Source organism: Vitis riparia, chromosome 1, assembly GCF_004353265.1.
Source record: "Vitis riparia cultivar Riparia Gloire de Montpellier isolate 1030 chromosome 1, EGFV_Vit.rip_1.0, whole genome shotgun sequence".
NCBI lineage: Eukaryota > Viridiplantae > Streptophyta > Magnoliopsida > Vitales > Vitaceae > Vitis > Vitis riparia.
In genome coordinates this window covers 13,116,581-13,180,563 of record NC_048431.1, presented here as the reverse complement: position 1 = coordinate 13,180,563, position 63,983 = coordinate 13,116,581, and the positions used below count along the sequence as shown (strand labels likewise).

The following is a 63,983-nucleotide window of genomic DNA, read 5'->3' as shown; positions in this document are numbered from 1 at the left end:
TCTAGGCATAAGAGCTATTAGGAAGTCCTATAGAGGAAGAGAATGAACAATGGAACCATATAATGAGGAGTTAGTTTCAAGGAGTTTTGAATCTATGAGTATAGAGACTCAATTTAGTGGCTCCTCGAATGAGGCTAACGTCTACCCTCCTCATAGGATGAGTTATGGTCAACCTTTAAGTTCAATCGATGAAGAGTATGGTATGCCAAGTTACTCTTCTTCCGCACAAATGTCATACCAAGTTCTATATTAGATGGAAAGAGGATTTGACATTAACACATGGGTGAACCTTGAGTATCCTATCCATGTAGAGGTAGTGGGTAGGACTTAAGAGATATATTCATTGCATGTTAGAATTTTTAACCAATATTATTGAGGCTCATTGAGTTGGTACCAATATTGCCTCCAACAATGAGACGGGGTTTCTGCATCTGCCAATTCCATTGAACCACATCGATCCTCATTTTGGTACTAAAGGGACATTGCAATGTAATGTGTACAAATTATTGATATTTAATGAAATGAAGTATTTTATGTAACTTCATAATGAGTGTACAATTACAAAATTAACATTTCTTATAGATCGACATGATATAATTACATCTAATATTGCAAATTATATCATGCATATATCAAATTCTTCAATAAAACAACTTTAAAACATCTATTATACTTCTAATTATATTGTTATGAGATTTTTATTTTATTTTCATGAGTTTTTAACAATTTTAGGCCTACAAAATTTTTTCCCAAAATATCCGCCAATATATCATCAGTATATCTAATATATCCGTAAAATTGAAGTATCGATATATCCATGATTACCGATATTTTTATCCTTGACTGAGAAGTGTTTGAATGATTTATATAATGACCAAGGATGTAAAAATCATACTCATACTAACCTTATTGAATTTTGAAAATTCAATTTTTGGGTTACCAAATCTATAGTAGGATCCTTAAGGTCATCAGATTTTTTTTTTTTTTTAAAAAATGAAAAATAATTTTCCTTATTTTATATTTCCTTTTTATACATATATAATATTTTGAATATGTTTTGGAAATATATATTTTTATATAAAATAAATAAAAATGGTAATTTCGGATTTTCTTATAAAAAATGAAGTTTCATAATAAATTATTGTCCAATAATTATTTTTTTAAATTGAATGTTACTAATTTAAGAGGAACAAGACATTCAATTCGAACAATATGGAGGTTTCTTGGTTCTTTAGACTATGTCGTTGTCCCATTGTTGTATAAAATAGTGTCATGGGTTATACAACCAAGGGTACTACCTTAAATAGTTAGATATTAGGATTTAACCTATTTCTAATCAAACATTTGGTATTTAGACCTATGTCATATTAATTTAAATAGGATCTAATGATTGGTCATGTATGAACTTTTGATTCCATAAGATCTTCTAGTCTGTGAATCCCATATAGGTGGTAAAATAATTAAGAGGAAATTTATTGTTAAAGGACTTAGAGCTAAGGTATGTGTGGAGATAGTTTATACTGATATGTTTGGACCTTTTAGTGTTCATGCTAGGAAGGTATGGGTACTTCATCACTTATTGACGAATACTCTAGGTTTGGATATGTGTACCTAGTATATAAGAAGTCCAATACCTTGGATACATTTATTGAATATAAGGTAGAATTGAATAACTTATTGGGAAAACATATCAGACATTTTGATTGGATTGAGGTAACGTGTCTAGTAAATATGATTATTTCTAAATGAAGCATGAGATTATATCCTAATTGTGTGCATTAAGGGCTTCATTGCAAAATGGAGTAGAAGAAAGAAGAAATCAAAGTTTGATAGACATAATGAGATTGATGATTGGTTTCTCATCATTTCCCATATTATTTTGGGGATATGTCTTAGAGATTATGTTATACCTTCTTCACTTAAGAGAAATATCAGTTTATAGGATATCTAAGGGGATTTCGGAGGTAATCCCTTTATAGTCAAGATCATCGGTAGATATTTGTTGGTATAAATGTCAATTTTCTGATAATGACCATATGATAAAGAATAAAACAAAAAGTAATATAGAAGGATACATTATAAGATAGTCCCACTTATGCACAAGTTACTATGGGTCCAAGAGTATAAAAAAGGATCATCATTCCCATTACTACTAGTCCACCAATACCTCATCATAGTAGGAGGTTCATATCCCATGGATTCTGATAAAGGAATGAGTACTATTTATGCTCATACTTGGAAAGAAGATATGAGGGGATAGTTAGAATCCAATATTCCAACATAGTTTGGGTTCCTTTAGAAGCATTTAAAAGGATAAAACCCATAAGAGTAAGTTGGAGAAGTAAATGGATAAGTTGAGATTTAGGCAGTTAAGGTTGTAGTTAGAGGTCATGGTTCGAAACATTGTTTCGATAATGGAAAACCTTTTCAATAGTAGCCATACTCAAATCTATTGAAGTACTTCTATCCATTATGGTGCATTTCATTTCTAAGATACATCAATGAGATATTTATATAACAAAGGGCCTTGTGTGTACAAGAAAGCGTAAAGAAGCATCGTGTTTAAGGATACCATGGATCTCTCCATTACCTATCCTAAGTTTAGGTTAGGTACATGAAACTAATCCTAGGGCTTTTAGATCTTAATAAAAAAATCAACTATACAAATTTTAACAATCAAGGACTAGAATAATAATGTTATACATGTTTTTAAGATAGATTTGAATGTTTCTAGATCAATTTCTTATAGTAAAGAAGGTGCTTGAATAATATGGAGGTCTTGTACACCCAAAAGTCTTCTACTCGATGGCTATCACTACAATCTTGGCACTTCAAAAAGTGGGCTTTGGAAAGGAGGATGCCACTTTCACCATTGTCTTCCAAAGAGAAGAACCTTATCCATTCTCTAGAGAGAAAGATAGAGAGAAACCCATTCTTCTCTCGTGCCAATACTCATGGAGGGATAAATTGGGTAGATGAGTTCTATGATAATCACCGTGATTTCAAAGTCTTTATCATATGTAAATCGATCCAGGAACATCTTGATCACAAGTTTGAGCTTTCTAACTCTAAATTTTTATTCTATAATGGTTTTTTGAAGCTATAGTTTTTTATTGTAATAGATCTAAGGAAGCTTGGGATAGATGCATGTACCTTATGAGATCCAAGATTAGAGAACAAAGCAATCTAGAGCTCCTACCACCAACATGCTTTAAGAGTGGTGGGAGTTTGTTGGGATAGAGCCCTAAAAATCATGACATTATAAAATAGATTGAGATTCATTAATAAATTTATTTATTTATTCTTCTAGTTCCCTTTATTATCCCATAAGAATTAATTGGGTATCAAAGCATACATACCCATATCCTTTGTAAATGACGGGTGCATTAAGAGTTGCACAAATGATACAAGTCATGGGTTCCTTGCAAAATGATAAGTTGTTCATAGTTGGTTCATGGATTTGTGCTATCAAGTGGAGATTATAGTGCACTATTTCCTAATTGAAGGGATAACTTGTCTTAGTCATCAAGTTGAAGTTTCTATGGTGAGTGCACTAGCGTGCATGTTTACATATTGGAAATGTTCTATAGTGAATCATGACATAAGGCTATCAGTTGTCATGATTCACTAAGCTACCATATTGGATGGACTTCTAATCTACAAAAGATATTGAGCCTATATTGAAATTAAGAAGAAGCTTTAAACTGGGTGAGACCTTAATGTAGTCATATATCCTTATAAATTGGGTCACTATTAATGGAGGCTAATGACATGTATTGTCGATAGGGGCACCATGATATCTCATAAGATTAAGATAGTATGTCCCATTTGTTGATCCAAAGGACATGCGTTCACGATGATGGTGAAGAGAAAAGAAAGTATCCCACCCTCACTCATGGATGATGGTGAAGAGATGAGTATCCTAGAATACAGGAAGGTTGACAGGACACTTGACCTTATTTCAACGGTCACAGAAAGAATCATAAAAACAATGACATGACTCCTCATAGTGGAAACACACTGGAAGGTCTCCCAAGTTGAAAAAACCCTAGACAGTGATGCCTTGAATAGGCTTAGGTAACCTAGAAAGGGTCACCTCACATTGGCACCTACTACTAGCCATAATAAATAAATGGAATGCGAAAATACACAAAAACCAAGAAAACTAAGGAAAAAAACTAAACCACTAGAAAATATCTAAAAGGTGTACTAAACAATACCATGCAGATGAAAATGAGAAAAATGAATCAAACCGATCTCAAATGACAAAAAAAAAAAAAAATGGAAACCTAGAGCACTTGAACTAGCTAGGATGGATAGAAAGTGAATATGTCATACTAGAAAGACTTTTTATACTTTATAGGAGCGCTCAATGTAGATTAGCACTCAAGTGTCATGAATGCTAGAAGCAACATTAGAAACAACCTATAATGCTTAAATGCTTGGAGCGTTGGAAAAGAGTGCTCAAGCACTGGTGATAGCACTTAAGCACTTGATGCAGAAACTCAAGATCAAGAAAAGAAAAACACTTACCAAAAGGCTTCGAAACTTTATTAATTTTCCAAAAGAACTAAAAGAATGACAAGAAATAAAAAAGAAAACAACTTAGAGTAAAATCATAGATTGATCAGTAATGTATTAAGTGGATTTCCTAGATGGTATACATTAATCCATCAAGAGTGAAGTTTCAATTCCAAATATCATAGTTAATCTCAATTTTGGTTTAGAAACCTAATGCATAACTATTAGTGTATAAGAGGGCCAACATAGAAACATAAGTATTGATGTTCAAGGGAATATGACTTACTGTCTAGTTCTATATTTCGAAATTGATCACTTAGAAAAGATCCAATCATGTATTTGGTCAAATTAAATTACACATCCAATGGATTTGTTATCCGATCATTGAATTTATATTTAACACATCCTCATTGATCTACATACAACACAACTTGACTTCCCCCTAATTTGATATCATTTTTTTTTTCTTTTGAAAGTGGAGACATAGTACACCATAATCTCTTTTGATTGTTTCTTTTATTTTCATTCATGGTTATCCATTTATCCACTTTGGGGTGTTTCCAAATGTTGCAAGTGAAAGCTTATATTTAATAGAATGAATCTCGGAAAGTGTATGAGAGTTATGCTTGATCAAATATTCAAGTTTTCACTTACTCACCTTTAGAAACAATTATAATGATTTTAGTTAAACAAGACATGTGGATAATAAGATTTGAGTATGACAAAGGATCCTTCCAAAGATATAAAAGTCTACTTTATGAGTTAAACTTAAAAAATCTCCATTTTGATCAATCACAAGATGCAACTAAATTGAAATTCCACTATACAAAGATATTTAATTATCATAATCATACATGTCAATAGCAATTAACAAATATCTAAGAATTAGTCTACATCAAGTCTTGTAGACATAGTATATTTCTCTGTCAAAAAGTTGAGATATTACAAATCATGCTAATATATTAAGTAAATAAACAAAAATCATGTGTTCAAAAGATAACAAAAGGTCAAAGTAATAAACATAAAATGGACAATAAAAACAATCCTTTTAAGGCTTATAACACTAGATGCTTAGTCATTTAGGCATATGTCCAGGGATTTCCCAAGAAATTCAAACCTAAGAAAATTTAGGGTTGTAAACATATCTGCCAATTATTGTTCAGTGGGGACAAATTCAAGAGAAACAACCTTTTCTTCGACAAGATACCTAATAAAGTGATGACGAATTTCAATGTGTATAGTACAAGAATGAAGAACATGATTCTTTGATATATTAATAGCATTAGAGTTGTCATTGTGTATGTTCATGGTCCCTTTCTCATTCTCATAGTCTTTCAACATTTGTTTCATCCATAAGAGTTGTGTACAACAACTTCCAACAACAATGTATTCAACTTCAGCATTAGATAAAGATATCGAATTATGTTTCTTACTAAGCCAAGTCATAAGACAATCACTAATAAAAAATAAAAATAAAAACACGAAATGTGTTTATTCCATCCTCAATGTTTTTGGCCCAATCAACATCGGAATAACCAACAATAAAATAATAATAATAATAGTCATAAGGACACCACAAACCATAGTCTAGAGTCTCACTAATATATCGAATAATTCTTTTAATAGAAATTAAGTGTGAGTCTTTGAGGTTTGCTTAGTACCTAGCACAAGCTCCAACGCTAAAGGATATGTGAGAATGACTCATAGTAAGATATAACAAGCTTCTTACCATACTCATATAAAGCTTTTGCTCAACATTTTTTTCTGATGTATCCTTGCTAAGCTTAGTGGTAACGCTCATAGGTGTCCTAGAGTGTTTAGTGGATTCTAGACCAAATTTCTTAACTAACTCCCTAACATATTTGGATTGTGAAATAAAGATTCCATTTTTAAGTTGCCTAATTTGGAGTCCTAGGAAAAAAGTTAGTTCACTAACCATACTCATTTCAAAATTCAATCTTCATTTTCTTGGAAAAATTAAAGGCAAGCTAGAAGTGGCTCCAAAAACAATATCATCAACATAAATCTAGACCTCTAATAACTCATACTTGGACCTATGTATGAACAAGTTTCTATCAACTCCTCATCTCTCAAACTTTTTTTTCCAAAAGGTAAGTAATAAGTCTCTCATACCAAGCTCTTGGAGTTGCTTTAATCCATAGAGGGCTTTCTTTAACCTATAAACATGATTAGGAAATTTTAGATCCTTGAAACCCTTAAGTTGCTTAACATAAGCTTCTTCGCTTAGAATCCCATTTAGGAAAGCACTCCTGACATCCATTTGATAAAGCTTCGTTCTCAAGGAGTAAGGAATAGCTAATAGTATCCTAATTGGCTCTAATCTGGCTACAAGTGCAAAGGTCTCTTCATAGTCAATCCTTTATCTATGAGTATCCTTGGGGCCACTAATCTTGTCTTATTCCTCTCAATGGCCCTATTTTCATCTTTATTTTTAAAGATCTATTTAGTTTCTATGACATGTTTATCTTTAAGTCTAGGGACTAAGTACCACACATCATTCTTAATGAATTGATTTAACTCTTTCTGGAGTGCAATAGTCCAAGATTCATATCTTAAGGCTTCATCTCATTCTTTAGCTCTAATTGGGAGGTGTAGCATACAATATTTGTCTTATTTAATCTTAATTGTCTTCTTGTAACCACATATTCATCCAAGTTAATAATATTTGAGATAGGGTGATTCTTGGGTACTCTGGATTTATGTTTATTCTTCATTTCTTCAGATGTGTGGATATTATTAAGGATATCTTTTATGCTTTTCACATTTTCAGGATTGTCCTCAATAAATTCTTGGGTTGAAATTTGACTTTCTATTATATCCTAATCATACCTAGTGTCATTTATAATTACATTAGAGGATTCCTGGATAACTTATGAATTTTGATTATAAATACTATAGGTTTTACTCTTTACTCTTAGTAGAATAACCTAGGAAGATACCTACATCAGATTTTATATCAAATTTCCCTAAGTTCTCCTCATTCCTGAGCATGTAGCACTCACTACCAAAAGTCCTAAAATATTTAAAGTTAGTTTTTCTCTCAGTCCATAATTCATAAGATGTCTTCTTTGTTCTAGGCCTAAGAAAAATCTTATCGGTAGTATATCATGTTGTATTTATAACTTCAGCCCAAAATTGCATAGGGGTATTATATATATGAATCATCACTCTAGTTATTCCTTGTAACACTATTTTTTCTTTCGGCCACTCCATTACATTGAGTTCTAGGAGTAAAAATTCATGTTTGATACCTTTTGAATCACAAAAGAGGTCAACATCCACATTGTCAAACTCTCTCCCCCTGTCACTCCTAATTCTTACAATTGATGACCTATTTCTACTTGTATTATGATGAACAAGGACTTCAAGTGCTCTATGGTTTCTAACTTTTCTCTAAACGAGTATCTTGAAAAATCATTCACAACAACTAGGGTGTATCTTTTGCCACCTCTATTCTTAGTATGCATAGGACCCATAAGATTCATATGAAGAAGGTCTAAAGGTCTAGTGATCCTAATTTCCTTAACCTTTCTATGTGAACTTTTTCTTTGTTTACCTTTCATACACTCACCACAAATGGGTTTAGGTTCACCACTTAATTTAAGAATACCTCTAACTTTTTCATTATTCACTAAGTGCACAAGGACCTTATAATTTATATGACCTAGCCTTCTATGTCAGAGCTCAGTAAGGTCTAGCTCTGTCTTACCGCACACAATAGGTGTTTTGGAATTTGGATTTATTGCATAATAGTTGTCAACTATCCTATGTCCCGTGATTATGATTTTTCCTTCTTTTTTTATTACCTCACATAAGTCTTGGCAAAAATTCACCATATGTTCATTGTGACATATTTGACTAATACTTATGAGGTCTGCCTTGAGTCCATCTACATAAAGAACTCCATCTAATTTAGGATAACCAGGGATAGATATACTTCCTTTGCATTTCAGATGAGTTAGGCTTCCATCTCCAAATGTAATTGTATCACCATTATAATCCTCAAGAGGAGTGAAAAAAGACTTATCTCCTATCATGTGTCTAGAGTAGCCACTATCAAATTACCACTCACTAGAAAATCTAACTTTAAATGGAATAAAAACAACCTGACATTTAACCCTATATTTTCTTATCCTAGGTGGTGACTTAGATAGGCTTTGTTGATTTCTAGGCTTTTAATTAGGTTTATTCCCTTTCTGATTATTCAAGATGTTATTTTTAAGGGAATTAAAGTCATTCATTAGCCTACTCATTTGAGATTCAAATCTCTTTAGGAACTTAGTGCAACACCTACTCTAAGTGTGTCCAATTTTTTTACATTGTGTGCATAGTGATGAAGGGCTAAGAGATGTTGCTTGGTTACTTTTCCTTTGACAAAAATTGTTTCTCTAGTAGAAAGAGTTTCATCTTTATTAATGTACCCCAAGCCTCTTTTGTCACCATGGGTTTTGCATTTATCAAGTATTTCATTAAGTACTTTAGTTCCAGGATAAAAGATCTCATTCATGAATGAATAGGATTTATCGTTTTTCATCTCTTGAGTAAGAGCATTATTTTTCTCAAGAAGAGCTTTTTCTTTTTCTATATTCTTGATTTTTGTAAAATTTTCTATCATATTTCATGACTTTTTTAAATCCTTTTTTCCATATGAGCCAATTCATCTCTAATTATATACGACATTTCATTATCTTTTTCCTCATTATCAAAAGCCTTAAAAGCTTAGTCTTTAGGCCTTTAAGAATTAGGTAGGGTTATCTCATATGTTTGTATGGAGCTAACAAGTTCATCAATTCTCATCAAACCAATGTCCTTGTTGTCCTCTATAGCAGTAACTTTAGGCCTAAATCTCTCAAAAAACAATCTCAAAATTTTTCTTACAACTTTTAAATCTAAAATAGGTTCTCCAAGGTTAAATGATGAATTAACTATATCACTCAATTCAAAATAGAAAGAAGAAAAACTCTTATTTTCATGCATCCTAATATTCTCAAATTTGATAGTAAGCATTTATAATTTAGAAAATTTTACAACAAACATACCTTCATGAGTAACTTGAAGTATATCCCATGCTTCCTTAGCATGAGTACAATTTGTTATCTTGTGAAACTCATCTGGACAAACTCCATTAAAAATACTAAACAAAGCCCTAGCATGGCTTCATTTCCTTCATTATCGACTTTGTCCCATTCTTATTTAAGTTTTAATTCTCTAGTTGATCTTCCATGGAAATCAAGAATCAATGGGGGGTCTCTATCCATATTTCATTGAATTTCATACCTGTTCACTTTGTATTTTAAGAAAAAATTTCATATGGGCTTTCCAGTGAGGATAGTTAGTCACATCGAAGTAAGGTAAACTATTCAGAGGAGCCACAATTTTTTATTATTTCATACTAGACTTATAGGATCTATAAAATTTTCACTTTTATCCCTATAAGATCAATAAAATTTGATTTTTCATCTTATAGGATTAACAAAAATTTGATTTTTATCTTGCTCTAATACTAATTGAAAAATCAAAGTCCAGTAAGGTAACACATAGAGGAAGGATGAATGGGTGTGATTAAAAATTTTCAAATAAATATTTATATATTATACCCATTTTTTTTCGTTACAAGAAGTTAGAAATAATCAACTCTTTCAACAATAGGCAATATAAATAAGATAATAAAGATATACAATGAAGCATAAGGATTTTTACATGGAACCCCCCCCCCCCCCCCCCTAACTATGGAGATAAAAAAAAAAAAAAAAAAAAAAAAACCACAAGGTCTAAAACTATTAATCTAAATCCATTATATGAAACTAAGTTACATTGATTTACCTTACCACTTTATTGTAAAAACTTACTCTCAAGTACCTACCACTTGATCCATGTTTGCGACGTAGCAAGGTTTGATTACTCCAATTAATACACTTCAGCCTCGCTAAAAGGATGAAGGTCTTAAGATTCAATGTTTGAATGAGAGATCAAGAATGGTGTGGCTCATTAGGTTTTCTCCTCAATGAAGCCCTCTCCAAATTATTAAGATCTTTTACCCTAAATAGATTATAATGAGGTATTTATAGGCGAATATGTTGAAGAGGATAAGGTTTCTAAATAGAATTTACGTGAAATTCTCAAAAATATTCTCCCAAATCTCAGTAGAAAAGGCATGAGCGTTCAAGCACACTTAACCACCTTTTGAGCACCTCGGGCGCTTAAACGGTGCTAAGCACTTGAGTGGTCACAATGCCTGAATGTTGTTGATCCCTGCATATTTATTTTTAAAATAAAATGCATTTTTTATTCCAGAAAAAATATTGTTCTTTATACCTTATAAGAGACTAACTTGCCACAAGTCAAACCTTCTTAAACGTACTTGTGACTTTCTGGTTTGATGAATAGCATCCCGTAATATTCAATGAAGAGTAAGTCAATATTTAAAAAGATTTCTAAGACCAAATATAAATTAGAACAAAATTGGCAACATACAAACAAAACTCAATGTCCTAACAAAATGTTCAATAACCACCAAAGCAAGTTTGTCTCCTTATTAGTAAATATGCACCAACATATATATAATATTAAAGAATATTTTATTAAACAAATTAATTCTAATTATTTATTTTTAAATTTGATTTAATTTATTACTAAAAATATAAAAACATATTTTTTTAATAGGACTATTTTATATAATCTACATATTTATTAAATATAAAAAAATATAAATATTAAAAAAGTGATTATATATATATATATATATATATATATATATATATATATATATATATATTATCATTTATTTTTAACATTGACTACATTTGAATTAAAATAGATCATACTTTCAATATTAAATATATTTTAAAATTAGACATTTTATCATAATATTATTGTAAAATAATATATAATGTAACTTAATAATGAATATATACGTATAAAATTTATTTATTTTTAATTAATGTAAAGGATATTATTACCAAATATGACAAATTATATATATTAATTTTTTTTAAAAAAATAACTTCAAAATATTTATTTTTACTTCTAATATAATTAATTAAGATTTTTCCTAATATTTTTTTATAAGTTTTCATTAATTTTTAAGTCATTGATATTTTGTATCCAAATATCTACCGATTTTTTCTAAAATATCCTCATATATACAGAAAATCGAGTTATCGGTATATCCGGCAAAACTTATATTTTGATGGTAGCTAGAAACTTATGATCCCACGACCCACCTTAACCTCATCGTACTCGGATTTTCTTTTGTCCCTGTTCAGAACCAAGCATGCGAGGAGCTTGTGAATGGGGTTAGTTGTTCGCAGGAGCCAAAGGCCACTCGTGGCAGGAGGGTGGGAAAAGTTGTGGGCAACCACTTCTCGTCAGGTTAAGGTCCTTTTGTCCCTGTTCAGAACCAAGCATGCGAGGAGCTTGTGAATAGGGTTAGCTGTTCGCAGGAGCCAAAGGCCACTCGTGGCAGGAGGGTGGGAAAAGTTGTGGGCAACTACTTCTCGTCAGGTTAAGGTCATTTTCCCATCGTCAAACCAATCCACGTTAGCACCCATGTCCCTGCAACAGTAAGTACTCCTGAGAGAAAAAAGGGATAACTTGACACAAATCTCAGGGCCAATGATTAATAACTAGTTTCACATTAGTTGGAGTAAATTTTGCTTAATAATATGAGAAAATGAAGAGGTGAATACCGCACAAACATTTCAGTATTACTGGTACCCTCTTCCTTCAATGGACTCATCAAGCCAGCAAAAGCAAGTCGAGAGGTTCAGATGCAAATTAAGCCAAACAATTATCAACTTTTCAGATTAACAAAAAGAATGTAAAATCAGCAATTTATCAAGACCTTTAAATCCTAAGATCCTATTATAGGGTGCAGACTCTTCTATTATTGATAGTGTAATCTGTACCTGGCACCAGCTCTCTCACATATGGTACAATTCCTCCATGCCATTTTAAATTCACAGCATCTCCACCAACTCAAGCAGATTGACTACCTATATGCAGACTCTAGCTCCTAATTCCTAATTATACATCCATGTTGGAAACAAACCCCTCCTACATCTAAAACACTAGAAAAAAGAAAAAAAAAATTATATCCTTCAGTTGATTTGTCATCAAGATTGTAAACTGACTATGCCTATGGTTCGCCACAACATTGAGCTCGTTTTTTTTCTTGAAGTTTCTGCCATAGACACAGCATCTCCCTGGGAGCTTGGTAGTGAGCAACAACATAACCATCCTTACACCCTTCATTATAGACCCTTTCTTCCTTCTCGTACCAAACTTCCATACCTCCCTTCTTCATATCTGCAATCCAGATGCCCATCGCCACATCTTCAAGCTTAAACATCTGCAATATCAAGAACTAACATTTTCAGATTTCAAAAATGTGTGAACCTGTATGTGATATGTGATTTAAGAGCCAATATCCATAGAAATTAGCTTCATTGTTGGCAAAGGACTTCCTGTTCAGACCAGTGCTGCAATTGTAGACTGTCAAAAATGGTTTATGATTGGAAGGGAAAAAGCAAGATCAGTGACTATTATACCTTTAAACGACCTTTTTTGTATCTCTTGTAGACTTGCTTTGCTATGTCATGTGACACAACATAACCAGGACCATGCGCCCAGGGAGGATAGGTCTCTTCAGGCCATTCCTTCATTAGTGCAGACAAAATGGGAAAAAAGTGAGGAAAGAAAGAGACAAGGCTATTTGTTATTTATTACCAAAATAATTAGAGATAACCACAAAAGGAACCAAATGCACAATCAGTAAATGAACTAAATTTTATCCAATTATAAATGGATTGGCGCCAAATGTAAGATCTTATTTTCCTAAAATTCAATTAATTAGTTTATATTTTTTCAGTATTGAAGGTTGTTCTAAGGAAAAAAGAAAGAAAAGAAAACCTTGTTATTTCCACACACATATATATAAACTCAATTCAATGAGGTACCCAAAATACAATTCAGTGAGGTAGCCTGTCCCTGCAGTGGCACTAAAAGCAAAAAAGTAGTGTTGCCTTCTTTACATGGACAAGGAGAAAACAAGGGCTCAGTAATCTACTGTGGAGTCTTGCATTACAGGTTGTTACACAAATTTAATCATCAATTTTCAGGTTAAAAAAAAATCTAGACCAGGCAGTCTGCACACACATGTATCCTGTGTGTTAGAAATCAGCAGGACCTATTTCACAATTGGGTAACCCCACACCACCCAGAACCGTGACAAACCTAAGTTGTCACAAACACATCTTGAATTTCAGTTAATAAATTGAGGAGAAAGTTACCTCAGGGCTAATATACCACTTGCTTTCTGTATTCCTATGAGGTCGGGAATCTGAGTTGATAAGACCATAAAGCAACCCATGTGACACATTTATCCTGTTTAAAGAAGCTAACACTTCATCCACACGAACAAATGCATCATCATCTGTCTTCATGACAAACTTTGCCGAAACAACCTCCGTCTGTTAAGAGATGAGGTCAATGAGGCAAAGGAAGGATAGTCCTCATTTAAGCAAGAGACAAGACTTTACCCCAAAAATGCAGATGGCTAAAGCCTTCCAAGTGATGATGCTATAGTAGTCAACAAAAGGCATTAACTGTGTATCTCCATATGTCCGTGCCTCATTCCAGAGTTCCTCATTCACCATTTTGTTTTTATGCTGCAATACATGTCAAAGTTTTAGTTAATTGAAAATAAATAACTCAAAATAGGCTTACATGAAGGCAATAAATAACTCAATAGGCTCACACAAAGAAATAAATAAATCAAAAACAGGCTTCAACAACTAAGCCTATGCATCAAACTTTTGTTTGATTGTACCAGAGTTCTAGAAGGTATAAAAATCCAAAGGAAGAGAGTCCTGCAAAAATGTTTTTCAATCATACACAGTAATGCTAACTAAAGGACCTTATAGTAATGAAAATAAAGATGGAATCTGAGTGGCTGGACTCTGCTATAAGCAATGAACATTTTTTTAGTTCTGAGTTTAACATAGTTGGCCTAGTACCAAAAGAGAGGTCAAAGACCACTAACCAATGGGTATTGCCTTATTTGAGCAGTTAATTTAGAACTGTGTGACTTCACCATGAGACTTTCTAAGGACATTATTTGTGTGTATGAGTGAGAGAGATAGAAATAGAGTCTTGGAAAATTTTCTTTTATTATACACAAAAACACTACCTAAGGTTCTTATAATAATGAAAATCAACATAGAATCTGAGTGCCTCGGCTCTGATATAAGCAACCAACATTTTTTTTAGTGCTGAGAGCCATGTTTCACATACTTGGCTTAGAAACAAAACAAATAGATAAAAATGGACCACTAACAACTGGGTATTGCCTTATTTGAGCAGATAATTTAGGACCGTGTGACTTCACCATGAGACTTTCTAATGACATTATCTCTGTCTGCCAGAGGCTAGCAAATGAGTATCGCTAATTTGGGCAGATAATGTAGGACTTGTAACTTCAGCTTGAGACTTCCTAAGGATGTTAAATATGCCTTTTTTAAGCAGATAACTTAGGACTCTGTGACTTTAGCCTAGGAATTTCTAATGACATTATCTGTGTGTACAAGAGAGAGAGAGGGGGGGGAGGGGGTTGCAGGGGCTAACAAATGGGTGTTGCCTTATTTGAGCAGATAATTTAACATTGCATGACTTCAACATGAGCTTTTCCAAGGACATCATCTGTGTCTTATTTGAGCAGATAATTTAGGACCCTGTAACTTTGCCATGAACCTTTCTAAGGAAATTGTCTGTGTATGAGAGAGTGTTCTGATATATGCCAAAGTTTGGAAAATCAGACAGCCTATTGCAATAATAAACTCCATGGTGAGACTGTTCTTATGGTGGACACCACAAAAATTTGTTATCATTACCAAAATGCTGACCACATGACAGTTTTGTAACAAAAAACTAGAAAGCAGTTCACATGTGAAGCTCACCAAACCAACAAAAAAGCGCACAGCAACTGCCCCTGACCGCACAGCAGCATACTGCATCCATGTTCTCCGAACAGCCATCCTGCGTTTAAAATTGTTGGCCGTAGAGAAAACACCGATGAAGAGCTCCAACCGTTTTTCAGGAAGGAGAGGAACTGATTTAAGTGCTTCTAAATCAATTACATGATCTAAATCTTCTGATGTGGGTAAACCACTGGCCAAGACTGATATTAAGTTCAGGTCCCCAGACATCCTAACTTCACTAACGAGCCATGGCTCCAAACTCTGAACAGATAAGCAAACGAGAAAGAAAATAAAGACAAACAAACTGGAACATGTTCTGTAAATTCTAAAAGCAACTCAACTGAAAAAGAAAAATGAGATTAGTAACTTACTTCTCGGTAAGCAAAGGATGTTATGTGCTTTCCATCAACCGTCATTTGGATTCCCTCTGATCCCACTCTAAGTGTTGACACAAAGTGATAGCCTTGCTTAAAGGGAAAATATTTTCTGGTTTTGGATGCTTCCTGAACCATTGGAAGCCGCCTTGAACCATTGGAATAGTAATTAGCCATGAGAACCCGCTTATCATCTTTACCCACTATCTCATTGCACTGATCCAACTCATCCACTGATATGTAAAACAGAATAAAGTTATCTAACAATTGGGCACGGTAAGTGAAAGTAATGTAAAACAGGACTTGTGGAAGTTAACAAAAGATATGAAAGGAAGGCAACTGGAAAATGAATATGGTGAAACTTGACTGCAATTAGTTAAATATGAATGAAGATTATTTTTGTAATTTCACTTTACAACATTCTCCTAATCCATTTTCATGATGGCTCTAATACCAGATTTTTTGGTAGGAAAGAAAATAAGAGAAGAGAACAGCAAAGGCAAAGGACAGCACTGGGTGTCTACAGAGAAAAAAAAAAAAAGAAGAAACTGGAAAATGAAGATGGTAAAACTCGACTGCAATTAGGTAAATAAGTAGAAGGCATATTTCAGCACATTCTCAAAACCCATTCTGATGTTTGGCTCTAATACTAAGTTGTTTGTTAGAAAACACAAGAGAGGAGAAAAGCAAGAAGAGATAAAAAAGGGCAGGATGGCTTTCTTTTTTGTTAAGAGAATTATTATATTAATTGATTAAATGTACAAAAGGTTAGAAATTGATCATAAAAGGGAGAAAGGAGTAAAATAATCCTACATAAAAAGTAATATTATTATTGTCAAAGACCAGATTGGAAGTTAAGTAAATTTATTCATATAAAAATAATGGGGAATTTTCATTTGAATGGTTTGAATGTTGACATTGAAAATGCTAGTGATTGGTGAAAAAAAAAGTTTTATGTAATATATTAGGTTTTTTTAAGTTTTTTTTTTTCAATTGGGAAGGATTGATAATAAACATGAAAAGTTGGAACTTTAGAAACAACACATAAAGACATATATCAACAACACATAGAAGTACACATATCTAGTTAGAATTTAAAATTAAAACTTAAATTAAAAATTTTGAAAGTTTATTTTTGTGGCTTTTGTGATAAATCTATGCATTAAACTCATTTTGTTAAATTGAACTTGTGAGAACCTAGGTTTGGCAATTTCCTGTAAACTTACTAAGGAAATGTTAGTGAGTATTCTGATATGTATATTTCTTTTTAATTAGGGAAATCAACATCGTTGGGTTAGGTTTAAGAAGGTGAAGCATATGGTCCTTGGTTCAAGTCCTACTCTCAAAAAAGGATTGAATGTCCTTGGTTCAAGTGACCACTTAGTTCTAATTGGTGAGGATCTAGATAAAGGATTGTGAGTTTTCCTTTTTGCCTTTAGTAAAACTTAGGATTGCTTTATATTGTTAAGGAAATTTGGGATTGCTTTGTTAAGGGATTGAATCCCTAATTGGATTATTTGTGAGCCCTAGACGCATATTTTTGTTTGGAGAATGTTTGTTAATTTAGTAAGATTCAGGATTGCTAAATATATTGTTAGAGGATTGAATCCTTAATTGGATTGTTTGTGAGCCCTAGACTCTTAAATATAGGTTCTTGAATGCATTTTAATTTATTTTATAGTGCTTGGCAAGTGTTTGTAAAATTGCCTCAAACAGTAATAATTATTTTTTGTCACCCCCTCCTCCTTTAGGACATTCTTGGTTAGACTTGGGAGCATTTTAATAACTTCTCAAAATCCTACCATTCAATCTTTTATATGGCATGATATAGTTTAACTTTTTATATCCTACTATCTTTCATGAAATTAGTTATAAACATAGTTGTTAACTCATAAAACACATAGGGTGCTGTGGAAAGAGACTAAGGACGGGATTTTTTCTATCAAATCTCTTTACAATGCTCTAGATTCAAGAAGTGTTGTTCAGTTTCCAAAGAGCATCATATGGAGCCCTTGTGTTCCTACTAAAGTGGGTTTCTTTGCTTGGGAAGCCCCTTGGGGTAAGGTGTTAACTTTGGATCAACTTAAAAAGAGGGGGTGGACATTAGCTAATAGATGCTTCCTTTGTTGTGCGGAAGAAAAGTTTATTGATCATATTCTAATTCATTGCACCAAGGCAAGAGTTTTATGAGAGTTATTGTTTCCTCTTTTTGGAGTAATGTGGGCCCTTCCTTATTCGGTTAGAGATACCCTTCTTGGTTGGCATGGTATCAACATGGGCAAGAAGCGTAGTAAGGCATTGATGGCAGCCCCCTTATGTCTTTTTTGGGTGGTTTGGAATGAAAGAAATAGAATTGCTTTTGAAAATGAGGAGTTTTCGATTCATAAGATGAAAAATTCTTTTGTATATAATTTTTGGTCTTAGACTAAGTCGATTATAAATGAAGGACCTCTTCCTTTAATCAACTTTTTTTATTGGTTGGGTTCTAGATGAGGGCTGGTGATTTTTTGTATCCCCTCTTCTTTTTGTTCATGCTTTTTGGCGCCTCTTGTACACACCTTGTATGCTTTGGGTCAGCCTCAAGGTGCCATTTTCTCTCTTCATATATATATATGTATTTTTCTGTGCATTTACTTATCAAAAAAATAAAACACATTATGCATCATTTTTCTATTTTTTGTATAATTATCATATCATATTGTGTATCCAATGTCGTTTTATATGGTGAAAAATAAATAGAAAAAATATATTGAAAGTATGAAGTACAAATTAATATATAACCAATTTTATGAACGATAGTAGGATCTAAAAAGTCAAATTATATCATATCATATAAAAACATTCAATATTAAAGTTTTGAAATGTTCAAATTCACAAAATATGACTTTAATGTATAAATTCATCACATATCCACAAAATTAAACTTCTTGAATTTTTAGCTATGATTTTTAGTTCCAAATTCTAACTAGGCATATGCTATGTGTATTGTTGATTGATATATAAGGACATATATATGTAGCATTTGACAACAAGAATGTAGCTTTTTGTATAAATCATTTTACCTATTTCTCCTCTTTATGATCTATTTTTAATTTATTAGTACATTTTAAACAATTAATATAATACATTCTTTTAACAAAATAAATAAATAAATTGAATTGGATTGTTCTTAAAAATTATGGAAAATAGTTGAAGATGTATGTATCATTGTATCATTATATCATATATCAAATATGTATCATAAGTTAAATTGTAAGATAAAATACACATTGCAAGATGTATCAATTTCCTTTAAAAATATATTATATCATTGTATCATTTTGTCTATCATAAGTTTTTAACAATTATGGTTATAAATTACTCTATACTTTATACTTCCAATATATATGCATACATATACATATTTTTTCTATTTATTTTCACTATATATATAAACTTACGATATATGACATGAATACATGATACAGAAAAATAAAAAAATAATACACAATACATTTTACATGTTAACAACTATGAGCATATCTCAAAAGTGTAGGGAAAACAAAATTATCAAGAAAGAGGTATGAAAGTTTTTTTCCCAACATAAACACTAAATAAATTAGTGTTAGATCTAATAACCAAGATATTTTTCTAGTCTCTTAAGATGATAAAAACTATTAAATATCTCCATGTGATGCACTTATGGAGAAGAAAAAAAGAATATTAGATAAACAATTATGGTATCTCTGGATGCATGAAACTAACCAATAAAGGTAATAAGAGAAACAAAAAATCACTTGAGAAATAACCAAAACTCAGTAACATAATAGGAGATGAGAACACTGCATTCTACCCAAAGTGAAGATGCTCATATTCAATACTAGTTTTGATATCGTATTGAGTGGGGGAGGTTAGTCAAAGTGTCTAAAGCCAAACAGAACCTCCCACTCTACCTAAACAAGTTTGGCACAGTGAATTTCAATTTGACAGGATGGATAGAATTACATTCTCATGTGCCAAATCTGCGCTATGATAAAAAGAACAATATTCGGATAAGGAGAAACCAAAACTGATTGCCATGAAACAGGACAAGTGTAATATGCATGAATTAGATGCAAATATTCATCTTGAATAAACACATGGTCAAGCTACAAACTACATGTAAAATCCACCATGCCTTGAAAAACAGAAAATGAACAGGCATCTCTACCTTTCTTATTCTTGTCTGGAGCAGGAGATGGACAACGTTCCTCTTCACCCCAATCATGAGCTATAGTCCAGGTATTTTGGACAATTACAGGGTCTTCAGTTATCTTATCACCATGAAGCCTAACATTGTAGTGCAAAATAACGGGTGGATCAGGCTCCCCTGGAAGTGGTTCGCCTGTTAAGTCAATCCGAAAATTACCAAGAAGACCATCTGGAATGCCAATAATTGTAATGGAGGAACCTTGAGTCAACCCGCAAGGAACCCCCAACTTATAGCCATTACTACCAAGTTCTGTGGCATTCATTTTATTAAGGAAATAAGGACACTGTTTCTCTTTCGCTCTCTTAACTGAACTTTCATTAGTATACCCCAGTTTTTCCTCTTCAACCGAAGCCAAAAGGCTAGTCCATGCAATTCCCGCTTCCTTAATAGCCTCTAATGCATTAGGTAAAACCTGAGCATGATTAATTAAGTATTTCAAATGGTCCCATGTGTGCAAAGATTGCTGCTCTTCATCAGAGATGTTCCTCAGACCAAAGAGACTGGAAACTATACTATCAGCAGAAATCACTTGTGAAGCATTCTCTGGATTTTGAACTACTGGTAGAACTCCAGCATTTATCCATTCAAGGGGATTAGTTGAATTGGAGGAGAATGGACTTGTAAGGTAACTGTCCCTTATAGGATTTTTCATGAAAACATACCTCAGAACCAGCAACATAAACAAGGATGCAATCAAACCACCACCATACCATTTCTTCATTTCTGCTACTTACACATTCACATAAAGAGCTTTGAGCCTGAATTTTGTGTCAATTGAGCTTAGAGGAACCAATGAGCTATTGGCCATCAGATGTCAGTGAGATTATAGAATTTAACCCTTCATAAATGTTCAGAAAGTCAAGCAGCAATAAACAAGAGAACAAAGATATGTGGGGCAAACTCTTAAAAGACTCCCAAAATGAACCACTATAAAATGCAGTTGTCCACTTCTTGGCAGTAAAACTTTCAGATGATTCAATTCTTAGTCCACTGTTTGACTGAACCAATTACTCTGTTTTGCAAACATATCCTTCTGGATTGACCATTCAAAGCTCATGAATTCTGAAAGGACTCCACAAGGAAGCATCTGAAATGGGAACCGATTTGCCAGACTGTAGATCAAGTCAGTTAGCCCTCACAAAAATATATGGGTTTGCCTGGGACGTCCTGTAAACTAAAAGGGTTACAGAAAAACCATGTAAGTGAAAAGGATCGGTTAATGATCAATATGCCAAAGCACTGCCCAAAATAAACTGCATCTCAAAAACTTAATGATAAGAAAGAACCCAATGCAAAATCCATCATCTCAAAATGAAGTCAGATGCCTACAAGTGATGTTACATAGAGTGACTATTCACAAACATGATTCAGGAAAGGTATACCATGCGTTGGTTAAATACATCTATAGGCTTTCCTAGATCCAAACCTCCTGTTCACCCAAAATACAGAGAAGATATTATGTAAAAGGTATAATATGCATTGATTAAATATGTCTATAGGCTTTCCTAGATCCCAGCTTTCCAAGATCTCAACTTCCTGTGCTCCCAAAATACAGAGAAGATGTTAAGTATTTTTATCAAATTTAAATCTGATCCAATCTCACCTACCAACCCCCCATCTCCCCCTACTGCCAAATCCTCCTATCTGGGTTCCAGTTACCTATGTCATTGGAATTAGGATTACTTGTGGTGATGGCTCAAGCGGATATCAGATATGCTTTCCATACCTGTCATTCTGTAATTGTTGAACACTGAACTTTCTCTAAATATTATCCACTGGACTAGTCACTAATATGTTAAAACTGTGTAAAATTTGTATTGTGTATTTTGTACCCTCTCTGCTTATTTTCCTCATCAAAAAGCACTTTGATGTATGAGCATAGATAGTCTTTTCCAGGTCCCTCTTTTCTTTTACGCTGCCTTTTTAAGTTCAACAAAAATTGAAACCAAGAAAACACCGATCCACATGAAAATTACTAATATTTACACCAAGGAAATGAAATCGATTTTACAGGTTTCAATGATTCGGCATCTCCCTAATTGCTGAGGCTAACAAAAAGCATGATAATCAAGTTAACAACAAAAAATTCTTCATGTCACCATAACTGCAAGCATATTCAGTCTACGAAGCATGCATCTTCATTTCTTCGTATGCTTACTTAATAGAGATTCTTTTTCAGTGGTCTCCACATCTGTTTTGCTAAATAATAGTCATCATACTTCCTCCACATCTGTTTTCCTAAATAATAATTATAATAGAAATCATGATAATGATGATAATTCTTTAGGATTTTCTTTTATAGAAGATGATGTACATTTAATTTTATCGAACTCTTGCTAAGTTACCAATTAACTAAAAACTTCCATTGCCAGGTTAAGGGAACAACGTATTTCAAGCTAACTTAGAATAAAGCCCTAACTCTAGACCAACTTGGGTGGCCCCTTTTGGGTTTTGCATATGAGCTTAATAAATGGGAGAAGGAAACAATGATTAGAGTCAAACTTATGACCTTCTATAAATCAAGGCTCTGATACTATGCTAACAACTGAACCAAAAACTTAAGCAGTTGGGAAATGGACCAAAAATGTACATTTAAGTCAACTTGGGTTAAAGCCCTAGCCACTTTATCAACCTAACACTTGGTCATTCAGTGGCTCTTCTGAAACTAAAGAATGCCTTTTGGGCAGGCTAGAAATAAGTAATTAGTTTTATCACTTCTGTAGCTAAACTGACAATGAAATAACAATTAAGCAACTAAGAAGGGGAAATTTGAATAATTTCATGTATGCTTTATAAGTAAATTTCTTTAAAGTGAATCTAAACAAACAAGGACACAATTAAGCCATATAAAATGAGAACCGGTCATGTAACAAACACATACTAACCATAATAAAATAATGCAGATGCTGGAAAAGCTTCTAACAGCTATACCCACTGCACTATATATTTACAAAGGCAACAATAAAGAATTAATTATAAGTCCACATCTAACCTAGAAGGTCTAAATGGAGGGAGTAGATATCAACCAATTTTTTTCTATGTTTGATATATTATATTCAATTATGACTATACATGTGCGATAAGATCCAGTAACAGTTCACCAAAAGTCAGGAGGAACCTCTATTCTGGGTGGGGGCCACAACACTGTAACTCAGATCTTAAATTGAAAAAACACAACCCTAACATTCCGTTTGGTTGCCGAGAAAATGTAGGTAAAAAAAGGTAAAAAAATTAAGATTTTAACTCTTAAAATTCTCATCATTTCTTATGGGAAAGACGAAGCCTCCACTCAACTGACTTATAAACGTTGATTTTTTTTTCTTTTTTTTGAAACCAAAAAAAAAAAAACCATTAAATATAGATATTCAAAATTAATTTTCTTTCCTTTCTTTCTCTTCTCCTAAATTTTCTCGGCAACCAACCTGAGGCTAGATTGGAACAAAATCACAAAGTAGCAAGGAATCGGATACTGTACCAGGGGAGGTCGCTGCAATCGAGTCGATAAGAGATAATTTGACCTCAAATTCAAGTAAATCAAACCCAAACAGATCCAAACACATTATACAGAAAATTCAGCAAGCATAAACGGATGAAACGTTCCGTTCGAATGCCGAAAACCCGTTTCACAAACAAAAAGAAGAGAAAAGAAATGAAAAACTCGTGATGAAATTCCGCATTTTCATTTCTTTTTCTCCCATGAAAGCGAAGCAACCCAACAGCAAGTAATTTAATAACATAACAAGCTTTGTGCAAGAAAGGAAAAGAAAAAGCAAGTTACCGGCCCGATTTTAGCTGTAAAGTAAACGCAGCACCGAATCGGAGGAGCAAAATGCAGCCTGAAAGCGAGAGGAGGTGAGAGAAAATGTGGAGAAGAAATTTGAAGTTCAAATTCTACACCGAGGTTTTTGAGTTCTTATTAGCAACTAATAAATACAACTAGGCTTATTTTAATTTTTTTTTCCAGCTTTGACTTAAATCCAGTGGCAGATCGCCACATGGCATACAGACCTTGACTCCAATAGTAAAGTGTATCCATATAGGCGAGATGGCAACCGCTGAATATGATAGGGTAACAAGCAGGGACACACCCACCTTTGTCACCGGAAATAGCGGTCCTACTTTTGTCGAAATTGAGGGTGAGAGATTGGACTGTGCCTACTTCCCCTCACAGTTGGCTATGAGCCTGGCTGGTTTCTTCCCTTTGTGAAAACTTGGTTTTAACTGCTACCTTTGTATATTTATGTAGTCTTTCTACTGACCGACGCATTGTTATTTTAAAAGTAGTTGATTTTACAACTGAAATCCATTCATCAGTCATCACTGCTGGCAAAATGGAGGTGGTTGAGGTTTAGCCGTTTAGGTTATATGATGAATGGCTTGAAGATGAAGCGAGTAATACGACCAACAGCAACAACATAAGGCTTTATGGTGGGGAACACAATCCCAAATGCTCGCTCAGGTTGTAGGAAAAGACAGAAAAAGAAGATGAAGACTTTCGGATGAAGGATGGAGTGGACCGTGGTAAGGATTGGTTTCTGTCGATGCAAGTAATCCCAAAAGACGATAGCAAGATGAGCGATGTCCCCACTAAGATTGAAGGCACTTCAGTCTCAATAATACAACTGGGACATCTTCCTGACACATGGTAATTATCTGGGTAATGCCAAATTACCCTAGGATATGTTTGTCGGTGCGCAGCCCAATCTTGCGCCGAGTGCATTTAATCATTAATTAAAGAAAGCGCTGGCATAAAACATTAATATTTCTTGTACTGATTAACTTCAATGCCAACATTCATGCCCAAGTTTTTTAGGTCATTCAAAATGAAATGGTATTTTATCCTTTTGAATTAAGAGGAAAAACATCTTCTTTTGTCAACCGACTTATGATTCATTTAATCAAATTCAAAGACGAAATTTGTCTCTTCCCTTTTCTTCAATCAATATTACTAGCTGTTCTACCACCCCTAATATGCCAAAAAGGGCGATTCCATCAGTGAATTACGCTTCACAATTACTTTACCAAGTATGTTTGTGCAAAGGATGGAATAAAAGAGTTTGTCCCGACATACAATGCCTTCCTTTACAAGAGCACAATTTTATGACGAATGTTATCATTATTATTATTATTGTTATTATTATTATTATCATCATCATCATCATCATATTGTATCTCCTTTTAAGTAGCACAATTCCACCACAAATGTTGTTATTATTACAATTTGTCGACACTTATTATTATTATTATTATTATTATTATTGTCGTTGTTATTATTTTCTAGCTGTTGAATGGTGATAATGATCAAACCACAATTAATATTGATAACACACAACAGTTTTATTGGTTTTCTAAGGTTAAAATATTTTCTCCTAACATAAGGTCATGTTTGATTCTCGAAAGTATAAGGGAAATAAAATAAAAAGGAAAAAATGAAGGAAAATAAAATTTGTATTTAAAATCAATAAATTATTTTTATATGTTCTTTCAAATTCATTTCATTTATTTTTTTTTATTACACAAGGATAAATAATTTTAAAATATATAAATTTCTAACTAATTTTTATTATATTTAATTTATTTTTTTATATTTTCCATGGTGAAACTAATATATGAGAAAATCATTTTTTTAGCAATGTTTTTATTTTCTTAGTACTTTTTGGGAACAAAACATAATATATATATATATAATTCTTGAATTTTTATCAAATTTAATTTTACTTATGATATATTTTTCTAATAGCCAAATGTTAATAGAATTAAAAATATTAATAATTTTGATATATTAAATAACAACTTAAAATTCTTAAAATTTTGATAGCTAAATGCTAATAAAATTAGAAATATTATTGATTTTAATATATGAAGTAATAACTTGGAAATTTTATTTTTCATTACCAATATTAGATTAATAAAAGTAATTAAATATAAATAAAAACTTGACAAGAATTGGTATAAAACTGACCTATGATACTTAATTATAAACAAATAAGTGAATGTTTTTATTATTATTTAGTTTTAGTTTAAGCACCCTAGTAATAATAATATTGAAGATTAAAAAAAATAAAACAACTTCCGGTTTTTTCTCTTATATATATTTAAAATTTAATAACATGTAAATTATATGTTTATAATATCATATCAATTTAACTAATGAATAGGAATCAATAATTTTTCAGGTTGAATGATGAATCTAATTTTGAAATTGTTGTAACCACAAAATGCGTTCTCTAGTTACAAGCTACGTGATGGTTGAATAAGTCTCTTAAAAAGCAGTTGCTCTAAATGGTGGCTATAACTTTTGGCCTAACTCATCTACATATTTACTCATTTTAGGTTTGAATTCAATTCTATATCACTCACATTGGTCTTTATAGGGAAACTTGAATATCTCCATTCTAGCCCTGTATAAAATTAGATATTTCCATCCCCAACCTGTATCTTTTAGGATGCATATTATCTATTTTCAGGACTCTCTAAATCTAATACAGTGGAAAAAACCTGATAATAAAAACTATTACAGACATAAATCTAGAGACCTTAGATATCATACCTGTGATATGGATGTTTCTAGATCAAATCTAATCCAATAAAGAAACGCTACAAGTTTTGCTAATTTCATAAACCCAAACAATCTTTTGTTCAATTGCTCTTTTCATGGATTTTGGCACAATAGAAGGGTGGTCTTCTATCTAAAAGAGGAGGGTAGGGATTTCTCTCTCTAAAAAAATTAGAAGATTGAAGTCATACACCTTAAATAGGTTTATATAGGTTTCCTTGTGGTCTTAAGTGACTTGAGTCAACTTGGGCTTAAGGGTCACTTAATCTAGCTCACTTGACTCCTAATCAACTAATTAGTCTTATTAAGTTTCAATTAATTAATTAACCCTATTTAGAAACACAATTTATATGATCTAATACAACCTTATGTTTTTACCAAAACACCTTAACGCACGCATATAAATTAAAAACTCAAAACCATTTCATCATGAATCTAAAGCTAGAAAGGGGACCATTGAGGCTCATAGGAAAATATTGACTTCCTTATAATCCAATTATGAAGTTAACTCAATATCCCAATATAAAGAGTTAACTGCACTCTAGTATCCTATGTATATTACAACAAGTTAAAACTCGAGTTTGTAACCTATTATTATCCATTACATGCAAACTCCTCATGAACTGGTGTTTATAATATAATGGGGTATATGTTATCAACCTCTAAAGATCATCTCTTCAATCTTTGAGTTACATATTTTTCAATTATGTGATCAACTAACACACTCTAACTCATAAGAGAATATTAGATTTCATAATTACATGTCCTTGAGATTACCTAAGAGAACACATTGTTTTAATCTCATAAGATACCACAATGCCTCTATTAAGAATACTTGTTGTCACCAATCTACATAAATAGTGACATAATTTGCAGGGAACAAGGACCATTTTAGGGTCTCATCCATAAGTCAAAGCCTCTTGGTGATTTCAACACGGGTTTAATATCCTCTCAAGGTTAAGGGTTCATGCATATAGTAGTTTGGTGAATCATGATCACACAATAATCAATGTCATGATTCATCATAAGTCATGTCTATTGTGTGCCCATACACCGTAGTGCACTCACCATGGAAGCCTTATCTTGATGAGCAAGACTAGTTATCCCTCCAATTATAAGGTAATACACTATAACCTCAAATTGACTACCTACTTCTATGAACTAGTAATGAACAAATCATCTACTTGCAAGAAACCTATGACTTGGATCTTCCTTTCAATTCATAATGCACTCAAGTCATGTATAATGCAAGAGATGTTATGCAGTATGCTTAACATATATGATGCATAAATGAGATAGTGGAAGGAAAACTAGAATAATCCATTTAGTGTTACATCATGTCATACTTTTAAGGGTTCTATTCCAACAATGTCTTACTAACCCTAAAATAGACTTGACACCATAGAAAGATCCACTCCATAGTTATATCTTCTTTATCTCATAAAACATGTAGTACCTTTCCTTTATGTGTTTTCTCTTTTGGTGGTTTTTTGGTTCTTTAGACCCTACCATCATCCCATTGTTATCAAAATAGGACCATAACGATACAATCAAGGGAAACTACCTTTAGTCCTATAAGGAAATTTTGAGAGTTATATATATATAAGAATTAACTTAGTTTTTATCTTTATTGTAGTTAATAATTTATTAAAGTAACTTTATATGATGTTTGAAAATTAATTTTAATTGTTAATTTTTAAAAAGTGGTAATAATCTGGATATGTTTTCTAATTAACTTAATTTTCATCTAGACATTTTTAATAAGTGGATATGTTTTCTAATTAACATAATTTTCATCTTTATCATATATTTGTAATAAATAATTTATTAAAATAGATTTATACCATATCAATAATAATTTAATGTTTGAAATTAATTTTAACGTAGTAATGATTATATAGGTGAATTTTCCTTATTATTTCTAAACAATTTTAAAGATTATATAGGTGAATTTTGTATTTTTTTTTTTATCATATTCAATGAAATCATTTAAATTCAATTTGAAAATTTTCTATATATATATATATATATGTATGTATGTATGTATGTATATATAATTTTTTTTACCCTTGATAGATTATAGTCTTCAAATAATTTTAAATATTTTAAAATTAATTAAAATAATATAAATATATAAAATGATATAAATAGCTCTTTATCACAAAACTTTTTTTCTAACTTCTGTTCTTTTTTTAGCCAAAACTATATCGTGGTGTATAACCAAACTCTAAAGGAACATGAGAAACACTTGAGGATGGTATTCCGACAACTGAGGGAGCATAGACTCTGTGTAAAACTAGAAAAGTGTGAATTTGCTTAAAGGCAACAAATCACATTTCTAGGGCACAAGATCAATGAAGACATCATCAAAATAGATTAAGGCAAGGTACAAGCTATCAAAGAGTGACCCATTCCTAACAAGTTGAAAGAGTTGCGGTCCTTCCACCGATTAGCCAATCATTACAAAAGATCGATCAAGGGGTATTCCAAGTTGGTGTATCCCCTCACTAACCTATTGAAGAAGGCTAATAGATGAGAATGGAGTATGTAGTGTTGAGAGCCTGAAGAAAGCCACCTCCATTGAACCTATGTTACGATTAGGAAATCTCGATCTACCCTTCAAATTTCAAACTAATGACTCAAATAAGGCCCTAGGTGGGGTCTTGGTGCATGAGGGGCACCTTATGGCTTTCAGAGCAATGATACTCCACTTATGAAAAAAAAATGACGGTTGTAATTCAACGTTTACAGCAATGGAGACATTACTTACATGGAAGTATATTCATAGTGGTCATTAACAATGTGGCCAACACCTTCTTCAAAACACAAAAGAAGTTGAGTCCTAGACAAGCACAATGGTAGGAGTTCCTAATCGACTTCAAGTTCGAATGACTGTATTGGGTAGGAAGACATAATATGGTGGCAAACATCCTAAACAAGAAGTGATAGCCTATATCATTGCTCTATCAGAAGTCATCTCTTACTTCAATAAAATGATCAAGGAGGTCGTAGAGCTTGACACTAGTTATGATAGGTTGAGACAATAGGTCAGAGATGGTGCAACTAGAAAGTATTAGCTGGAAAGTGACTTCCTTGTGGCTAAATAATGAAGATTGTATGTCCTAGTGGGTGGCTTGAGGAATGAACTACTGTGGGAAACCTATGACACCAAATGGGTAGGCCATCTCGATGAAGAAAGGACCTTAGCACTGCTAGCTAGACCCTATTACTTGTCGAAGATAGGAGAGAATATTCAAGCTTATGTGAAGTCTTGCTTGGTTTGCCAACTAAACAAGACTAAGAGGAAGAAAACAATAAGGTTGTTGCAACCTTTCCCATTTCCATAAAAACTTTGGGAAAACATCTCTATGAATTTTATTATCGAGTTCCCAAAGGTTTGTGGCTTCAAATCTATCTTTGTTATTGTAGATAGATTTTCTAAATACTCTATATTCATACCTACACCTTATGCATGTCCTGTGGAGGAGGTGGATAGGTTTTTCTTCAGACATGTGGTGAAATATTTTGGTTTGCCTAGAGACATTGTGAGTGATCGAGATATGCAATTCACATGACACTTTTGGATCGAACTGTTCAAACTCATAGGTTTGGAGTTGAAGTTTTCTACATCAAACCATCCTTAGATAGAGAAATTCTCCCGTAGACAATAAGGGAGAATATGACTTGGGGGCTTAGAAAATGAATTTGCCCATTTTTCTTGCTTGCTCCCATGGTTCAGTGATCCAAGACAAAGCTTAAAGTAGACATCAAGAGCTAAGAAGGGAGCCAACAAGCCCCTTTGAAGCAAATGCCCGTAAGAAGCTAATACCTTAGAAGCTACAGGACATGGAAGCAAGCCAACAAGTGGATTGAATTTTTTTCTAGTCTATTTTCTGGCATATTACCTTGAAATCAATTCATAAAAAAAAAACATTGATCTCAAAAAAAAAAAAAAAAAAAAAAAAACCCATAGAGGAGACGATCATAATTCTAAAGAAAGGCAAAGTTAACATTTATCTATCGATTGAGACAAGAGGCAGTTATGGTTCACATATTTGTTTTTAGTAATCATCTAGATTTTTAATTTTTAACTTATTACTACACATAAATTTTTTTATTAAACTTTATTAAAATAACTTTAAAAATATATCTTATCAATAATTTAAATTTTTTTAATTAATTTAACTTTTAAATTTCAATTATAAAATTTTTTAATAAGCAATAATGATTTTCATCATATCTCATCTTATTCTTATTCTTGTGGGTTGGTAGAGATTACACCATAAAAAGGTAATTGATAATCGTGTAGAGTTGAATTTAATATTTAAGATAAAAAATACTTGTATGAATTATTTTATTTCTAAAAGTTCTACTTTATAAAATTTGTTAAGAAAAATCTTTTATTTTCCTATTTTAAAAACTGTTACCATGAGATGTTTCGTTGGTTTTTTATAAGTCTTTCTAAAAAAGTTGTAAAAAAACTAAATTATAAGAATGAGTGAAATTTTATTACTCAAACAGTCTAGATAAACTAAATGACATTCATTATTTATTTTATTTTGCAAATTTAGATGATGTAAAAAAATTTTCCTTATCATAAATAAATATAGTATGAATATGAATATGTATATGATATGAGATATTTGATTGGATCATTGGACCAATAAAATAAAAGTATATTTAGAGGGGACTTGTTGTCAACAATTAAATAATATACCATTTAAATAATATGATTCAACGTAAAAATCTTAAAATCAAATAAAAGATAACCCACCACTAAAAATATATATATTTTAGAATTTTTTTTATTGGACATTTAGAAAATTTCAATATTTAACTAATAAGCTTTTTAAAATTTTTTGAAATAACTAAATATAAATAATTTGATAATGATAATTTTTGTTCAAAGTTATCTACATGATGATATAAATATATTGTCATAATTGAAACTTTGGCAAAAATCTCAAAACCCATCATTTGATAAAATATCAAATATTTATATAAATTTTTGTTTCATTACCAATTAAATAAATAGTAGTTTAAATAATTGTGTAGTTATTCATAAATTAGTAAAACCAAATCCTTAAAAAATCTGAAAATGAAAATAGAAGATAACCTAGAAACATTATCTCAATTAATTAAACAAAATAATGATAAATAAACATGTATATAAGTGAGATGATAAGGTCAAGGGAAAAAAATTGACAAAAACTGCAATCTTTTATATGTAGTATAGATAAATTAAGATTAAAAACTAAAATTATCATCATTTTTTTAAAGGGGATTTATTTTCTAATGCAATTTTTTTTCAAGATATTAAAATTATTTTTTGTCCTTGAAAGAAACAAATATTATCTAATAAGGCTATTTTAAGGGGAGTAGACAAACACTTCTTAAATTATGATAATTTTTCTAAAGAATAGATTATCCTAAAAAAATAAACATTATTTGAATTAATTACATAGAATAATGATAGGATATAAACCGCATATAATAAAAATGATAAAATTATTTTAGGAAAAAAAAAGTAGACAAACACTTCATACTTTTATATATAATATAAATTATGATAGTTTTTCTAAAAAGTAAGTTATCCTAGAAAAAACATTATTTGAATTATTAATTACATATGATAGGATACAAGCATTTGTAACAAAAACAAAATGTAATTCTGTCTCTAAAAAATATTATTTTGTATCAAACTTATTTTTATCAAATGTTTTTTTAATTCAATAAATTAATAATAAAAACTTCAATTATCATCAATATTTTTAAAAGAGAATCTTCATCTAAGATATTTTATGACCATATTAAAATTATTTTTTATAAAGAGTAGGTTGTCATTAGAAAAAAAATGAAAAAATAAACATTATTTGAATTAATTATATATAATAATGATGGGATATAAACACATATATATAATAGAAATGACATGACTATTTTTGAAAAAAAAAATATCAAAAACACTTCGTAATTTTATATGGTAATAAATAAATATAATCATAAATAAAAGGAAAAAAATATTTCTTTTGGATGATTTTCTCATAAATTTATGTAATTATAGAAAAAAAATTTAGGTTTATAGGTAAAGCTTTGATGTTTGAAAAGAATGAGACACTAGTGAATGATGATTGTTAATTCCCTATTGTAATTAGTTAAAAAAAATAGACATTAATTTTTTTTTAGCAAGCCTTGGTTTTAAATTTTTGCTATTAAAATTTTAAAACAAAACAAAATTACAAAGTATGATTTTAATTGTTTTGAACAATTCAATTTTTTAAAAAAATTATCCGCCTTTTGATTCTTTAATGTTTGACATCATACAAATAAAGAAGATTTAATTGCTAATTTGAACTTTTTCATTACTCTCATGTGTATTACATTTGAAAATAATACCTTCTGGGGCTCTCCCAAATTCTCCAATGTCATTCATAGTACACAAGTAGTCCTAACTATTTTTCACTCTAACAGAGAAGAAAAGCACTAAGGAAATGCTGATCCAGCCTAACATGCACCTTTATTCATTCATTCATCCATTCATTCACTCAGAACACAGAAACATTGTGACCAGGCTATAACGCACCACAATACAATTCATGTTCAGGAACAAAAAAAATGAAAAGATACGATGTGTCCCCTAGAATGCGGGAAATTCAATTCTGGAACCACATTTCCCCCTGGGCATGACTGGACATTCGATGATATTTTTCCCAGAAGTGTCGACGCAAAGGTAAACCTGGTATAGCTGACTGTTGCCTGATGAATCCACATTGCATTCTATCCACGGTGTGACTCCAACTGCATCTTTTATAGCATCTTTAATGTTGTGTAAGGGGTATGACTCTCCGTTCGCTCGAATTCCTGCCGCAGTGGTAATGAATGCTGTAAAACAAGTAAAGCAATGTGGTGAAACGTGAAAACTCAGACGTACCTGCTTCCTTAAGAATTTGGACGAGGTCTATATCTTTCTTCAGGTCTAGAGCTGCTTCAAAGTACTGGTGCTGGCTGAGGACCGACTCCGAGCAGGTTCCATGTTTGTCCCATTCATGTGCCCAGAACTTGGAGCCGTTGCCGCTAGGGCACGCCAGTGTTGGCCATTCCTCTTGCATGGATCTGATGAGGTCTGAGATCTACACCGTGATGATGATATACAAGGATGCTTAGAACTCAACTACTAGATGAGAATAATTGTTCACTACAAATAAGCTTTAGGCCCAAAATTTTTTTCTCCATTGAAACCAAACTCGACCATTCAATTATTCATCAAACACATCACCCAATGTCCCTCAAATTATGAAATTCCTAGCCATGTGAATGAATTGTCAGGTGGGAACAAAATTCCCCCAAAAACAAGGTGATTTTTTGTCCACTTATGCCGGCCCAGTCCCTTTCATTCTCCATAAAAAGAAAAGGTGAGAAATTCTGAACAAAATGGAATTTTATAGAAACAACCAAAATTCTGAAGATGAGAAATAGGCCATTAAGGAAGAAAAAACTTAATATAATTATATTTTTATCATCTCTAAGTTTCAACAGGGATGCACGTACCTCGGATTCATCATAAGGGTTATTGGAATCGCAGTTGGAGGGGTAGGAGCCATCCCTGTAATTGGGCCAGAGCCCATGAATTCCGAAATCTGCGTCAGGCTTCCCTGTCGTTGGATAGCAGCAACTTTGCTTACTGTCACAGTAGGATCCTGGCCACTGAAATTAACGAAGAAGAAGGCTCAAAAACTCAGGAACAACCCCAGATAAAATATAAACATTTATGTAAATGGAAGCGCGTGGATGACTCACTTGTTGAACAAGGTAAAAGAAATCAAAATCCTGTGAAAAGCACACAACTGTGAGGCATTGTATTATCAAAAGCTTGATGAAGAATGATTGGTTGGACTTCATCTCTCCCAATCTCTTATCTTTCTCTGTCTACCCGATGAAATGGCGTTGATATAGAAGTGTATCTATAGGCAAAAATGGAAAATGTGGACAGAATATCCGGGGCAGGATGCTGTTACCAACTGTATATCAATGTCTAAATGACATGGCTTGCGTGTGACGATTTCCTAAGGTTGTCATGTTTCTGGCTTCCCTTTTTTAAATTCGATCCCCATTCTTTCTTTTGGTATATTTGTCTTTTTCCTTCAGTTTTTTCTCCCCAAGAATGAGTTGGACGATCAGACTGAAACAAGAAGCAGGATCTAGACTTGAATGGATCTTATGGGCCAGATAAAAAAGATGCAGTTGCTTGGATTGTTTAGTAAATGAAGCAGTAGCATTAGATAATTTGTATTGATTAAATGTATTCAATGAATGTAAAGATTGATGGAGAGTGGAGAATTTTGGCCTCAGTGAGGTATCTTTCATTTGCTTTTTAGCTCTGTTCCTTCTGTGACAGAACAAATGGAAGTAATCTGTTCTTTTTCTTGAAATTAGATCGGATTAGCCTCCTAGTTGTGAAAAGTGTTCAAGGTTTTCAAACTTGTATGACTAAGCTCAATAAAGAAATCTAATCATGTAGTTACAATATGTCACAATATGTGGGACCAGGAAGTTGAGTTGTAATGCATCCAAGTCCAAGTGCAGTTTGAGCCACACAGCAGATAGACCCCTTTTACCCACCATCGCCATGGAATTGCCACCGTTTCTTCGTCACATCAACCGTGTGTTACACTCTGCATGTATTCCTTTTAGAACCGTGGTCCCGAATGCACTAATTGATATGTGGAAAAGGATGAAGCAATGAATGATTGTTAGGTCCAGACTCCAAAGTCCAAAGGGCTTTCACTCGTGGGACTAACACTGCTCCGTCGCAACACGCAAAATGTTTCACGTGAAGTTTCCCTTCCAGGTCAGGTGGTTGTTGCCAATGTTGCCTCAACCATATAGCAGAGAGTCGCATATGTCAAGCTGTAAGGAAATAAAGCTACGCTCATCACCTTCTTGGGCTAAAACCAACCTTGTTCTACTAATTTACCCAAAAGTTAAATATTATAGAAAATATAGGCTAATTATCTTGTCAAACGACTCAATGATAGTTGCCAAGGAAGAGTATCTATTCCAAATTCACTTTGAACAGACTTGCACACGAAGACCTTAGGCTCAAGCCTTGCCTTGGCCTAATAATGTAATAGTGAGATTACCACTATGGTGTCAACGGTCCATATGAGAGTAGTTTTTGTTAAAATATTTTTGTCAATAATATTTCTAGGAAATAAAATACTTTTAAGAGGACTATAACATTATGCTTGGTTCGTATTAAGGAGGGAAAAAATATTTTAAAAAATGATTTTTTTTTTTTTGTTTGCTTGCTTTTATTTTGAAAAATCGAGAGAAAATAAAATATAATTAAAATTAATTAGAAATTTATACTTTTTAAAATTATTTAATCTTTTTATAAAAAGTAAAAATAATAATAATAATAAGTTTAAAGTAATTTATAAAAATAATTTGTTAATTTTAATTTTTTTTTCTTCACTTTGCTTTTCCTTTCATCTCTATTTTTGTTCCTTAGTATTTTCAACAATTTTTACAGGACCAAATATAACTTAAGTATTTAAATATAAACAAAAAATATATTTTAAAAGCGTCTTTTTTTTTTATAATGTTATATATAATAAAGAGGCAATTTTGGTAAAAAAAAAGAAGAAGGTGTTTCCATATATTAGAAAATGTCATTAATCCTTTTAGATTTGTTTCCAAATAGAGAAATTCTTAACCATTTTAAGATTCACTAAAAAAAAAAATTATTCTCATCAATATTAATGCCTTTATTTGGATATTTATAAAACATTAAGGTTATGTTTGGTTTGGAAAGTACTAAAGAAAAAAAGGTTAAGAAAAATGATTTTCTTATATTTGGTTTTATTATGAAAAATATCAAAGAAAATTAAATATAATTAAAATAGTTAAAAATTTATAAACCCTTGCAATTCATTTTCAAGTATTAGACTATGTTTGGTTCCCAAAAAGTATTAAAATTATTTAGGCTATGTTTGGTTCCCAAAAAATATTAAGGAAAAAAAAATTAAAAAAATGATTTTCTCATATTTGATTTTGTTATAGAAAATAGAAAAGAAAGTTAAATATAATTAAAATTATTAAAAAAATTCTACATTTTTAAAAATGTAATATAAATTTTATTTTAAGCATTGAAAAATAATATATATTCTATTTTATTTTTTATTTATTTTAATAGTTAAATATAAACATAACATAACATACTTATATTAAACATATTCTAAAGGGATATGCATATATTAAGATATGTTACCTTAAATTTTTTACTTTATATATAAAATCAACTCAATTCATTTAGTAAAATTTTTTTAGCATTTTTATTATTCAAGTATTAAAAATGTTAGAAACTTTTTTTTAAAATTACTTCCAAACGTACACTTAATCTTTTACAATTTATCATATACTCAAACAAAATTAATTATAAATCAACAAAAATAAATGAATATTCACAATTAATTTAAGTTTAGACCAATTAAAAATGGTCAAAAAAATACAAGATATATGTGAAAAAATAAAAATGGTCATATGAATGATATAGACCCTGCACAAAGGAAGACAAATTGTCTCCAATTTAGATAAAGAAACTTATTTTTTGATTATTAAAATATAATTATTAGAATAAATAAATGACAAGTTTGATAATTTAAAAAGTAAGTGAAATAGGGATTAAAAATAAATAAATGATAATTAATTTAAGTTATAACTAATTAAAATTCATTTGTATGCATAAAATGCAATATCCTTATGCTAAAATAAAATGTCACATGACAATAATTTTCTCAAATTAATTTGTAATATATTTCATATGGGCCAGGCACAAGAGAAATACAAGTTATCTTAGAGAAAAATCAATATATTTCTAATGTTGAATTAGGATCAATTAGGGTAAAAATAAAACATTGTATTCAACACTCTTTTGGTGTCACGATAATAGTTATAAATAGTCATCTACTCATTTTTTAAATAAAGAAATATGTATTATGATAATTAAAATATAATTGTTAGATTGAATAAAAAATGACAAGTTTGACTATTAAAAAGGTAGTTATCAAGTCTTGTCAAGCAATAAATTGAGAATTATTCCTCCAAATCTCTTAAAATGTTATTATTAATTAGAAAATAATATTTCTGTGGGTTAAGACCACCAAATATGGCTTTTCAAATCTATTTAAATATTAATTTTACTTGAGAAATAATATTTTTAAAGAATTAAAAAAATATTCAAGGGCAATTTAATTTAACCTTTTACAATTTATCATATCTTCAAATTAAGTTAATTATGGGTAAAAAAAAATTGAATATTTATAATTTAGTTAATTATGGATCAAGAGGAAAGAAATTAAATTTTCACAATTAATTTAATTTTTGACTAATTAAAAATCATCACATAAGACACGTGATAAAATTAAATTTCTCACAAGATAGTAACTTCCTGAAAGTAAATTATGATATTTGTCTTACGGGGCTTCACGTAAGAGAAAGATAAGTTATCTTCAATTTAAATAAATACATACGTTATGAAAATTAAAATATAATTATTGGAATGAATAGAAAAATGATAAAATTAAAAATTAATTATCAATTCTTGTTAAGGCATCAACTTGAAGACTATTAAATATCATCTTTCAAATCTCCTTCAATATTATTTTTTAATTAAAGAATGATACTTTAAAGGGTTAAGACTAAGAAACATAGCCTTTATAATCTATTTAAAATATTAAATTTAATTGAGAAATAATATTTTAAAGAATTATAAAACTATCCAAATATGGTGTTGTTATCCTTATAAATACAATTAAATTCCAAGTTTCCATAACAATTAAAAAAAAAACAATATGAGAATAAAGTTAAAAGAGATCACTTCAAAATCTTCAAATCCAAGCTTGAAGATTCAAAAATTTCTTCTAACCCAAAAAAACTCAAATCTCTTCGTTTTTTTAAGTCTAGGAACATGTAAAATTATCCTAGACTTTTCTAAGGTTATATTTGGTTTCCGGAAAATATAAAGGAAAGAAAAAAAATATTAAGAAAAATGATTTTCTCATATTTGGTTGTTTTATAAAATATTCCAAAGAAAATTAAATATAATTAAAATTAGTTAAAAATTTATACATTTTAAAATAAATAAAATGAGTTTGAAGTATCAAATAAAAATAATTTATCATTTTTAACTCTATTTTTTATTTTTCTTCACTTTTTCTTTCCTTTTACTTTTCCTCTCTATTTTCTTTCATTTGCATTTTCCCTCAAATTTTCCGAGAACCAAACATAGCCTAAATCTTATGCATAACAGAAAAAATGCATTTTAAAACTTTATAAGAATTCAAAAAATGTTAATAAAAAACATACTTGCATTCAAATGTTCCCACATCAAATTCACACTCTAAAGATGAAGAATGAAGTCGTAGAAGTCTTGTATACCCGGAGTCATGGAAGTCATGATAGAGTCTATGACTAGAAATAAAGCAAGTAACGGAAGGCACACACTTTTTTTTCACTTTCGTCTCTTTCTTTTCCTCCTATAAGTCATCCTTTTGAAAGTGGAACGGGCTAAACGGTTAAGCATAAGACACAAGTTGTACGTTCCAATTTTATTCATTAGTCACCCTCATTTTTTTTATAAGTTACTTTGCTTGTTGTTTCTTCTGATGTTTTGTTGTTTTTTCCCTCCCACATTCAACACAACAAAGAGTTTGAAGAGTAGAGGGAAATATTAGAGAGCCCAATCTTCGACTGGATTGGATTGGATTAAGGGCTTGGTTTGCATGCAATTCACTCTCAATGGAATTGATGATAGAGCAAACAAAATTACTACATTCAATAGGATTATCTAAGACCAATGACACAAAATTCATCCTATTCCCACTCAATAAATCCAGCCCTTTTAAACATTTCTTAATTCTAAATTTCTATAATGAACTCGGAAGAAATTTGCCCCTGTGCTGATTGGGTTTTTCCTCTCTACCATTTTATAGCATGTCCATTTGTGGTTTGTGTAGGCTGAACCAAAAAAAAAAAAAAAAAAACCCAATGTTGATTTGTCTTATTACAAACTATATTGGACCAGCCACCAAGCTATGAGATGTTTGCAAGGTTTTCAAACTTGTACAATAAAGAAGTCCAATGTGGTTGGTATGCATATGGTTGAACATATTATATATGGGACCAGGGAGTTGGGTTGTATTAGTGCCACATAGCAGATAGGGTTTTGTGGTGATTTTTTCTACTTTGGCGTAGCATTTGTTCGAATATATGGGAGCTTTATCAGTCAGTGTTTTCACATTGAAAACTGCGTCACCACAAAGTAACGTACTCTGTACACACCAGGGAGATCCTAGAGCTAGCAAAGTGAATCCCAGGAGGTCCCAGCATTCACTGTTCACATGAACTCTGATTAGAATAATTGATACTCGAACTGATTGATGTGCTCTTACATGTTTTGAGGTCATTAAAGACACACAAGTATCTTGAGCATGATATCTCAAACTCCCAGCTCCGGACATGTTCACACTCCACCTACTGGAAAATGGTCCCAGCTTGTGGTAAGTCCTAATTCATGGGAAAATTGTTTAATGTTGGAAAAACACTATGATTGCCTTAAGCCTACTGCAGCAACCCCCAGAACAGAAGAATATTCTTGATACCGTGTAAATGTACCTTTGAGGGGCTAGCTTGCCGACGGCCAACTTCAGTCTCAAGCCGCTGATATAGTCTTATATGATAAGATTACAATCATGCATAACACAAACCATTCTTTGATGTAACAGACTGCAATTACCTTTACTGATATGTCTAAGAAATATTAAGTCAGTCGGGATAGCTTTCAAATTTTTATTTTTCAATATTTGTTCCTTCTTTACAATGAAAACCCTACTTTAATTTTTCAAATTTTCTTTATTTATTTATTTTTAGTGGCTGGATGATGATGACGCAATTTGAATTTGGATGTATGAAGATGGCCATGATATCTGATTTCTGCTTATAAGATTTTGTATACTGAGGTGGTGTCTGGTGTATCTCTAGTGTTCAATTTTTCTCTTAAGCTTTATTTTGCTAACCAATACCAACATGGCAAATCAAAGAGAAATATTTCATGTTTGATTTGAGATGAAAGGGGAATAGGGATACACGTAAGAGAATTAGTATTTACAAGAAAGCAAAAAAAAATCAGATAAATGAGAAATACCTTGGAAAAAGATCAGAACCAAAAGATCACTCTTGGTCAATGGACTAAAATCTGTGCTTATTCATGCCAAAGATGCAAGTTTAGCGTATCTCTGGCCTAAACCCATCTAGGGTTCTTCGAAGTGCTACCATGAAACAGAGGATTATATACCCTCAAATGGAATGAATGTCATCAAACTGTTGCCAATAGTATCACCAACAAGATGCATTTTCTTCCTGGGTTGCTAAGAAATATTTCATTGCTCGTGTTTATGATAGATGGGTACCATAGCTTATTGATCTCATAGGTAAATAATTCTCCTCATCAACCCTTGCAAGTAGACCATTCATGAAAATCCAGATGAAGTTGTAAGAGAGTATAGCTGGAACCACGCCATTCTGCTAATTCTGTCTCCAATATGTCAAAGGTTGTCCAATACTCATGTAATCAATGGAATGTCTAACCGACTGCAGCGTCAAATTCTTCACCTTCCACTGAGGAGAATGATACGGAAATATATGGTCCTTGTACATCATTCTTATGACAAGAATGACTTCTGGGTTATGATAAGAACACATTTTCGTTCTGATAGATCGTTCTACCAATAATCTTCACAAGAGCACTTACCATCTTTGAAATGATGGAATCTTTGGACATCTCTGAGAATTATCTGTCTATCAAAGATCAATGATATAAGTTTAGCAGCAGAATGGCAATCCCCACAGACCCGAAGGTTCTTCACAACACGAATTGTTGTCCCTGGGGGAGTGTTTAGGAGCCCAAAAGTAATGGCCAACTTTTCACTATGATATCTAATAGTTACTTCCTTCTCTTCATCTTCCATGTCTGCATGAAAGACTAAAGAAGTATCGGGGACGTACCCAACCAACTTCAATTCCTTAACCAATTCATCAAGTGCCTGGTGTAACTTCGTAGAAACAGAATGCACCCCATCCCCAGAGAAGAACTCATGTACTACATTGTTCACCTCTACTGAGCTACACCCCGGAATCTTTACCACCCCTCTTTCATTCATCAGTTTCCTCACATAATTCACATCTTCCCATCTTCCAGCTCTGGCACACAAGTTTGATAAGATTATGTAATCCCCGCCATGAGAGTCATCTAGTTCAAAAATCTGCTCAATCACCCGCTTCCCCAATTCTACATTACCATGACTACCACAAGCAGATAACAAGGTTCGCCAGAGTATGGGTGTGGGCCTAATTGGCAACCCCACAATGAACTCATAGGCCTCCTCCAAGCGTCCAGCTCGACCTAGCAAATCCACCATACACCCGTAATGCTTGATCCCAGGAATAACCCCATACTTGTCCCTCATACCATAGAAGTACTCAAAACCCTCCTCTACCAATCCAGTATGGCTGCAGGCATACAAAAGACCCAAAAATGTGATCTCATCAGGTTCGGTTCCAGCTTTTCTCATTTCTTTAAACAGAGATACTGCCTTAAGACCATGCCCATGAATTGCATATGCCATAATCATTGCTGACCAGGCCTGCGTATCTCTTACAGCCATATTCTCGAATACACAAACCGCATCATCCAAACTCCCACATTTTGCATACATGTCTATTAGTGCAGTGTCCACCTTCACAAATCGATTGAACCCATTCTTCTTAACATACTCATGCATCCACTTCCCCAAGTCTAAAGCTCCTAACAAAGCACAAGAGGAAAGAACACTAAGCATAGTAACATCAGTAGGCTTGAGATTTCTGGCTTGCAATTCTCGAAACAATGACAAGGCCTCATTAGGCCTACTCCCCCGAGCATAACCCGTGATCATCGCATTGTAAGTAACAACACACGGTTCCCATATCTTATCAAATACCCTCCGAGCGCAATCCATCTCATTGCACGCAGTATACATATTTATAAGCGTAGGACACACGTAAACATTTTCACTTAGCCCAAGTTTGATAGCAAGACAGTGCAACTGTCTGCCTTCTTCCAAGGCTTTGCAGCTGGCACATGCCTTGAGAAGAGACGGGAATGTGTAATCATCAGGGAAGAGGCCAGAAAAAAGAATTTGAGTGAAAAGGGTAAATGCTCGAAGAGGGGTATCAGTGCGGGCGTAGCGCGAGCCATGGTGTTAAAGAGGACAATGTCTGGTTGGGGAATTTGATCAAACAGGTGGTGGGCGTGTTGCATAGAGGTAGTCGTAGGGTTGAGGGTGCAGAAGTTGATGAACTTGGTGAGGACAGAGAGGTCACTGGGGAGGTGGGTTTTGATGGCGAAGGCTTGGAGTTGCTTGAGCTCTCTAAGAGAGGTGCATTTGGGTAGTAGAGAGAGTGGGTGAGGTGACTTTGAATTGGAGTTGGGTGGACACATCGGAGTTACGGGTGGAGCTGGTCTTGCCATTGTAGCACTTTGCGTGTGACTTGTGAGGCGTGAATGTTAGTTCTTCAAGGAAAGGGATGGATAAGACTTTCTAAGACGAGTTTTTGTGGTCAAGACTCTCTCTGCATCCACCTTTAAATTTGAAAATATCCCAAATTCTTAGTATTAAAAAATATCTGTAGACAAATTAAATAAAATAAATGAAATAAATTTTAAAAAATATATATAAAATAATTTATTAAATTTAAATTTATTTACTTTTACTATTATTTTCCTTCAATTTTTCTTCTTCATTTTATTTTCCTCATATTATCATAACCAAACATAATATAAAATTTATAGGTTTTCTTTTATGACATGAAAGAAATATTTTTACTTTGACCAAAAATAAAAAGTTATAGAATATTTTTATATACATAACAAAAATGCTGACGCTACTAAGAAAAATATAAAAAGTAACATTGAAAATATCATGGCAAAAGATGCAACTCTTCATATCTGAATCAAGTGACATGAAAAATAAGAAAATGGAAAAATATAGAAACAAAGGGATTGCCGTCCTGTCTTTTGACCTCTTTAATTGTCTGTATATTAATCTTTATTAGCAAAAAATTTGTGGCTGTCAACCGTCATAATATCTGTCGCTTGAGTGGGTTGATGACCAAGCAGCCATTCACTTTTGACTTCTTTTAGCAGATTTGCCCTGCATGCCACTAAGCATATGACGCGGTTGTGACAGATTTATAGGAAGAATAGTGTTTTAAAGTTGTTTATGTTGCTGGTACAGAGCAGCTGTAGCTCCACCTTGCTCATACTGCAGCATCTACTGCAATGATTATCCTATAATCTCTGTTCTCCTGCTCAAAATTTGTACAATCATGTTCTAATTCATAAGGAAATTCCTTTGTCGGGGAACATTATCTACGTGCAATCAACAAAACTCAAATGTTGGAAAATCAAAACATGTTGAGATATGGTAAAATTACAAATCTTATTAATGTGAACAAGAAACTTGCGTCAAATGATCTTTCAGAGGTGGTTTATAATTTGTCTGAGAGAAGTATAAGTACCGGTTACAGCAACGAAGGAGCCCAGTACCAAAATGGCAATGATAGCAATCAATTCTAACCCAAAACTTCGAGAAGCTTTGTTAATCTTAAGGTAAAATATGCATGGGAACAACATTGAGACAGTCACACTCAGAAATGCACCAATAAATTCCATTATATAGCCGAAAAATGGGACTGTTAGGGCCACGACGACAGTGCTGATCACCAGCGCTGTTCTGATGGTGATACTGACGGGTCGGCTGTTGTGGAATGAAAATGTGTCCTCAATAGCATTGGCAATTGGAGTAATTATTATCCCATACTTGGTCAGGGGATTGATTAGTGTTGTATATATTGCTAGTTTGGAACTCATTTTTCCCGTTGGAAGATTTAGAGTCACTTGAGACCTCAGATTTTCTCCAAACATCAGGTAGCCTAGAATGGCCATTGATCCATAGTTGATTGTGCTTAGAGCAAAGCAGATTAGTAGAACCTGCAACCACAGAACATACAAGAAAAATAAATTTCCTGGATGTTGAACAGGGCATTCTCTTTTTTCTGAATGAGTAAAATCACAAAAAAAAAAAAAAAAAAATCATCTTTTACCTTGGAGAATTGGCTTTTGTCCTTCATGGAAGTGCAGAGTGTGGGAAAAATTGCATGACCACAATAACAGAAGACAAACAAGCTTATGGTAGTTGGCAAACCACTCCAATTCAGAACCATACCCCTTTCATGGAATCCTACACCATCAACTGCACCTGCCCAGAAAACACAACCAACCACAGTCACTGAAGCAAAAACCCCACCAGCTGAAAGATAGGCTAGTAACCCCAAACTCCTCAGCCACGTAGTTGGCAAGATCACAAGGGCAGCTAGAAGAACAAAGCCTTGTCTTCCTCCAATCTTCAGGCCTGCTACTTTAAAACTCATGTCTGGGAACAACTTCTCCAAATTATCACCTTCTAATATTAGAAATTCTACTGCAACTAAATACAGCTCCAGGTACATAAACAGAGCTATCATGGTTCTCCCTTTCATCCCAAAAGCTAGTTCGCCTACATCGGGATATGTTTTGATAAGTGGGTGTGCATCCATGCATCGTCGTAGAAGAAGCCCCGTATACCAACAGAGAATGGCTACGAGAAATAGAAGTATGAGGCTCAGCCACCCTCCTTGGGAAAGAGCATATGGAATTGATAATATCCCAACACCTGAAAGGCAGAATAATGAGGATATAATGCATGCAAGTGTCTTCATAGCTTGTACAAGTTTGAAAAGGAACTGAAAAACTATATAATTACAAGATGTGACCAACTATTCACACCGCATCAGATATAAAACTCAATGGTGGTTTCAGAATGAGTTGAAGTAGGAGAAAGATGAGACATACGTTTTTCATGAAGACATAACTTTTCATTATATCTGAATAATTTACACCACTGAAATCAAATTAACTTGTGGCAGAAGCATAGTAAAAAGGTTCTTTAATTTGAGACCGAATTGAGTTTGAACAGATTAGAGCAGTTCTGTTCATGATCATCAAGATTGGCTAATTGAAAAGAGAAATTTAAGACACAATTCATAATTGGTTGACATGGCCTCAAGTGCTAAATTCAAAGGGATTCAGATTGACGCCAATGATTACTGAATGAAATCCGCGTATAGTTTGTGGGCATTTCCAAAGATGGTAGTGAAATATCCTGTCTTCTCTTGAAATTACATATCCATAATGCAACAAACAACCAATATAGAACTTTGTAAGTCGGGAAAGACACGCAATCGAATCATTCGAAGGGCGTTCTCATCACTCAGATGAAGTGGACTGATTTCACAGACCACTCCAACCTTACCAGTCATGGATCCATCTTTTTCTTAGTTTGGCTAATGAGAGAGAAATTTAGAAAATGACCTGATAAGGCATTGATACCATTGAAGCAAGTCCTGAGGAAGGTGGTGCCTCTGCTCAACTGCTGTTGTGGGAGCTGGTTTTGGCTCTCCATTCTCTCTATTTTCTGACCCTCCATGGATTTTTTGTTGCCTACTACCTAAAATGTTGGCCCATATTTATAAGGGGGGAGAGGGTGATAAGGTAAAAGACGAGACAGTGGTGGACTTAATTTGAATTTTTTTTTCTAAACAATTGGATGCTGAAGTGAGATAGTGAGAGTGAGTAGATTGCCATTCAACTTGAACAGAATATACGGCAATAGGATAGATATCCATTGAAGTTGCTGGACTTCACAATTCCAGTGAACCCACTTTTCCTACGTGGGGCTCCCTGGAGAAGACGTGTGCCATCACTCTTCTAAACAATATTTTCTTGCATGCTTATGAGACGTCCAGGACTTAATGCTTTAACATTCATCAGCCATGAGGATATACCTATAATTAAAATCCAATGAAGGCCGTAATAGTAATTGTTCTGTTGATGGCGGCTTGTTTATTGAATATTCTGTCACATCAGATGACCTTTCCGGAGAAATGCATGGGAAGATTCCGATATTGTGATCCAAATATAAATATTCAATTCGTAAGCGGGAAAACTGGAAAAGGAAGTCCATTATCATATAAGAAGTAAGAACCGACAAGAAAAAGGTCTACAGGGCTAACCCTCATGGACCTTATTTTCTTTTCTTTTCTTTTCTTTTCTTTTCTTTTCTCTTCTTTTCTTTTTCGTTTTCGTTCTCTGCTTTGGATTCCTGCAACGTTTTCATTGCATTTAAAACTTTTTCTTAATACGCTCTTGTAACTATCACATTATTGATTTACTGCTTTATTCCAGAAACAACATAAAAATAAGAGCAATTATTAAGCACACTACAAAGGTGGAATGTGATTGTGTAAGAAAAATTAATTGGTTGAACTTTTGATAGGCTTAGATCTGGAAAATGTTAACATAGGCCCACAGCATTATCTTAAATGCTCTCCTGTTTACAGTTCTTCTATTTTAGTGACGGAACATAATGCTCTTGGTGGGTTTGCAGTTGATCATGACTCTAAGCAAATTGAAAAACTGATGGACGTTTCTAACAAAGTTGTGCTACACCTTTAGCACTCTTTCTTTGAAAATGGCTGATTTGTCATAAAAGAAAGATTTATCTTTAGGATCTTTTAGGATTTGGTCTCATATTTTTTTCTTAAGTAATTCTATTCACTTTTGTAAAGATGGTATGCATCTATGATACATGTCTCATTATGGAAAACTTCTAAATACGCATACTTTTAACATTTGCCAATGGAAATATGTGGAACTTTAATACATCGTTCAACAACCTGCCATTATCTTCTCAAGCCATTCTATGGTACGGAATCGGTATCATATATCTTCTTTTGGCATCCAGCTACCTCCCTTTAATTTTCTCAGTTGCAGAAGTGAGGAAAAAAAAAGGATTTTTCTCAATAGTACGGTAAATTAAAAAAGTTATGCTTAAATTACTGTAGTAGAAGAAGTTATTACAAATATACGGTAGTTTTTGCCACATAGGAGAGAGGATTTGCCACTTAGGAGAGAGGAGAGAGGAGAGAGGGTGAACGGATAATTTTTTTTTAAAACCAAAATCATCTTTTCAAATTTAGTCAAAAGGAAAATCGTCTCTTCAAAAGACGAGTTCTATGAAAAAAAAATTTAGTATTTAAAAAAATTCCTCATTTACAAGGGAACTCGTCTCTTCAAGAGACGAGTTCCATGAAAAAAAATATATATTTTTTTTTAAAAATTCCCAAATTATTATTTAAAAAAAAAAAAAAACAATTCCTCAAGGGAACTCGTCTCTTCAAGAGACGAGTTCCATGAAAATATATATATATATATATATATTAAAAAAAATTCCCAAATTATTATTTAAAAAAAAAAAAAACAATTCCTCAATGAACTCGTCTCAGACGAGTTCCCATGGAAAAAAAATTCCCAAAAATTCCTCAACGGAACTCGTCCCTTCAAGAGACGAGTTCCATGAAAAAAAAATATATATATATATATATATATATATATATTTAAAAAATTCCCAAATTATTATTTAAAAAAAAAAAAACAATTCCTCAAGGGAACCCATCTGTTGAAGAGACGAGTTCATATATATTTTTTTAAAAAGTTCCCAAATAAAAAAAAAATAAAAAAAAACAATTCCTCAAGGGAACTCGTCTTCAAAAGACGAGTTCCCATGGAAAAAAAATATATATATATTTTTTAAAAAAGTGCCCAATATATATATATATATATATATTTAAAAAAATTCCCAAATTATTATTTTAAAAAAAAAAACAATTCCTCAAAGGAACTCGTCTCTTGAAGAGACGAGTTCCCATAAAAAAATATATTTATTTTTTTAAAAAAATCCCAAATTATAAAAAAAATATATATTAAAAAAAAAATTCCTCAGTGTAACTCGTCTCTTGAAGAGACGAGTTCCCATAAAAAAAAAAAAAAAAAAAAAAATTCCTCAAGGGAACTCGTCTCTTCAAGAGACGAGATCCCATGAAAAAAATATATATATATATTTTTTAAAAAATTCCCAAATTATAAAAAAAAAAAAAAATTCCCAAATTAAAAAAAAAAATTCGTCAAGGGAACTCGTCTCTTCACATGAAAAAAAATTAATATATTTTTTTAAAAAATCTCAAATATAAAAAAATTCCAAAAGGGAAATCGTCTCTTAAGAGACGAGTTCCCTTGAGGAATTTTTTTTTATGGGAACTCGTGTCTTAAAGAGACGAGTTACATTAAGAAATTTTTTTTTAATATATTTTTTTTATAATTTGTTATTTTTTTAAAAATATATATATATATTTTTTAATAATAATTTGGGAATTTTTTTTTAAAAAAAAATATAATGGACCCTTGAGGATTTTTTTTTTTAATTTTTTTTAATTTGGGAATTTAAAAAAAAAAAATTTTAAAATATATTTTTTCTCCCCTGGGAACTCGTCTTCAAGAGACGAGTTCCCATGAGGAATTGTTTTTTTTTTTTTCTTTTTTAATTTGGGTATTTTTTTTAAAATAAAATATTTTTTAAAAAAAATTTCCCCATGAGAACTCGTTCCTTGTGGAATTGTTTTTTTTTTTTTTTTTTTTTTTTTTTTTAATTTGGGTATTATTAAAAAAAAAACATTTAAAAAAAAAAAAAATTTCCCCATGGGAACTCGTCCCTTCAAGAGACGAGTTCCCTTGGAATTGTTTTTTTTTTTTTTTTTTTTTTTTTAATTTGGGTATTATTAAAAAAAAAACATTTAAAAAAAAAAAATTTTTCCCCATGGGAACTCGTCCCTTCAAGAGACGAGTTCCCTTGGAATTGTTTTTTTTTTTTTTTTTTTTTTTTTTTTTTTTTTAATTTGGGTATTATTAAAAAAAAACATTTAAAAAAAAATTTTTTTTCCACCATGGGAACTCGTCCCTTCAATAGACGAGTTCCCTTGGAATTGGTTTTTTTTTTTTTTTTTTTTTTTTTTTTATAATTTGGGTATTATTAAAAAAAAAACATTTAAAAAATTTTTTTTTTCCCCATGGGAACTCGTCCCTTCAAGAGACGAGTTCCCTTGGAATTGTTTTTTTTTTTTTTTTTTTTTTTTTTTTAAATTTGGGAATATTTAAAAAAAAAAATTTTAAATATTTTTTTTCCATGGGAACTCGTCTCTTCAAGAGACGAGTTCCCTTGAGGAATTGTTTTGTTTTTTTTTGGGTTTCTTTTGTTAAAAAAAAATATTTTTTTTTTAAAAAAAAATTTTCCCATGGGAACTCGTCTCTTCAAGAGACGAGTTCCCTTGAGGAATTTTTTTTTTTTTAAAATAATAATTTGAGAATTTTTTTATTTTTTTATTTTTAATTTGATAATTTTTTTTAAAAAAAATATTTTTATTTTCTCGTCTCTTGAAGAGATTCCCTTGAGAAATTGTTTTTTTTTTTTTTTTTAAATAATAATTTGGGAATTTTTTTTAATATATATATATATATATATATATTTCATGGAACTCGTCTCTTGAAGAGACGAGTTCCTTTGAGGAATTGTTTTTTTTTTCTTTAAATAATAATTTGGGAATTTTTTAAAAAATATATATATTTTTTTTCATGGAATCCCTTGTAAATGGGGAATTTTTTTAAATACTAATTTTTTTATGGAACTCGTCTTTTGAAGAGACGATTTCCCTTTTGACTTTTGAAATTTGAAAAGATGATTTTGGTTTTAAAAAAAAAAATTATCCGTTCACCCTCTCTCCTCTCTCCTAAGTGGCAAATCCTCTCTCCTATGTGGCAAAAACTACCGTATATTTGTAATAACTTCTTCCACTACAGTAATTTAAGCATAACTTTTTTAATTTACCGTACTATTGAGAAAAATCCGAAAAAAAATGCAACGTAATTATTTATGGTACTTTGCCAGATCCAAATACGTTATCCAAACAACATGACATAGGCATACGTACGTATAAAAGCGGGAGAACCTAGTCACTAGTCAACATCTTTTTCTCAACATTTTAAGTGGACACGCTTCATTTTAGTCGAGAATTTATTGGGGGTCATGCCTGGTTTGGTGACATCAATTATTTTACAACTTGCAAATAAGATTCTGGGACTTTTGGTTTAGTGGCAAATAAGATTCTGTCATACCCAATAAGGCTTAGTGAACCAACTAGAATGGAAACTACGATGTACAGTTTCATAAAATAAACCTTATTCTACAATTTTTGCTGCATGTTTTCTAATTCCCCTCCTTTGGGCATGCTACTTTAGACATGGGAGCTTTGAGCTTTATCTGATTCATGGTGCCTGGTTGAAGAAAAATATATTGGTTCTTCCAAAAGGAGAGAAAAAAAAAATGAAGAAGAAAAAGAAGAAAGACAGAATCTGTTGATTACTTCAAGAAATGGACTCCCCATATTCGATAGTAGACGAATAAGAATTGAAGTAGTGCCTTGTGGTTGTGGTTGAAGTTGAGCCACATCCGAGGAAAATTGGAGTTACAGCCATTTGTGGCAGCTGACTCTGATTATTTTCCATCAAGTTTGGCCAACGAAGTCAACAGCACCTACATTCAATAATTGTAAGGCACCCAAAATCTCAGGCCCCTTGATCACCATGTAAAATGCAAATTCAAACCCCATCTAGTCAACATCCATATCCGAACTCCCATTCCCTGGCATCCACAGATTGTGGTCACAAAGTCATTCCCTGAATTTTATCGCTCCCAACTCACCCTCCATCAAAACAAAAAATATAATAAATCCTTAATAGAGATGTGGTTCTGGGAGTGCTTTTGTATCCACCTTCATATAAAGGAGATTAGCTGATTTAAAAGTAAGTCAAAATAAACCTGGACTATTATAAAATGTTGGAATTTAAATATGATGTTGGAGGTTTGATGTGTACCATCCTAAGTGGTTTTGCCAACAATTAATTAACATCTAAGAAGCAAACTAAGAAAGAGAGCATACAAGACCTGCTTGGAACAAGTATTACAAGTACAGTGTAGGTGAACTCAGGCATATTATACTGACTGAGAATTACTAGGTGTGTCCATTTGCCATCAATTTAAAAGGAATTCATAATCCAATTACACTTGTTCTAGATATAAACAAGGTTGCAATCCGTCATTTCCAATTCACTCAGACACAGTTCAAGCTTGCTATCTTTTCTCTGTGATAACACTCCAAAAACTGAAATTTTAACGACAGAGATTGTAGTCTATTTGAGCGGTTCTTTAGTTCATGACTTTTAGAGCAATATAAACATCAAACTGCCTTAGCTGAAGCATTAACAGCCTGCAGCTCAACCCCACCGCCTTTACGCATGCTCATATTTGCATTGATTAGCAGATACAAGTGCTGCTGCAATGGTTAAAACAAGCACCGAGCTCAGCCATGAAATAAGATCACTAGGATAATTTAGCCCCAAAAGGACACCAAACAATCTAATTATTAATTGAAAGAACGGATCATTCCAAAGAATGGATCAGTCACCATCCCAGAATGCGATGTAGAACTTTATTGCAAGTTCTTATGTGCACGCCACTGTGACTAGTGGGACAGCACGAATACAAAGCAGTTTTCAAAGTTTAGGCAATGCTCCATCAGTAATCTTTAGTTGAATTGATTTCTGAGTCTTTATGGAAGTAATTGATAGTTGCAAAGAAGAAAGGTCCCTTCTCCATCTATGGCCATATTAACAAGCCTCTTCCATCCCTTAGTATTAACTATTTTCTTTTGGGGGGATGGGGGAGGAAACAAAGCAGTACTACTCCCAAGAAAGAAATCAAAAGGAGGCAAAATGCAGGAGTCTTAATCAATTTGGAGTAGACCTTGTTTTATTGTCATTAGAATATTTCTTAATTCATGAATGGCAGGGAAGGACTTGCGTCACCACTAACAAAAGCTAAAGTGGTGGATTCTGAGTAAGTCCTCAATCTCTACGTACAGTTCCATCCATGGAAGCACAAGCTATGGCTATGGTGGTTGTTAAATCTTTTACTGGTGTATAGACGACTGTGCGCGCGATGGACTTGCCAGCCATGGTAGTTGCAAAGATGTGTTATCACGTCGAGCCGGATGTTGGAAAAGCAAATCAATATAATGCTTCCATAGGCGTTTTTGAAAGACGACTCAATTACTAATAAGTTTATTTTTATCGATTCAATTAACATTATTTTTAGTCTACAATCAAAAGATTAATTGAGTTGCGAAATATTTTTTTTCAAGTTACCTTTGTACCAGGAAAAGGTCAAAGAATGGAATACATATTCCATTGCACCTGGCATCGTGAGCAGAGTCCTGTGTATATAATTATTCCATTGTACCTATCACACCCAAAATACGTCTGTAGACACACGTATGTGTATAAATTATTCCATTTCACCTATACATACATATATTCACATAATTTTTTTAAAAAATTGTTTTTAAAGTTAAAAGAAAAAAGGTTTGGAAATTGCCTTTTTTTTAAGTAAAATAGAATTTTTCATAATAATTTTTTTATATCGCCTAGAACATTTGTTTTAAGGAAATCATATTTTCATATTCTAAAAAAAAAAAAAAAAAAAAAACCCTATTAATAACTCCAACTTTGACCTTTCATGTCAAGAGCACGAGTGGAAAATTATTCCTTTTACATGCACTTAAATAGCATTTATAACAAAAGTTCACAATTGCCCTTTCTTGACGTGACAAAACACTAAAAAAGGTACAATCATTTAATTTTTTTTTTTTTTAAATCAAAGAATCTTGACTCCTTCGCCATCTTCACTTATAATAATATCCTCTTTCCTTTTTTATCATTTAACATCAATTTGGTTTTTTTACCCTTTTTACTCTATATACATTTTGATGTATATTTTTAAAAATATATCAAAACCACGCTGGTTTTCCTTTAAAACCTTATTAATTTCAATTTTTTAATGTTTCATCTTCTTATATTTATTGCCTTCAATCATTTTATTAAACACATTAAACACAAAATGATAACATATGATAGATAATCATAGACAATAAATAAAATATATCCTAAAATACAATAGAAAAAAATTTTGAAGTTTCATAGTTTTTTTAAATATTCAATTTATAATTTTTAAGAATAAAAGAGTATGTAAATATTTTAGAGTAAAAAGGTAATAATAATTTTTTATATTAAAAAAACAAGTATTTCGGTTAATTTTTATGATTAAAAATAACATTTTTATTTTCCACCATATTTTTTATATAATCTATAATTTATATTTTTTGTTGTCAAATTTCCTTCTATTATTATTATTTTACAATTTTACAAGTCGTGCATATTTTTCATAATCTCATACCGATAATTAAAATATATGTTAGATATAACTTCTAAATTTTTTATGTGGCATAATATATTTTTATTCAATATAGTTGATGATCTCAATATAAATCTATAAGCAATATATTAATAAAATTCATCATAAACCTTTGTGAAATAAAATATTTACAAAATATTAAATTTTAAATTATCATGTTACTAAATCCAATTTCAAACCACACATTTTTCATCAAAATACATGCATTCTTAAAAACAAACTACATACATTTTTTTAGGGTGAGTCAAGATCCCAGTCACCCATATTATATCCTAAATAGTCATTTGGGGACATCAAGGAGTGAATTTTGACCATACCCCACCTCGAAAAAATTTCGAACAAACTTTGGGAAAATAGGTACATCCTTAAGAAAAATAGATACATCCATTCTTAGGAGAACTCAAATCTACATCTCTCTTACCATGCCTATATTTTCCATTGGAGACCATTGGGAAGTGATTAGAGGCTCTCCCCGATCTCAAAACGAACTTTGGAACCTTGGGTACATCCTTAAGAAAAATAGGGATATCATTTCATCATAATTTCCCTTATCATGGTTGTTGACAGATTGGTGGATTGATCACGTCCATCATCTCTCTTTGTATTCGAATGTTGTGGGCGCTTGGGTATGTCATTTTCTTGATAACAATTACTTTTAGGAGAGTTGGTAGCATTTAAGGTCTAAGAAGTGGTATTAGAGTCAAGATCATGGGTTTGAACCCTAGGGGTGTCACTAGAGAGAGAAAGAAGGGGAGGGGGGACATTGTTGGCAGATCAGAGGGTTGACTGCGTCCATCAACTCCTCTTGTGTTTAAATGTCGTGGTTGTTTAGGTGAATGCACTATAAGGTTAGGGTATGTGCTTTTCCCGACAGCAATTACTTTTAGGAGAGTTGGTAGCACTTGAGGTCCTACAATGATCTATATATTCCTTTGGGGACCTATAGAAAGTGATTGGAGGTCGTTCCTCAGCCACCTCAAATAGACTTTGGAACTCTAGGTGTATTCTTAAGAAAATTTGATATATATGATATTTAAGCTATGGGGACCCCTATATCCCTTCTCATGCTTCATTTGTTCCTTTAAGGACCCTTGGGAAGTGATTGGAGGTCGTTCCCCAGCCTAGAATGAACTTTGGAACCCTAGGTACATACTTAAAAAATTTAGTACATCCTTAAGAAATTTTGGTATATTCAATCCTCAAGCTACCAGGACCCCTATCTTCATTCCCAGGGTCCATTTATTCCTTTAGGGACCCTTGGGAAGTGATAAGAGGTCATTCCCTACCCCCAAAATGGACGTTGGAACATTAAGTACATCCTTAAGAAAATTTAATACATCATTAAGAAAATTTGGTACATCCAATCCTTGGATTACCAAGACCCTTATCTCCTTTCCCATGATCCATTTGTTCCTTTAGGGATCATCAAGAAGTGATTAGAAGTTGTTCTCTACCTTGGAGTGGACTTTGAAACCCTAGGTACATCCTTAAGAAAATTTTGGTACATTCAATCCTCGGGTTACCAGGACCCTTATCTCCCTGCTTGTGGTCCATTTATTCCTTTAAGGACCCTCGGGAAGTGACTATGGATCATTGTCCACCACAAAACAGACTTTGGAACTTTAGGTACATTCTTAAGAAAATTTATTACATCTCTAAGAAACTTTTGGTACATCCAATCCTTAAGCTACCAGGACCCCTATCTTCCTTCCCATGGTTCATTTATTCCTTTGGGGACCCTCAGAAAGTGATTGGAGGTTGTTTCCCATCCCGGAATGGACTTTCAAGTACTAGGCACATCCTTAAGAAAATTTGGTACGACCAATCCTTATACTACCATGATACCTATCTCCCTTCCCATCATCCATTTGTTTCTTTAGGAACCCTCTGGAAGTGATTAGAGGTCGTTTCTCACCCCTAAACAGATTTTGGAACCCTAAGTAAAGCCTTAAGAAAATTTGGTACATCCAATCCTGGCTAACAAGACTCCTATCTCCCTTCACATGGTCCATTTGTTCTTTAAGGGACCATTGGGAAATGTTTGGAGGTGTTGTTCCCCACCTTAGAATAGACTTTGGAACCATAGGTACATCTCAAGAAAATCTGGTACATCCAATCCTCGAGCTACCAGGATGCCTATATCTCTTCCCATGGTCCATTTTTTTCTTTAGGGACCCCAAAAAAGTGATTGAAAGTCATTCCCCACCTTAGAACAGACTTTGAAACCCCAGGTGCATTCTTAAGAAAATTTGGTACATCCTTAAGAAAATTTGATACATCCAATCTTTGGGCTAACAAAACACTTATCTCCTTTTCTATGGCACATTTATTCTTTTGAGAACCCTCGAGAAGTGATTAGAGGTCATTCTCCACCTCAAAACAGACTTTGAAACTCTTGGTACATCATTTACAAAATTTGGAACATCTAATCCTTAAGCTATCGAAACCCCTATCTTATTACTCATGATTCATTTATTTTTTTAGGGATCTTTGGTGTGTGATTGGAGGTTGTTCCCAATCTTGGAACCGACTACAGAACCCTAAGTACATTCTTAAAAGAAATTGGTACATCCAATCCTTGGGCTACCAGGACCCTTATATTATTATTTATGGTTCATTTGTTCCTTTGGGAACCCATGAGAAAGTTATTGGAGGTTCTTCCCCACTTAGAATGAACTCTGGAACCCTTGATACATTCTTTAAAAAATTTGGTACATTGTTAACAAAATTTGGTACATCCTTACTAAAGTTTGGTATATCCAATCCTCAAGCTACCAACACCCCTATCTTAGTACCCATGGTCCATTTATTCCTTTAGGGACCCTTGGGAAGTGATTGGAGGTCGTTCTCAACCCCAAAACGGACTTCGGAACCTTAGGTACATTCTTAACAAAATTGGGTACATCCAATTCTAGGGCCACCAGGACCCCTATATCATTATCCATGGTCCATTTGTTCCTTTAGGAACCCATAGGAAAGTATTTAGAGGTCATTCCCCACTTGGAATGAACTTTGGAATACTTGGTACATCTTTTACAAAATTTGGTACATTCTTAACAAAATTTGGTACATCCTTAAAAAAAAAATTGGTATATCCAATTCTTAGGCTACTAGTACACTTATCTTATTACCCATGGTTCATTTATTCCTTTAAGGACCCTTGGGAAGTCATTGAAGGTCGTTCCCCACCTTGGAATGGACTTCGGAACCCTAGGTTCATTCTTATGAGGAATGTATGTACATTCTTAATTTTACATTTTTTATACATACATACATACATACATACATACATACATACATACATATATATATATATATATATATATATATATATATATATATATATATATATATGTATGTATGTATGTATGTATGTATGTATGTATGTATGTATGTATGTATGTATGTATGTATGTATGTATGTATGTATGTAGACCAGGACACATCTCGATGTGTACGATGTAATGGCACGCATCCCGATTCGTATGACATGTCATGCATCCACTACAACATTGATGATGTTAACTTTTTGGTTGAATAAACTATAGTGGAATGCATCTTGAGACGTATTGTGTAATAGCATATGTCTCGAGTCATATGGTATCCAATGACGCATCCCCGAGGCATACGACTTGCCACGTGTCCACTACGACGCTGATGATGTTAACTTTCTTGTTTAATCAAATATAACAGCATGCATCCTGAGGCGTATGGTATTTGACATGTATCTCGAGGCTTACGATGTAGTGACATGCATATTGAGGCATATAGTATACCACGTGCCTTTTAAAACGCCAATGATGCTAACGTTATGGTTGAATCAACTATAATGGCACTCATTCCAAGGCATATGGTATCCGAGGATGCATCACAAGCCTCGGGATGCATGCCGCTACATCATACGACTTAGGATGCATGCCATTATAGTTGATTCAACCAGAAAGTTAACATCATCGACGTTGTAGTGGACGCATGGCATGTGCACGCCTCAAGATGTGTGCTGCTACATTGTACACTTCAGGATACATCCTCAGATACCGTATGTGTCAGGATGCGTGTTGTTACACAAGTATGCCTTAAGATGTATGCCATTGTAGTTGATTCAACCAGAAAGTTAATATCAACAACATTATAGTGGACACATGGCATGTTGTATGCCTCAGGATGCATGCCTCTACACCTTAAGCCTTAGGATATGTCTTGGGATACTGTATGCCTTAGGATGCTCGTTGTTACATAGTACGCCTTGGGATGCATGCCATTATAGTTGATTCAACCATAAAGTTAACATCATCGGCGTTGTAGTGGACACAATGCATGTCGTATGCCTCGAGATACATGTCGCTATATATATATATCAAGAAACTACATATGTTCATAAACATTTTTAATAATACATATATTCATTACAAAAATACTTACATCATTTACAAAATAAGCATAAATTATTTTATTCCCCCACCTAGACCCCATTAGGTGTTTAATTGCTTAAATTTATATTTGTAAATAACCTTGTTAGAACTAATTACTTATAACAATTGTCACAATCACACCTGGAGTCATCATATATTAATGTCTCGTTTAGATTATGAATAATCCAAGTCAATTTCATTAACACTTTATGGTATGACATTAATGTGCTAAATATTAAAATGTATTATCTATACCAAAACATCACACAATGTATTTATTTTTAGTTAATTATTTGTTGGGTACTTATTTGATATGTGATATAAGTTTAGGCTCCATCTTTGAATACATGGGCTAACCACTATTTTCCTCACCATTCACGTTCTAAGGTTACAATCACTACAAGACAGAAAGGAAATAATAATGCTTCTTAGGCATCAAGAAAGGTAAAAGATGACGTTTCCCTAAAGTGTCATCTTATGTCATGTCATTGTAAATTTTAACCAACGATGATGCTTTTAGGAAGCGTCATCTTTGATAAATGCTTTCAATGACGCTTAAAAAAGTGTCAACCTTGTATAACGTTAACAACGACACATATAAAAAGCATCATCTTTAAACATTTTTTAGTGAAATAATTTTTACAAAATTGACAATCTTAACACTTATAAGAGCATCATCTTTAAAATATTTTATCAATGACACTTTCAAAAGCATCACTTTTGAACATTTCATATTAAAAGTAATATTTATATCCTATTATTCAAATATTTCTATATAACTAAATAAAAAGAAAAAAAATAAAGCTCCAAAATTAAATTAAATTTTACTAGTGAAAATATCTTTAAATACTAATATACAATAACCTAGTTCAAACCATTAATGTAAGTACGTATATACAATAATTACATACAAATTTGTTAATTATATCAAAATATTTTAACAACAATTTCTAATTTTTTTTCAACAAAAGAACAAATATTAGTGCAACTATTAACGTCTATATTTTACAAAAGATATAGTCAAGCCTCCAAATGACTTTATTGATATGATCTTCATGGTTTTTGCCATCACCTTCTTTAACATGATGATTTCACTTTTTTTTAGCAAATCAATTTCCTTTGCAATTTGTAAACAAATATAGAAAGAATAGAAAAGCTCTAAATTATACATGTAATAACCAATAAATACAATTGAAACTATATATAACTTTCATAAAAAATTTAAGGCCAAAAAAAAAAACACTAGAGCCAATATAATGTGAATTTTACCAGACCATGACTAGCAGGGGGGTTTACTTTTTTTTTTTTGTGATTTATTTTGAGATCGATGGGAAGTAAGGTCTGTTGAATGCTGAAATAGTAGCCAAAGCTCTAAATATTCCTCTTACACCTCCAAACCCAGTTGAGTTTCAACCCATTACCCAAGTGAAAGTTGTTGAAATGGTCCAAGTAGTTTCTCAAAGGCAATCTAGCAATACACATGCAGTGCTGAGAAAAGAAATATATTTAAAATTCTGGTTTCTAGATCATGTACTATGCTCCAATGTTTACTCTTGCCAACACTCAATGCAAAAGTGAGAAGACATACCAATGACTTTATTCTGAATTGTTAATAGGCAATGGTGGACACCTGCCAAACTATTTGTGGTTGCCCTAATCTATTTTGAAGACAAAGTACATTTGAAAAAGTTTCAAAGAGGTAAGAAATATTCATTGTTCTTTCCTCAGGTATTGAGTACCAATTTAGAGTACTATGACCTTTTTTTTCTTTTTCTTTTTAACTTGGACAAGAGAAGAAACATCATTGTAGGAAAGTTTACACTATTTCTAGATGACAAGGAAGTGTGACTTAATCTACTTTCATGGGTACTTCATTGAATGCTACCAATGAGCATCATTATGTGCCATCTCCAAATTTATTTCTTAAAGATTTTGATGATAGAGAGGATACACCCTCGAGACTACCGGTTGTCTCTGCATTAAAGGTTGCCTTTAGCTCTCCAAATCCTACTATAGCCTTTCATGTTTCAACCAGACTTTCTTCCACACTGAACATAGGTCCTTCATCTTATGCTGGTTATATACACATCATAACTGAGACTTTCAAACAACTATTAGCTCGATTGGATATGATTTAAGAAACTCAAGAAAACATCCAACACACTTAACAACAAATTGTTCAAAGAGTTGATGACCTAACAATGACTGTCCAACAATGAAAATCTTATTATGAGAAATTAGGTAGTGTTCAAGAAAGCATGACTTCCACCACTCTTAGGGCAAATATTTCAGCATTGCACATAGGACCAACTCTATCTCCTTCCATTTATATGTCCGCTATCATGGCTAGTACTTCCATTGACAAGGTGCTTCATAATTTTATTTCTCATGCCCTCAAACATACTCAAAAGACTATTTCTTCATAGAGAGAGTCCATAGTGTCTACCATTTCTACGACACTTTCAAAGATCACCCCCTCTCATCCATCTTTTGTTTGAGGACAATGAGTATCTCGTTACCTTTCTCTTTGACTATCATTTTGTCATCACATATACACTATTTGATTTTTTTTTTTTTTTTTTTTTGGTTTTTTTTGTTTGTTTGTTTGTTTGTTTTATTATTATTATGTTGATAGTATTCATTTTTTACTTCCTTCTTTTTTCTACCACACTAATAATTTCATTTTTTTTTTTTAGTTATGAGAGCTAAAAAGCAATGCTTTGTAGGTACTTTTCTTTTCATTTCTTTTCATTTTCTCAGTTAACATTGGGGACAATGTTAGTTTGGTTGAAGGAGTAAGAAGAGAAGAAAAAGGGATTTGGTAATTTAGAATTGCTATTTTTTTTTTTATGATAATTTGCATTAGCTAGTTTTTTTTTATATATAATTGGTAACTTTTTTTTTTTTTTTTATATATAGAGGAGACCATAGTACTTGTGTTTGATGAATGAGTATACAAAGCTTGAAAGACGTTGATTTGGAATACTAGCTTATTTGCTTGATTTTAGAAAACTTGTTGTGTAGATTGAAGTTGATTTGACTTTGAAGTTTTCATTTTCCTAAGGGTCATTTCTAATTGAGTCTTGACACACACTGTGTACTCTAGACTCTTGATATAAGATGACAAATTAGTCTAACCTTCAGACTTGGATTCACTTGTCTTAGTAGCTTGAATTACTTTCAAATTTACTTGAAACACCTTGAAAAGAGTCTAATATGCCCAACTTGACAAAAAAAAAAAAAAAAAAAAAGTTGATGAATAAAAATGTTGAGTTATGTTTGCCTTAAAACCTGAGCAAGATTTGAGGGGTATATAGGCCAAAGGTAATTAAAGCCTAGTGCCTTAAGCCATTTTGGTTGGGAGTCATCGACCTCAATGCTTCCTACATGGGTAGATAGGTGGAGTATGAGTTCAATTATAGGTGCTAACGTATTGGATCTTAATTTGTGGAGTCCAGGGTAAGTTTAAGGAGTTAGTGGCTAAATTAATCCTATAAACTTGGTGCCCTATGCCTTATGGTTGGGAGTCATAAATGAATCCCCACTATATGGACCACATACTTGAAAATACCTTTAGAATTGCACTCTTGCAATAAGACTTAAAAAAAAACATAAATAAATAAAGATGAGTGTGTTCTTGACCTATGAGAGAGTGGGTTTTGTTGCTTGAGATGAACTGAACTAGTTTGAGGGAATGATTAGTTTTGAATAGTATATCACGGGGCTAGTTTAATTACACTCAAGATTTGTTTGAAAGATCATTTTGGGGAATGAAAATGGATGTGTCTTTGATACTTTGATTTGCATGATATTATTTTCTATTAGAGATAATAAATGAGTTTGAGATTTTGATGATACTTATGGATGGTAAGGTGTGCTTTATTATTGACCATTTGTGTTATGGGATTTTCAAAAACCTTTTCTAATTGAGTTGTTTAATTTTTATTTTTTTTTAGTTCTTTTTATTATACCATTGCTAGGGAACTAGCAATGTGTTGGTTAGGGTTGGGGTTGGGGTTGGGATTGGGATTGGGGGGGGGGGGGGGGGGGGATTACTATTCAAAAAGATCATATTTTAAATAATAATTCTCATGAATTTCATATATTTTGAGTAGTAATTATGTCTAACATGCCCAATTAATGCACTGTTGCCTTTGCAAGATATACTAATGATTTTTGTGAAGTTTTGGAGTCATTTCAACGTGATTTTAATGTATTGAGTGACAAAAAAAGATAAATGGAATTGAAGAGGGTGAATAATGTGGATGATAAGAAAGAAGCAATGTGATTAGTTTGGATCAAGATTTTAAACTAATTGGAGGTAGTTAAGGTGGAGTCAAAAGATGAAAATGGAGGAAATAACAAAGGGATCACAAAAAACTAAATGTTGCAGGTTTACATGATCATGTAAGAATTTCGCATGACCATGCGAATTGGACTAGATGAGGGATTTGTGTTGCTGGCTAAGGAGGATGTCTAAATTGATTTCATATGAATATGCAAAATTTCGCATAGCCATGCGAAATGGTCCAAAAAGTTGTTATTGCTGCTATTGCTCTATCGATTTTGCACGACCATACAAAATTGATATTTTTCATGCGAAATGATTATTTTGCTACTAAACTCCAGATTGTTGAATTGAGAAGGTTCTAGAAAATCTTTGAGATGATGCCAAGTGTCCACTTGACCTTAGCATATAAATAGGAACTTGATTATCTCATTAAAAGAGTTTCTTTTTACAATTTTGATTGTAGAATTTTCTATATTCTTTTTTTGAATAGAATTATATGTTTTCCTTCATTTTCCCTCATTTTCTCACTAGCCAAACATCTCTTGTGATATCAAATCTCCAAGAATGAGCGGCAATTCTTGTTTTTCTCATAAGAATGAGGATGTAGAAGCAAAATTCATGGTGAAGTAGAGAAATGAGCTTTAATTTCCAAGGTAATTTGATCCGATTGATTAATTACTTGAATTTTGAAGATTTTTCTCTTCAAACTATCTTGAATGAATATTAAATTACAAATTAGATAGATTCATTAAATTCTTAAAGTTAGATTTGATGAGATCAAATAGTTGCATTATATGAATTATTGGAAGCTGATTTAAGATGAATTAAATATATAGTTTAAATTGATCTATTGGATTAAATAACTTAATTTAAGGAGAAATTAAGTTTAAACTTAAAACTATATCTAAAATCACTTTATATGAGAATTTAAGTTTTCAATCTAACTTGATGAAAAATAGATCTCAACATCTATTCACTATAGAAATTGTTTTCTAGAAAATCCTAACTCTGAGAATTTCTTTTCTTATTAATTTTCTTTTATTTTACATTTTGTTGTTCTTCCAAATTTGAAATCATTATTATTTTAGCTTTTTACATGAATTGTCAAACCAATTTCACTTTATCACAATCATTTCTTTTACCTTATTCAAAACTTAATTGTCGAGAATAATCCATCCTAGTGGACGATACTTAAAAACCATTATATTA

The 63,983-nt window shown here is 32.3% G+C and overlaps 4 protein-coding genes across 8 annotated transcripts; all 4 read right to left on the bottom strand.

The window, feature by feature from the left end:
- Positions 1 to 12,312: 12,312 nt before the first annotated feature.
- On the bottom strand, positions 12,313 to 24,030 carry LOC117921470 (beta-1,3-galactosyltransferase GALT1). Of its 5 annotated transcripts, none has more exons than XM_034839347.1 (8): positions 23,902 to 24,029; positions 20,082 to 21,297; positions 15,890 to 16,125; positions 15,498 to 15,779; positions 14,082 to 14,210; positions 13,833 to 14,012; positions 13,092 to 13,199; positions 12,313 to 12,892 (listed from the first exon to the last, which is right to left on the bottom strand). In XM_034839347.1, exons 2-8 carry the CDS (start codon positions 20,842 to 20,844, stop codon positions 12,680 to 12,682), a joined length of 1,911 nt encoding a protein of 636 aa, XP_034695238.1. In that variant the 5' UTR covers positions 20,845 to 21,297; positions 23,902 to 24,029; the 3' UTR covers positions 12,313 to 12,679. The 5 variants fall into 5 exon arrangements, with proteins under 5 accessions (XP_034695238.1, XP_034695249.1, XP_034695245.1 ...); XM_034839358.1 differs by having other exon boundaries at positions 20,082 to 21,290; XM_034839354.1 differs by lacking the exon at positions 23,902 to 24,029 and adding an exon at positions 23,599 to 23,825.
- Positions 24,031 to 33,015: 8,985 nt separating this feature from the next.
- Positions 33,016 to 34,771, bottom strand: LOC117919780 (extracellular ribonuclease LE). Its single transcript, XM_034837033.1, has 4 exons — positions 34,477 to 34,771; positions 34,228 to 34,383; positions 33,611 to 33,809; positions 33,016 to 33,540 (listed from the first exon to the last, which is right to left on the bottom strand). Exons 1-4 carry the CDS (start codon positions 34,576 to 34,578, stop codon positions 33,317 to 33,319), a joined length of 681 nt encoding a protein of 226 aa, XP_034692924.1. The 5' UTR covers positions 34,579 to 34,771; the 3' UTR covers positions 33,016 to 33,316.
- Positions 34,772 to 40,775: 6,004 nt separating this feature from the next.
- LOC117911119 (pentatricopeptide repeat-containing protein At2g02980, chloroplastic-like) lies at positions 40,776 to 43,299 on the bottom strand. The gene is given in 2 exon segments (XM_034825321.1): positions 40,776 to 42,964; positions 42,967 to 43,299. Coding segments are annotated over 2 exon segments (1,785 nt in total). The 5' UTR covers positions 43,247 to 43,299; the 3' UTR covers positions 40,776 to 41,459.
- A 900-nt stretch (positions 43,300 to 44,199) lies between these two features.
- On the bottom strand, positions 44,200 to 46,288 carry LOC117922296 (amino acid transporter AVT1I-like). Its single transcript, XM_034840386.1, has 3 exons — positions 46,187 to 46,288; positions 44,881 to 45,488; positions 44,200 to 44,767 (listed from the first exon to the last, which is right to left on the bottom strand). The coding sequence occupies exons 1-3, from the start codon at positions 46,275 to 46,277 to the stop codon at positions 44,255 to 44,257; spliced, it is 1,212 nt and encodes a 403-aa protein (XP_034696277.1). The 5' UTR covers positions 46,278 to 46,288; the 3' UTR covers positions 44,200 to 44,254.
- Positions 46,289 to 63,983: the final 17,695 nt, after the last annotated feature.

Bases quoted from the DNA above. Each gene is read 5' to 3' on its own strand.
- LOC117921470 (XM_034839347.1), bottom strand. From the start codon at position 20,844: ATGAAGAAATGGTATGGTGGTGGTTTGATTGCATCCTTGTTTATGTTG. The intron at 15,780-15,889 runs GTAAGTTACTAA...TTATCTGTTCAG, and splicing joins CATCCTTTGCTTACCGAGAA to AGTTTGGAGCCATGGCTCGT. The intron at 12,893-13,091 runs GTATAATAGTCA...TTGATATTGCAG, and splicing joins ACAAAAAAGGTCGTTTAAAG to ATGTTTAAGCTTGAAGATGT.
- LOC117919780 (XM_034837033.1), bottom strand. From the start codon at position 34,578: ATGAAGTCCAACCAATCATTCTTCATCAAGCTTTTGATAATACAATGC. The intron at 33,810-34,227 runs GTACGTGCATCC...ATCACGGTGTAG, and splicing joins ACCCTTATGATGAATCCGAG to ATCTCAGACCTCATCAGATC. The intron at 33,541-33,610 runs GTACGTCTGAGT...CCACTGCGGCAG, and splicing joins CCAAATTCTTAAGGAAGCAG to GAATTCGAGCGAACGGAGAG.
- LOC117922296 (XM_034840386.1), bottom strand. From the start codon at position 46,277: ATGGAGAGCCAAAACCAGCTCCCACAACAGCAGTTGAGCAGAGGCACC. The intron at 45,489-46,186 runs GTCATTTTCTAA...TCTGCCTTTCAG, and splicing joins TGGTATCAATGCCTTATCAG to GTGTTGGGATATTATCAATT. The intron at 44,768-44,880 runs GTAAAAGATGAT...CTGTGGTTGCAG, and splicing joins ACAAAAGCCAATTCTCCAAG to GTTCTACTAATCTGCTTTGC.